At 33.8% G+C, this 72,089-nt stretch overlaps 3 protein-coding genes and 2 pseudogenes across 3 annotated transcripts; 2 read left to right on the top strand and 3 right to left on the bottom strand.

Annotated features, from left to right (window-relative positions):
* The first annotated feature begins 27,911 nt into the window (after positions 1–27,911).
* LOC120178906 (probable leucine-rich repeat receptor-like protein kinase At1g35710) lies at positions 27,912–30,707 on the top strand. Its single transcript, XM_039184674.1, has 12 exons — positions 27,912–28,017; positions 28,107–28,254; positions 28,352–28,423; positions 28,613–28,684; positions 28,768–28,839; positions 28,917–29,060; positions 29,165–29,245; positions 29,313–29,384; positions 29,521–29,592; positions 29,707–29,778; positions 29,864–30,307; positions 30,571–30,707. The coding sequence occupies exons 1-11, from the start codon at positions 27,939–27,941 to the stop codon at positions 29,952–29,954; spliced, it is 975 nt and encodes a 324-aa protein (XP_039040605.1). The 5' UTR covers positions 27,912–27,938; the 3' UTR covers positions 29,955–30,307; positions 30,571–30,707.
* On the bottom strand, positions 30,507–32,041 carry LOC120178957 (annotated as a pseudogene).
* A 2,012-nt stretch (positions 32,042–34,053) lies between these two features.
* On the top strand, positions 34,054–35,825 carry LOC120178881 (remorin 1.4-like). The gene is made up of 5 exons (XM_039184656.1): positions 34,054–34,140; positions 34,436–34,657; positions 34,754–35,156; positions 35,315–35,396; positions 35,466–35,825. Exons 2-5 carry the CDS (start codon positions 34,477–34,479, stop codon positions 35,658–35,660), a joined length of 861 nt encoding a protein of 286 aa, XP_039040587.1. The 5' UTR covers positions 34,054–34,140; positions 34,436–34,476; the 3' UTR covers positions 35,661–35,825.
* On the bottom strand, positions 34,946–39,465 carry LOC120178882 (annotated as a pseudogene).
* A 22,576-nt stretch (positions 39,466–62,041) lies between these two features.
* Positions 62,042–62,401, bottom strand: LOC120178956 (nodulin-related protein 1-like). Its single transcript, XM_039184707.1, has one exon. The coding sequence runs from the start codon at positions 62,399–62,401 to the stop codon at positions 62,042–62,044; it is 360 nt and encodes a 119-aa protein (XP_039040638.1).
* Between the last annotated feature and the right edge of the window lie 9,688 nt (positions 62,402–72,089).

The raw sequence follows: 72,089 nt of genomic DNA, 5'->3' as shown, positions 1-72,089 counted from the left end.
ATCTAGGTTCAAACTGCATTTGTTTGTCTTACCATAGTAGGTAACATCATTTTCGTATTGTCATATTCTTCCCAGAAGGATGTGCGAAACTTTCATTGGAATTACGTCACACCAAATTTCGTCACAATACTTGCCCATTTGTAGTTTGACTAGGCATTGTTTAGTGACTTTCATCTCAGAATCTTTATTAATCCATTGCGGGCAATATGGTTTTGGATGTTGTTAATACGGTAGGTTAAGTGCCTCTACCAAGTAGCTATTCACCATGTTTGAACAACTTCCGTTATCAATGATTAGGGAGTAAGGTTTACCTTGTATCAAACATCGAGAATGGAATAAGTTTGTTCTTTGAATATTAGCTTCTTCCTTATCTTCAGTGCTTAAAGACCTACGTATAACCATACAATTAGGTCTAAAAAATTGTCATGGTTCAAACATCCTTAAAATCACAACACTCAACGAAACATTTAAAGTAAAATAAAAATAAAAGAAAGAAAATTCAACAAAGCAAGAAACCTCACAAGTTATTACAAGAAAGTAACATAGCAAGAAGCAAATGAGCCGATCTTGTACTCTTTTAGACTCACTTTACCATGTAGTCTTCCACAGTTCGTATTGGAGTTTGATTACTAGCAAAGACGATAAAAAAACCTAAAAGCTCTAAGAGGCCAAACATGGGTTAGACTACAAGAGAACAAGAATGAAAAGAAGGAATAAGTATGTAAACTTTTTATTCCTACTAACACAAGGAAGTTAATGTGTTAGATAATGTAAAAGAACAATGAAAATGAAAAACAAAAGAACCTAAAGCACTAAGAGTCAAACAAAAAAAAAGAACCCAACCAGAAACCTATAAAACGCCGGGTAAACTTGAGCAACATTTTTTAGGGGGTTACCAATGTCCAAAAATTTTGAAACAATTATTGAATGTCGTTATATGTGTTTATAAACCACCTGTAAATTTTCAGAACCAAATACCTTTAGTAGTATCCAGTAGACTCTGATGAACGATCAGTCCTCAAACAGTCTATTTTTCGTGGTATTTACAAAATCTATTTTCATAACCAAATACCTTCAATCTATTTTCAGTAGTATCCAGTCGCAATGAAAATGAAAACTTGATAATATGGCTCTAACCAACCCTCTTAATTCTGATGAAAAGGAAAATTGGAGTGTGAAGATTAATCTCCCTCACAAAAACTTAAAAGAACTCCAGGAGAAGAAGCATCGAAGGCACAAGGCAATCAACACTTGCAAAATGAACTCTCGTTGTATTATTAATCAAAGAAATATGTTTTCCAAAGTTGAATGAAACCTCCTTTATATATGGGATGAGTTCTAAAGGTTCTAAATAACTAATGAATAAAATAATAACAAATTAAACATGTCTTAACTCCAATTTCTAATAAAATAATAATAAACTAAGAATAATATTTTAACCCAATCTTAATTCCTAATAAATAATAAATCTATTCCTAAAAGATAATGAATCATCCTATATAAAATTATATTACAAATAATCAATAAAAATATTGAAAATTTGTAATATTTACAAAATCTCGTATTAATCCCGTATAGGATTTTCTGCAAGTATTGTCTTCACTAAAATGGAAATATCATGAATTACATATATCAGATTAATACAATTAAAGAACCTTTGGAAAGATAAGAGACAACTAGTCATATATCCAGAAGACATGTTTACCAAATAAGATTAGGATCACATTCAAAAAGTCATCGCAATTATGTTGTTGTTCTGGTCTTCTTTTCTAAGGCTTGGACGAAAGGGTCATTTGGAAGAGTTATTACTTTTTCCATTGATGTGAGTCTTATGATGCATGTATCATATCATCCAAGCATTTCTAACACCAAATAAAACAGTTATGGAGTGGCTAATAATATCCCAAAATATATGCGTTAAGTACAAGCCCTTAAAAAAAGAAATAAGAAATAAAGAACAAGGGGAAGAAAAACTCCCAAAACAGAGTTATGCCATGATGTCAGACCACCACCAAGACTGCTCTAGCGTGCTAGCCTCTCTCAAGGTCCTATCCACTACTACGACGAAGCCTAGCTATGGAGGGCACCAAGGACGGACAAGAGAAGGGACGGTGGAAAAGTGGTGTTGCAGTTATCTTTCTTTAAGCTTTTCTTTTAGGGTATATGGTATAGAGTGTCTCAAATGGTGGGCATCATGTTATATTTATAGTAAGGAATTTTTAGGGTTTAATACCTTTAAAATTCCCAAATTTCCCTTGAATTCATGTTCGATTCGTGAAAATAAGACAGCTAGCAGTGGTCCCAAATTAGCAGCAGGGGGAGGGGTTCACGTGAGGTGTAATTGATAGCTGGCTACGCGATATTAGCAATTTTGTCTTGTACTGCGTCAGACTTGTAAGATAAAAATTTTCGTGGCACAAGTTATTCCTCAAGGTCATCATCTTCAGTTCCTTTGGACATGGTACAAAATTTGTCTCGGCAAATAAATTCTTCCTCGGTCATTTCCTATCACCTACATCATCATAGCCAACACACAACCCTTCTCATCAACAGCATCAATTTATTCAAATAAACTTTGCCGAAGCAAAACTTATCCACCACATGAAAAAATGTCCTAAATGCAGTTATATGCAACTAAAATGCTATGTCAATGGCTTTTAGACAATCAATAACTTGAGTAAAAAGACCTAAAATATAGACTTTTTACGGAGTTATCAAAGCCCCAAACTTAAATTATTTCTTGTCCTCAAACAATGGTTAATGAGAAATAGAAAAATGAAATGCTATGGTAAAGTCTAAATCAGGATAGTCAAGTGGTTTAAAATTTCAGGCCTCAGCAACAAGTTTGGGCTCAACATGATAGACAAACTGAGAAGTCAAGTACCTTTCCCTAGGCCAGGATCTTTTATTAGTGTACGTTTGTGATTGTATCTAGTATATGCTTAGGAATTTAAAAAGCTCTAAGTAAGTTCTTTTCTTTTGCTAAGGCCGAAAATTATTCATTAATCATAGTGTCACTCCTATTTATTCAACACTTACTTTCAGAGATTTTTTAACACTGCTACGAGGGGAGTCAGTCCATCATAGGGAGCATACCTTCCACTCCCGAGCTAGTCTGGTAGAGTTATCTCATGACTACTTTCATTCACTCATATGCTAAGGCTACCATTTATTCAAGGGGGTTTCCAGGTAATGCCGTCACATAGAGGAGTGTCCCTCTACATTTATGATGAGGCATTTATTCACAAGTCACCACAATTCAAAACATTAAGGAGTTTAACTTAGCCTTTCAAACATTGATATAACAATTTAGTTCATTACCAAAATTTTATGCCACGGCACACAAAAGTTCTTTGATAAAAATTTTCTAAGTTCCTTAAGCATAGAAAACATACAATCGTGTTCAAAGAGTCACAAAAAATCAAGTCCTAGGGTTGATTCTATCTTCCTCAACAGTCATGTACAATAATTTCTAGCCATAACAATTTTTTATTATCATCGGGCATCATCAACTTATTCCAAGTAACTAACCTGATCCTAACTAATGTCATAACAAAAAAATTATACTAAATATTATCAATACACATGACTAAGTATGAACAATACCTCTCCCAAACTTGAGGGATGCATTATCCTCAATGCATGAAAACTAAACTAAATATGAAATGCAATGCAAGGTACCTTGACTAACATCCATTTTGATGGTGGTGGGGTTGTTTTATTCAGATTACTTAGGTAGAGAAGTCCAAACGTGATTGGTTTTCCTTTTCAGGTGATGCTTAGCCAAAAGTATTGCAATTTACCGTGGCATTTTTGCAGATGAGTGGACATCATCAGAAATGTCATCATTTATCCCAACACCAATTGAGTATTCTTTCTAAGTGTGTACAGCTACCATAGGGGATTTACCATTGTCTATATGTTTGGGAGTCTGTTATTTCCAAAAACATCTTGAATTGTTATGGCAATTGTGTTCGATCGGAGCACCAATATAGACCAAAATGCCTCACACATATAACAGTTCCACCATCAAAATATTTTGCCTTGGTATTTTGTGTCTTGTACATCTGAATTGTAGGACCTTTACAGTAGTTATTTATCCTTTAAAGTGCTCTCCGCATTAAGTTGGATCGTAGTGCAATAGGATCTCTTCATTATGCTTCTTCAACCTTTGAGGGAAAGGTGGTGGGGGTCTGACTTCATTTGCTTCAGGTAGGGGTAAAACTTTTCTTGTGGCAAAAAAATTTCCTCCATCAGTAAAGAGACTAGTTAAACCCTCGTCCTTGTCCTTCTTCATAGGTAATTCTTCTTGTACAGCAAGTTTAGCTTGACCTACAAATTCTTCTAGTAGAGTGCCACGGCGAATAATTTCTTGCTTCTTCCCCCCAAACAATTTATGGTGTGGCTAACATCATATCATCCAAGCATTTCCAACACCAAATAAAATAATTTATGGTGTGGCTAACATCATCCCAAAAAATATTCGTTATGTACAAGCTCTTAAAAAAATAAATAAGAAATGAAGAACAAGGGGAAGAAAAACTCCCAGAACAGAGCTCTATCGTGACGTCAGACCATTACCAAGACTGCTCTAGCATGCTAGCCTCTCTCGAGGGCTTAGCCGTTGGTCCATAAAAGCCTAGCTATGGAGGGCACCAAGGACGGACGAGAGGGGGAACAATGGAAAAGAGGTGTTGTAGTTGCCTTTCTTTTAGGGTATATGGTATAGAGTATCTCAAATGATGGACATCATTTCCTATTTATAATGAGGAATTTTTAGGGTTTAGTACCTTTTAAATTCCCCAAAGTTCCCTTGAATTCATGCCCAATTCGTGAAAACAAGACAACTAACAGTGTTCCCAAATTAGCAGCAGGAACAGGGGTTCACGTGAGGTGCACTGGACAGTTGGCTACGCGACGTCAGCAATTTTGTCTCGTACTGTGTCAGGCTTGCAAGATAAAAATTGTCCCAGAAAAAGTTATTCCTCACGGTCATCGTCTTCAATTCCTTTGGCCCTAGCACAAAATTTGTCTCGGTAAATAAATTATTCCTCGATCTTTTACTGTCAGTTGCATTATCACAGTCAACACACAACCCTTCTCATCAGTAGTACCAGTTTAATCAAATAAACTTTGCTAGGAAAAAACTTGTCCACCATATGCAGAAATATCCTAAATGCAACTATATGCAACTAAAATGCTATGTTAATGGCTTTTAAACGACCAATAACCTGAGTAAAAACCTAAAATATAGTCTTTTTACGGAGTTATTAGTACTCAAGCTTACCTTATGGGTAAGATGCAATTGTCTGAGGGTGTGGAGCGTCTCTCTGAGTCACTGGTCTGCTGCTATGGGATTGTCATCCCCTAAACCATAGAAATCGGTGGTCTTATATTTGCGGAGCCTCTCTAATGGGGAGTCATGGGCTATTGACGCTGGCTGGGATAGGGGTACTGGTGGAGGAGGTGGTGCAGCTGAAGAACTAGGTAAGGACCTAGCGATCTGCCTAAGTATGAAGGTAAGGTCCGTAAATAAGGTCACATCCTCAACCCTCACATCTACTGGTACCTCCTGTTGATCTGTATCTGGGATGAACTCGTCACTGATATCTGCTGCTAGTGAGGCATGACTGTCGTCTCTCCATCTTGACTATATGTTGGGTCGTCTGCTATAAGTTTTTGTATGAAATTAGAAAGAAATTAGGCCATTATTGTCATTCCAGTCACTTTAGTACTCTTGACTCTCTAGAGCATGTACATGTATAGACGACGACTGACACTAACCCGTGGGTCCTAGGAATGACTAACTTGGACGCTCTAATACAACTAGATGTAACACCCTAATCCAATCCGACCCAAAGATCCATGGATTACAATGTCAAACGGGACCACTGAAATGGCTAACCCAAAAATTTCTTAAAAATTGATTTAAAGAAATTTTTTGGTTAGTCATTTCGATGGCCCCGTGTGACTTCGTAATCCATGGATCTTCAGGTCGGACTGTATTAGGGTGTTACATTTAGAATGTCAAACATTCAAATTACTATTTGTTCAGTCCTTAAACATGTAAATTAATTCAGATTGTATCCTTATATTGATTGGAGATATTATAACTCAATATAATATGTTTAATATTATTGTATTTTAGATGAATACGATCTTTGAAAGGTTTATCTAATAATTTATTAAATAATATTATATTGACCTAAATTTATTCCTTAAAGGATTTTTTAACTAAAATTAAGCATAATTTTTGTGTAGTAACTAATAATTTAGTTTAATATTTTGATATTATGATAATTTAATATATCCTTCTAAATCAAAATTAATCCATATATTTGTTTAGTATACGATGATTTAGTATAATATTATTAATACTTAAATTATAATAATAACTAATATTTTGTGTAATAACTAATTACATTTATCTATGTAATATTTAAGTTACATGAAAAAAAATAAAAACAAATTCAACCATCATTATTCAGTAAGAATAATATTCTCACGTTACATTAAAAGGGTTATTTATCTACATAAAAAGAGATAAAACAACATACATTCCACGTAATCATAAACATTCCGCATTACGTTAATGAGTTCTTTATCTGCAAACCTAATGATATGAAAATAAAAAATATTTCACGTAATTATAAGCTTTTCACACTACATTAAAAGAATTATCCATCTACATTTCTAAAGAGATAAAAAAAATAGTTCATACAGTCATAAACTTCCTATATTATATTAAAAGACTTTCTCATCTACGTACCTAAGGAGATTAAAACAACAAATATTCTATATAATCATAAACACAACAACTCTTACTGAAAAGCTTAAGTCATCATAATTTGTGAACTTGTCATAAGTAATATCGAGTTCTTCAATCCTACATAATTTTTCTTTTTATCTCTTATAGATCTCATGAAACAATGATTCCAGGTGTTCATCATTTATCTTTGATGGTTTAGTATTTGAACTTGTACAATCAACGTCAATCTCAATAAACTCTACATACGACTACACATTAAATATAAAATGTGAACCGTATATGTCAATAATCCCAACAATGTTAACAACATTGAGAGAAAAATTTATGCATTATATAGGAAATTTAAATTGCAATGAAGATAATCTTTTATTTCTTTCCGATTGAATTTCTTTTAAAATCTTGGTGATCAACTTGTCTAATAAATATTTTTTAAAATAAAATGCTAAAATATTTATCAACATAAAACAATTGCAAATAAAGTAGTTATATATAAAATAAAAATTGAAGGAATATAAATGAAAAAAAAAGCGTATTTTAAAAGAGATTTCTTATGCAATTGAGAGTAAAGATATATAGAGCCCTAGACGTGAGATGTAAAAGCTTTATATTTAATAATTGAAATTAGTTGCTAACATTGTTCATATATTTAGATAAGAAACTACAAAAAATTAAACATTATATAAATTGAATAATTTTTTAAAATGAATAAATTGAAAATTTTTAATAATAGATTTAGTGTAACATCCCAAATTTTGGATTAGTAGATTTGGATTGATCGAAGATATTTAGAAGAGCTTATTCACCATGTAGGGGAATTTAACCCATTTAGGTTTATAGTTGGGCCTATTCTTTGAGCCCAATTCAAGATGAGAAATGATAGTTTTATTATTGAGATAAAAAGAAGAGGATTAAAAGAGCAATTATACCCTTGTTTGAATTTAGGGTTGAAAACGATCAAGTGGGATGGGTTTTCACTCTTAACTCACCAAACATTCTTCCTCTTCTCTTCTCTTCATCTTTCCTCTCTTCTTTTTCTTCTTCAAGTTTTGTGCAAAGACCAAAGCTTTAAGAATTTCAAGCCAAATTGAGTTTAGTAAAGGTAAGAATATTAATCTCCATTCCAAGAGCTTCAATTCAAGCCCCTAACCAAGTTTTGGTTATAGTTTCAAAAATGGGTTTTAGGGATGTTTAAGAGAATCAAGTGGTTCTAACTCGTTTTTGGTTGATTTAAGTTATAGGAAGTGTAAATTATCAATAAATATAATTTAATAATTAATATTTTTACTAAGATGATACTAAAATAGTAAATCAATATTAGATATATAAAATAATAATAATTTGAGTGTTTACGCTTTGAAGTGAAAAGTTCGTAAAATGACTTAAGAAAAATCAGAATGTAAGTCATTTTTCAAAAAATGGAAACAAAATTCAGTTGACCATAAAAATAAATTACATTGACCATTTGTTTTCTGCCAATCAAACAATGGAATTGAGGAAAACATTTTCCAAAAAAGCAATTGCAAGGAAACAAACAGACCCCAAATTGTAAAATCCAATTCCACAGGTCCAATAAATTTGAGTTGGATAAATCTTTAACTAATGAGAAAGAAGAAAACAACTCGAATTCATTTGATATATTATATAATTTTAGATGATATTTAATATATTAAATAATATTATAAATCTCAATAAAAAAAATATATGTATATTGGATATAGTTAGAAAGAATAATTTAAATAAAAATCAATCAATATCATAATATTATAAATAATTATAAATTAAAATTATATAGAATTTCAAATAAATATTTTTTAATATTAAAATATCATAAATTCAACTTAAATTTTTTTAAATAATGTCTCACTGTTGAAATATGGCTCATCAGCTTGATTAGCTTAATTTTTTTAAACTCAACTTGATGGAATACTTAAAAAAAAGAATCTCGCTGATGGTGAGGGAAGGTGCCAGGGACCAATTGAGTAATTAAGCCTTTATTTATATAGATGTTTGTTTAGCAAGAAATCCAATTGGCAACTTTCTATTCATCGTAATGTTATAAACCAACAGTGTTTTAACGAGAGACTAAATTATAGGATAGAATATAAATTTAAGAATTACTGTAATTTAAAAAATAATATGAGAACAAAATTAAAATTCAAAGATTAAATAAATACTTTATTGTTATATAAATATTTATATTCGATAATTAGAAGATAATGATACACATAACGAGTACATCTTAAAATTGAAATTTTAAATAAAAATTTATTCTAAAAAAATCATAAACAAAAGAATTTTCATTGATATAAAAATAAATAAATAAATATATATATATATATAAATTATCGTAAACAATTTCATATCTAACTTCAATTCTTAATATTTAATTATAAGAATAGATATTTGATTATAAATAAAACTTGTGAGTGAGAAATTTACAAAAATTATATTTCATACTCTCAATTAATATAAAATAATATATATTTTTTTATTTTTAATTAATTTAAACCAAATAGAATTTGAGTTATATTGTAACATTGGATGTGTTTGAATATGAGTGTCGCCCTACACCTACAACATTACGTGACAAATTTGATGAAAATTGGTTCCCCGTTTTCATGTGGGACTTGTCTAGCATTTAAACCCTCCCTCCCATCACCTTCTTCCCTTCTGTCCTTACATCATTTAATCTCTCTCGCCAAAAACTGGATCAGATACCATGTCTTGTTCCCGCCTCTTCTTCTACTTTATACTACTCTTCCTCCTCATGCTCCCGCCGGCGGCCTCAACTCCGCCACCACCAAGAAGCCGCCATTCTTGTGATTCTTTCTCTCGATCAGACCAGCGCTCTTTGTGTTTTCAGCTTCAAAGATTCCACAATTTCCAGCCTTTCTTGCCGCCGCCGCCCTCCGAAGGCGTTGAAATATATCCAAGATACGGTGTGGAGAAGAGACTCGTTCCCTCGGGGCCCAACCGACTTCACAACTGAATATATCGATCCAAGCTTCAGCAGCAGGAGTTCATAGAACGATAGTAGTAATTAAATCACTAGTTAATTTCATTGTTTCGATTTCTTGATATTTTTTTCCACTTGTACTGTTTGCGTTTCTTTAGATGAACGACGATTGCTATTTCCATACTTGTTTTCGGAAGTAGTTTGCAGGCAGCGAAAACAAGCAAGGAAATGGCGTACCGTCGATGTTAGTTTAATGAATAGGGTATATATATGGTTGGGAAGATGATCAAGAGAAACCCATGAGTTTCATTAATGGAGGTTTGGATCGGATGGCATGCAGGTTTTGCATTAAATACGTTGATGGACTCGTGTGTTTGAATCTATGACTATTTCTATATATATTTGTTTCAGCTTTGCCTTCTCCTAATTCTATTTCTCATATTCAATTTATAATTACTGAAATAATATCTTCATGAGGTATATATAATTAGTTAAATTTTATTAATTTAAATATTAACATAATATTATTTATTAAATATAATAATAAATGTCGAATGCAATAACAATTTTTTGACAATTTAATGCATCACATTATTTAAGCATCGTAAAAAAAAAGTCGAGAATAATTGAATTTTGAGTGAACGAATCAAACAGAAAAGGTGCCACGTGGAATCCTCACAAGCTGCCGATGTTGTAAAGCATGTAAAAAGACAGGTCTTCATCTGAACCGATCAGTAAATTACAATAAATAAAAAATAGGGTAAACTGTGTTTGGCAACCAAACTTCCACATCAGTTGGTTTTGGTCTCTTAACTATTTCTTCTTTCAAAATTATACTTAGCGATAACACCCAAAAATCACCCTGACGCACTTTAATTACATGTCAAACACCCTTTCATCTTTATTTACCGATCTAATACCATTTGCAGAAAGGCGTGCCTTACGCTGATCTGGCGCTACGTGGGGTAAGACGCGACTCACCTTATGCTGACATGGCGACATGATGGGTAAGGAGCGGTGCATGGGCCGCGCCTTTTGCCATGTAGGGGTATAGCACGGTGTATGGGTCGCGCCTTTACTTTAATTCTGACATGCGTCAGAAAGGCGCGATGCATGGGCCGCGCCTTTGCTTTAATTTTGCAACCACCCGCCCGTTCACACCCCCATTCCCTCCATATAAATACCTCCATTCTCAATCATTTTCATCACACCAAATCCTCTAAACTTCTCTCAAATACTCTTATATTCTCTCATAGCTCTTTAAGATATATTTTATTATATTTAATATTTTGTTAGTATTTTATTTAACTATTTAAAATTTTTAATATTTTATTTAATTAATTTTTTTGCAGTTATAAAATGGAAGGAGGTCTGCTTCGTTTGGATGGAAATCATATATCTCGACATTTTGCTGATATGGTAACATTTTTATATTTTAATTTAATTTAAATTATTAGTAATAATTTATTTATTTAATGCATGATTATTAATTTATAAATTAATTTTTATAATTATTAATATTTTAGGAGAGCGACCGTATATTAGATCTTTTTATTATGAACCTTAAGTTAGCGATACCTACCTGTGTCTAGCCGTATTTAGTCGCGGCTGGATTCGGTCATATAGCTAGATATGAAGGCCATTGTAAGATAGAACCAAACCTGATTTCTGCATTAGTGGAGCGGTGGAGGCCAGAGACCCACACATTCCATCTTCCGTGCGGAAAGTGCACGATTACGCTTGAGGATGTTTTTATCCACTTGGGGTTTCTAGTGGATGGAGATGTGATTTTAGGGATGGCGCACGATAACTGGACTAATTTGTGCCATGATTATTTAGGAGGTGTCCCGCAAAATTTTAACGGTGGTCGGATATCGTTAAATTAGTTAGATGCAAATTTTCTGAATTTGAGTGAGGACGCCTCAGATGATAAAGTTAAAATGTATGCACATGCATGCATATTGCAGCTGATAGAAGGGTTGCTAATGCCGGACAAATTGCGCAACCAAGTTCACTGTATGTGGTTGCGACATCTTGGCGACTTTCATCTGGCTGAATCACTGAGTTGGGGCTCGACAGTTTCGGAATTCATGTATAGGGAGATGTGTCGAGCGACTGACTACAGGAAAAATGCTATCGGTGGATGTCTCCTTTTGCTGCAGTCTTGGGCATGGTATCGCTTGCCCTTTTTATGTCTTGTTGTGAAGAACCCGTTCGTATTTCCGCTACTATTGAGGTAATTACAAAATTGATTTCGTATATTAATCATTTTATCCAGTGTATAAAAAAAATCCTTGAATAGGTGGTCTATTGACAGGAAAAATCATCGGGATCTACCTGATGAATTATAAATAATCAGGCTGCTAATCAATCAGAAGGCTGACACAGAGGTGTGCATTTTAATGTTTGAAAATCAATTTTGTATTATAGTTATATAATTAGATTATTATTTTGATAAGAATTATATGTATTTGTTTTAGTTTAAATGGGCTCCATATTCTAATGATGATATGAGGATGTGTATCCCACATGAGTTGAGAGCCCATCTGATGTTTGGATGGCGGTAGTCCCTCTGATATGTTATGTGATTGTCGAGTGGCACCCCACTGATCACGTGCTCTGGCAATTTGGTTTTGTACATCCAATTCCGAAAGAACCTTGAAATATGGATCAGTTGCATAACACAGATTGACGCGGCAAGACGAATACAGATTGGCTGGTGAAGCATTATGAGTGGGTAATGGGAGGATCGACATTGGCTCCTTCTGTTGAGTTAATCGATTGACGGAATCGGCCAAGAGGGGGGTGAATTGGCAATTAAAAATTTGGTGGAAGCTTTTACAGAAAATTGAAAGTAATTGCACATCGATTTAGAGTGGTTCGACTTTCTCAACCAAAGTCTACGTCCACTACCTTAGCTATCCACACTAAGGATTTTTCATAAATTCACTAATTTGTCTTTCTTTTGAGGACAAAGAGTAACCTTACTAACCCTCAAGAATTATACCCCAAATTCTTGAGAACACTCTCTCCCAAAGAGAACAATACAAATTTGCAAACTTACAAGGAAATCCTCACAAGGTAGATTGTTTGCACAATTCTAGAACAAAGAAAAGAACACTCAAGAATGAATACAATTGAGTACAAGTAGTGTTCTTGAAAGAAAAATGAATATTGAATGAAAAATAGGCTTGAAATGCTCAAACTTGAGGTTTGATGCTTTCTCTTTGATTCTCTCTTGATTCTAGTTGCTTGATGTTTCTTGTTATTGATCAATGGCTTCTAAGCTTGTTTAAATACACCTTCAAATGATTCTGAATGTTGGGGATGATTAGTGGAGTCAATAGAGCCGTTTAAGTGTGAAAACAATTAATTAAAGTAGTTGGGAGCGTCAGTGCATCGATGCATACCCTAGGTGCATCGGTACATCAGTGTAAAATTCAAATATTTTGACCGTTGGACTCTCAGTGCATCGGTGCACTAAGAGTGCATCGATACATGAAATGCATTCGATGTTTTGAAATAGCCTGAGTGCATCGATGCATGGTCTTGTGCATCGATGCATCAAATGCACTAAGTGCATCGATGCATAGTATGTGCATCGATGCATAAAATGCATTCGATGTTCAATTAATTCCATGGTGCATCGATGCATGGATTGGTGCATCGGTGCATCACTTTGAAAATTTGATTTTAGGCTTGATTTTGGTTCAAAATACTTTGTGAAAATTGTTTAAAAAATAGTTTAAGTATAAAACACAATTTTACACATTTAGTAAGGTTTGTAATGATCTTGAAAGACTTGGAGTAATAATTTGATATTCGATTAATTGAATCAAATATACTTTAGAAAATCATTTGTAAAATCTTAAAATTCATTTAAACTTAGTTTGTTATATCGAAATATCAAAATGTTTTCAACAATCTCCCCTTTTTGATATAACAAAACTCTTGAGTAATTTTAAGATTTTCTTTGAAAATAAGTTTTGAAATCAATTTTGAAATTACTCCCCCTTACTATAACACTTCTCCCCTTTAAAACTTTTAACACTTAACACTTCTCCCCCTTTTTGTTAAATCAAAAAGACTCAAAAACTGAGTGAAAGAAGGCTTTGAAAAACATAGCCAATTGATTAAACATTTTAATTGAATATAGCTTAAGCTGCTAAGATCAAAGATCAAAAGAGAGGTTAGCCATTAGTGTTCATAATCAATATTCAAATCAAATGTAACAATCCAAGTTTTAAGTTTTAATCCCAAATACAATCAAAATAAAAATAAGTCTAGTCATCCATAGAATGATCGAGAGGCGGAGGAGGAAATCGGGCTTGCATCTCAAGAGAGAGAGTATCCATGCGTGAAAGCATCTCCCTTTGAAACTCCATCTGACGAGCTTCCAAAGTGTCTAAGCGTTGATTTAGTGCTTCGTGAGTAGCAGTCAAGTGGGATTCGATGGAAGCATACCATAGATTAAATGTCTCCAAAAATGAACGAAAATATGGAGGCATTTGATCATATTGTAGAGCTGGTTCCGGTGCAAGCTCGTCATTGGGTACGTGATCATCGATGTCTTGCATAAGCTGTTGAAATTCAGGATCATCGTCAGTAGCCGAAGCCGGAGGAGGAGGAGGAGGAGGAGGAGCACGAGAGGAGCTTGGAGCAGCTCGTGAGGAACTAGCTCCCAGAGTTTGCTTATCGGGTCTAAAAACCCATTGACCGGTTACCTCGTCTTGTTTCCAATCTGCTTTCTTCAAGGAAGTAAGATTGATTTGGTTTTGGAGTGGGATAGGATTGTCGAGAGAGACGTCTAGACCAAGTTTGATAAAGAGGTTACTAAGAAGACATCCATAAACTAATGTTTCGACATGTTTTGAAGGAACAATGTTTATGACATCAACTAGTTAACTGAAGATAATTTGGGGTAGATTGATTTTGATTTTATTCTTGAGACAGTGCATCCACCACAAATCCCTAATACGAAGAGTGGAGTACCTACCTCCGGATGGTCTAAACCACCAAGAGATCATCAGATGAAGAAAACGATCGTGATGAGATCGTAGAGTACTAACACTAGCGTTTGGAACATAGGGATAATCTACAGTTTCATTCTCATTATATATCCCATCATCATCTAACCCAAAAATAGAAAGCTATAGTCTCGGGGTCAATATTAATATATATTGGCCTAAAAGATAAGATCTAATGGCTATAGTTCCACATTGAGTTTCGTTTTGAATACATACCGCATTGGAATAGAAAATGCGGACTAATTGTTGATAGAAGATAGGTTTGAGCTGAAACAATTTATCAAACTTCCAAGCTTTAAGAATTGGAAGGTATTCAAAGTTAATATCTATCATAGCTTGAAGAGAAGGAATACGCTCTTCCCGGATTCTATAAGTTTGAAAAGAATTTCTGTACCTAGAGTACAATTCATCTCTACGACGCTCAGGCATGTTAAAACAAGATCCTAATAGAGATGTAGGTGGAGGAGGAATGGGATTAGGAGGTTGGTTTGAACGAGAACGACTCGATGAAGTCCTAGGGCGTTTGGGATTAGACATGGTTTAGAGATCAGAAAAAGAAAATAAATAGATAACCTGCAATTTGAAAAACATGTATGCACAATAATCAATCCGAAAACTCAATTGAGTCCGCAATAATCAAGGTTCTCTAAAACAATCCTAATGGGCAAAGTTTTGAAAAACTATTTGAAAATATCATTGGAAATATTGTAATTCATATAGTTTTCATAAAAACAATGAAGTCAAAAACATCAATGATTTTCGAAAACAATTTTTTTAATTTCGAATTTCAAATTTTTTTTTTGAAAAATTGTTTGTTTTTTATGAAATTTGTTGTAAATTATAGTTTAGAATCATCATATAACCAATGCCCAATATAATGTTCATCCTAGAACTAATCAAGACTAGCCCTAAGATCAAAAATTGATAAAATGAGTTTTTAGAAAAGTTTACCTTGAAATTTCGGATTGAGAGGGATGTATTGATGTTTTGCACGAATTAATGATTGAAGCATGATTAGGAGTTGAAAAACTCGAAGATTCCGATCAAAAACCAAGGATTTGGAGCAATTTTGAGAGTAGGAAAGAGAGAGGAGGCGAACGGCTAAGAGAGTTTAGTTTTAGGTTTTGAAACAAATGAGAAAATAAGCCTTTTTAACCTAAAACCCGACAGATGCATCGATGCATGACCCTGTGCATTGATGCACATTCAAGGCGTACATCGGTGCATCAGCAAGATGAATCGATGCACATTCAAAGGGATGCATCGATGCACTGTTAAGTGAATCGATGCATTAAGCACAAAAATGTCAAAAATCTATTTTAAACACTCAAAATGCTAAATTAATTAGCTCTAGTGGTTTTGGTAACTCATATATTGAAAAATAATCATGTTCAATCAATCAAATTATTCTTTAAACTACATTTGAACATAAAATTAACTTTCACCAAATAACATAAACTCCCCCTAACTAATAGCATAGAATGCAATCAAAAATTATTATTATAAACATTTTTCATTTATTCTTAAAAGTGCTAAAATTATTTAAACACTAAGTGAAGATAGGTTGGTTAAACCTAATTCTCTCATAAGTGTCCAAAATCTTTCCTTTTCTAAAGGCTTTGTAAAAATATCCGCTAATTGGTGCAAAGTATCAACAAATTCTAGAACTATATCTTCCTTAGCGACATGGTCTCTAATGAAGTGATGTCTTATTTCAATATGCTTAGTTCTAGAGTGTTGGATGGGATTTTTAGTGAGACAAATAGCACTAGTATTGTCACACTTGATAGGAATAGTACCTACTTCAATTCCATAATCAAAAAGTTGTTGTTTCATCCATAAAACTTGTGCACAACAACTACCGGCTGAAATGTATTACGCTTTAGTGGTAGATAATGCAACACAATTTTGTTTCTTTGAAAACCAAGAAATCAGCATATTTCCAAGGAATTGGCAAGTATCGGAGATGCTTTTCCTATCTAATTTGCATCATCCATAATCCACATCAGAAAATGCATGCAAGCTAAAGCTAGAGTCTCTAGGATACCAAAGTCCTAAACTAGGAGTGTCCTTAAGGTATCTAAAGATCCTCTTAACAGCTAGTAAATGTGATTCCTTAGGGCATTATTGAAATCTAGCACATAAGCAAACACTAAACATAATGTACGGTCTACTTGTAGTTAGATAAAGCAAAGATCCAATCATTGACCTATATAATTTAACATCTACACATTTACCTCCTTCATCTATGTTAAACTTTGTCGATGAGCTCATTGGAGTGTTATGTGCTTCCCATTTTCCAGTCCAAACTTCTTGAGCATATCTTTAATGTACTTAGCTTGATTGATGAAGATGCCATCTTTTCTTTGCTTGATTTGGAGTCCCAAGAAAAATGAGAGCTCCCCCATCATGCTCATCTCGAATTCACTTTGCATTAGCTTAGAAAATTCTTGGCAAAGAACATCATTAGTAGAACCAAATATTATATCATCAACATAAATTTGAACTACTAATAAATCTTTACCTTTATGCTTTAAAAACAATGTAGTGTCAACCTTCCCTTTTGAAAAACCTTTTTCAATTAAAAAATTTGACAATCTTTCATACCAAGCTCTAGGAGCTTGTTTTAAACCATAAAGTGCTTTTGTCAATTTAAGAACATGATTAGGAAATTTTAAATCTTCAAAACCTGGAGGTTGTTCCACATACACTTCTTCCTTTATAAAACCATTCAAAAATGCACTTTTAACATCCATTTGATATAATTTAAATTCATGAAAACATACAAATGCTAATAACATTCTAATTGCTTCCATCCTAGCTACGGGAGCATATGTTTCATCATAGTCTATGCCCTCTTCTTGAGTATAGCCTTGAGCAACAAGTCTAGCCTTGTTTCTCACTATATTACCACTTTCATCAAGCTTATTCCTAAACACCCATCTAGTACCTACAGTAGATTTATTACTAGGCCTTTCAACTAATGTCCATACTTTACTTCTCTCAAATTGATTTAACTCTTCTTGCATAGCCATAATCCAATGTTCATCATTTAATGCTTCTTTAATATTCTTAGGCTCAATGCATGAGATAAATGCAACATAATTACATATATTTCTAAGAGAAGATCGAGTTGTTACCCCTTTGGATGGATCACCTATAATCTCACCATCCTTGACATAGTTGTACTCTCTTGGATAAGATACTTCCCTTTCTTCAATGGTTGGATTCTCGAGAGGATCATGAGTTTCATCATCTTTCGTTTCTTCCTTTGATGATGGTTCTCCAATGTCATGTCTAATGTCATTTGTATTTATAATACCTACATCATCATTCAAACAAGAATCCTTCCTCGGAAGGAGATTATCATCGAAAACAACATGTATAGACTCTTCTACAACCAAAGTTCTTTTATTAAATACTCGATAAGCTTTAGAATTTAAGGAATAACCCAGAAAGATTCCTTCATCACTTTTAGCATCAAATTTGCCAAGATTGTCTTTACCGTTGTTTAAAACAAAACACTTACATCCAAAAGGATGAAAATAACTACTGTTAGGCTTTTTTATTTTTGAAAAGTTCATATGAAGTTTTCTTTAAAATAGGCCTAATCATTACTCGATTAATAACATAACAAGCGGTATTTGTGGCTTCCGCCCAAAAATACTTTGGCAAATTGTTTTCACAAAGCATGATTCTAGCCATTTCTTCTAAAGTTCGATTTTTCCTCTCAACAACTCCATTTTGTTGAGGGGTTCTAGGTGCTGAAAAATTATGGCTAATACCATTAGAATTACAAAACTTAGTAAATCCAAGATTTTCAAACTCAGTTCCATGATCACTCCTAACACTAGTTATAGAGTAACCTTTTTCGTTTTGGATTACTTTTGAAAACGTGATGAATTTTTCTAATGCTTCATCTTTAGTACTTAAGAATAGAACCCAAGTATATCTAGAATAGTCATCTACCAAGACAAATGCATATTATTTTCCACCCAAGCTAGTAGTTCTAGATGGCCCAAAAAGATCTAAGTGGATCAATTGTAATACTCTACTAGTTGACACATCATTAATGGATTTAAAAGAATCTCGCTTTTGTTTTCCTTTAGCACAAGCATCACAGATTTTATCATTATCAAATTTTAGTTTAGGCAGCCCTCGAACGAATTCTCCTTGAACTAACCGTTGTAAAACACTCATGCTAGCATGTCCTAGTCTCCTATGCCATAACCAACTATCATGCTCATCTTTTGCAACTAGGCATAAATTAGTCACATTAATAGAATCTAAATGCACTATGTAAATGTTTCCTATTCTATGACCAACAAGCATAATCCGATTAGATGCAATGTCAATAACTTTACAACCATTAGTTTCAAACATGAAATTGAATCCTTTATCACAAAATTGACTAATACTCAAAAGATTATGCTTTAATCCATTCACATATAAAACATTTTTAATTTGTATAGAAGAGGTATTACCTATTGTACCTATATCTTCAATGTGACCTTTTGAATTATCACCAAAAGTCACTTCTCCTCCATTTTTGGCGTTAAGCTCTATGAACCGGTTTTTGTCCCCGGTCATGTGTCTCGAGCATCCACTATCAAGGTACCATGAATTTGAATTTGTTTCTTGTGCCTTGTAGCACTGCTCCTTTCCCTACAAACATAGATTAATTTTTTATTTTTGGTACCCAAATTCTTTTGGGTCCATATTCATTAGTTTCCAAAATCCTAGTCCCCTTAGGTATCCATTTGTGTAGGATATCTTTATCTTTAGTAGTAATGAGTTCTTTAGGAACCCACATACTTCTAACGATTTTTCCATTAGATGTTCTTTGGGACCTCTATGATTGTAGTTTTTAAAATTTTTTCTAACAAAGTTGGATTTTGAATTTTCTCCTTTTTCAAAACGTTTTGTTCCAACTTTATCAAAAGAAGTTTTAAGATCATCAATTTTCTTTTGATGATCATCATTGACCTTTGAAAGTAAATTTTGCAAATCCAAAATTTTCTTTTCAAACTCTTCTAGTTTGATTTGCAAATCTTTGATTTTACTTTCAAGATCGTTGTTGGTTTTGGATATGAGTTTGTTTTCATTTTTCAATTTTGAAACATCATTTTTATATTTTAAAAACAATTTCTCATAATCCGAAGCCAACTCATTATATTCCTCTAATAGCTCATAATAGGATAAATCATCAAAATCAGATGAGTTAGAGGTTACCTTAGAATCTTCCCCGAATGCCATCAAGCACAAGTTTGCTACTTCTTGTTCCTCTTTATCGGAACCTTCTTCATCGCTCCATGTAGCCACATGAGCCTTGTGCTTATTCTTTGATTGACCATTTCTCTTCAATTGTGGGCAATCATATTTGACATGTCCCGACTTTTTGCATTCATAGCAAATGATCGGGTCCTTCTCTTTTGGTTCATTTTTTAGGCCTTCATTTCGTTTGAATTTTCTTCCTCGGTAAGGTCTCATCATTTTTTTGAACCGTTTGGAAAATAATGTCATTTCCTCGTCATCATCATCTTCAGTCGAATCACTCTCATCTTTTGTGGATTTGAGAGCAACTCCAATGTTTTTCTTCTTTTCCTTATCCTTTGGTGTCTCGTCAATCTTATCGAGGTCCACCTCATCTTCAAGCATCATTTCATGAGTGAGGAGGGAACCGATTAGTTCTTCAAGAGTTAAGGATGTTAGGTCCTTAGACTTGATGATTGCCATGATTTGGAAGGGAGTAGACTAACTTCCTCACAAGCTTTTCATTTGAAATGATCTCTCCATATGATTTGAGACCATTGACAATCGTTAAGAATCTATCCATCGTAGCTTTGATATCTTCATTTGGTTTCATCCTGAAATTTTCATAGCTATGCGTTAGAATACTAATTTTAGATTTTTTTACCTCATTGATACCTTCATGAGTGACTTGAAGCTTGTCCCATATTTCTTTGGCGGTTGTACAAGATGAAACTCTTCCGTATTCATCTGGTCCAAGAGCACAAAATATGATATGAATGGCTTTAGAGTTGAGCTGGAACAATCTTGTCTCTCATTTACTCCATATTCTTGGATGAGTAAGAGGCTTGATATATCTGTCTTCTACAACATTCCATGCTCCCATGTCACTTGCTTGAATGAAGTACATCATCCTATTTTTCCAATAGGCATAGTTAGCCCCATTGAAGAAATGAGGCTTGTTGACGGGCATCGAATCGAGACCGGAGTCAAAGTTTAAAGTGGAGGCCATTGATGACTTTGATTATCAATGTAACTCTTCCCGAATCGACTCAAGAAGAGATTAAACCTTCAAATGAGTTAGGCTCTGATACCAATTATTAAGTTAATCGATTGACGAAATCTGCCAAGAAGGGGTGAATTGGTAATTAAAACTTTGGTGGAAGCTTTTACAGAAAATTGAAAGTAATTGCATAGCGATTTAGAGTGTTTCGACTTTCTCAACCAAAGTCTACGTCCACTACCTTAGCTATTCGCACTAAGGATTTTCCACAAATTCACTAATTTGTCTTTCTTTTGAGGACAAAGAGTAACCTTACAAACCCTCAAAAATTATACCTCAAATTCTTGAGAATACTCTCTCCCAAAGAGAACAATACAAATTTGCAAACTTACAAGGAAATTCTCACAAGGTAAATTGTTTGCACAATTCTATAACAAAGAAAAGAACACTCAAGAATGAATACAATTGAGTACAAGTAGTGTTCTTGAAAGCAAAATGAATATTGAATGAAAAATAGGCTTGAAATGCTCAAACTTGAGGTTTGATGATTTCTCTTTGATTCTCTCTTGATTCTAGTTGCTTGATGTTTCTTGTTATTGATCAATGGCTTCTAAGCTTGTTTAAATACACCTTTAAATGATTATGAACGTTAGGGATGATTAGTGAAGTCAATAGAGTCGTTTAAGTGTGAAAACAATTAATTAAAGTAGTTGGGAGCGTGAGTGCATCGATGCACACCCTAGGTGCATTGGTACATCAATGTAAAATTCAAATATTTTGACCGTTAGACTCTCAGTGCATCGATACATGGTCCTCTGCATCGATACATGGTCTTGTGCATCAATTCATCAAATGTACTAAGTGCATCGATGCATAGTATGTGCATCGATGCATAGTATGTGCATCGATGCATAAAATGCATTCAATGTTCAATTAATTCCATGGTGCATCGATGCATGGATTGGTACATCGGTGCATCACTTTGAAAATTTTATTTTAGGCTTGATTTTGGTTCAAAATACTTTGTGAAAATTGTTTCAAAAATAGTTTAAGTATAAAACACAATTTTATACATCTAGTCAGGTTTGAAATGATCTTGAAAGACTTGGAGTAATAATTTGATATTTGATTAATTGAATCGAATATACTTTAGAAAATCATTTGTAAAATCTTAAAATTCATTTAAACTTAGTTTGTTATATCGAAATATCAAAATGTTTTCAATATCTTCCCCATAGAGAGCCCATTTATGTTGACCACTTGACGGTTGCATATGATTATTATGAGTGGTTCAACAGTAACATGAAACTATTTCTGCTTTCCGAGGATGCTCGAGGATGGAACATTCATCGACGTCAAAAAATACGTGCACCATCACAACCCTATCGTCCCCCGACTTGTGGACGGAGAGCATGTGCTTCTGGGTCGTCGTCAGCTGTACTACCAGAACCGTCACATCAACAACTGTCTGCTGCGACGTACACCCTGCAACCATATCTGATGCTGCCACCGCCTTTCTCTTACCAGATGTCACCGCTGCCACTATCACAGAGTTATATGACCCCTCCTAGAGGATATTATGGGTCTATGTTTGCAGATCCAACTTGGGGTTCATATGCTGGTTATTTAGCGGGTGCAGCCTCATCACCGATGGCCGCCGCACAGACACCTTCTGTACAGTTTTCACACTCATCGATGTCTGTGTTTTCTGAGTTTTTCCAGTTTTCTATGAGCGGTAGGATAGTTAGTCATACACGTCCAGGGTCCTTATTCTATGGAGGTGCTACATCGTCATCAGTTCCTCAGCAACAAAATGTATCTACTTCTGACGACGACGATGACGATGAAGATGATGATGGTGATGATAGTGAGGAGTCATAACCAGTTATACGAAGAAATTCTCCTCGAGACAGACAACCACCGCCCTGCGAAACACATTCGCACCACAGACATCGATAGATTTTGTTATTTTATTATATTTGTATTTAGTTGCTTATTGGACTTTTTTATTGTAATTTTTTTATTATTTATCATTTAATACTTAATTTATTTTGTTAATTTTGTTGGGCTTTTTGTTAATTTATTTTGATAATTATTTTACCATTTAATACTTATTGTAAGTTTGTTGTATTTAAAATTATATTCAAATACCAAATTGTTATTAGTTTGATAAAATTTAATAATTGTGTTCGATAATTTTTTTAAGTTTGTCACTTATTATCTCTTTTATTATAATCACATATAACGCTAACGTCGAATCTCGTTTTTTTGTATCATTTTTTAATCTTCATTAGCGGTTATCAAATGACATTAACTTTAAGTAAATGTAAATTAAACTACAAGAATTATTATTTGATAAACAACAACTACATCAATTCCTCGTCAATTGTTACTTGATGACAACAGAAGTGGACATGTTCTTCTAGTGTATCATGAGATTCTACAATGCACACATTTTTTGTCGTGTCTAGATTTTTCTCGAATATCCATATCACAATGAATTCGAGTGGGTTTTGGACAACCACGGTCCCTCAATAAAGTTAGATCTAGTACAATCGGAACCCAATTCTAAACCTTATTAGGGTCTTTGTCATTATCTATGGGGGGAACTCAAATTCATATACCTTAAACACTTCTGATAGTAGGTATACGGGATCCACAAAATGGTTATAGTCTTGACGGGTATGCGAGCAAGTTGCTATCACATGAGAGCATGGATACTTCAGAGCTTGAAAAAACCCACAATCGCACCATCTGTCCCATAGATTTACTCTTAACGACACAGTTTCAATCCCTTGAAGAGGTCGCGACAAATCTGTGACACGAAACAATTCATACATTCTAGAAAAGCTTGTTACAGACATTCCATTTGATGCAGGAATTTTTTTTATAGATCTGTAACTAATCTAGGGTGATAGACATAACCGCCTTGCATTCAGGTTTGAGCTTATCCCCCGAGCTTTGTAAAAAGCACCCCAAACAAAAATATGTAGTTTTTACCAAAACCACTACAGGTAAGTGACGTGCACCCTTTAAGGTCAAATTGATTGCCTCAGCCAAGTTGGTCGTCCTGTGTCCATATTGATATCCACCATCATATGTGTTTGTCCATATTTCTTTATTGATGAGGCTGATGTAATAGTATCCTTCCTCATTCTTCGCCCACAAATCTTGAAGCATGGATTCAAATGCTTGAGGTAGTAGTTCATAACCTGATCATAAAATGTAGAACTTATTAACTTTGTTTCTTTAAAAAAATGAAAATGATCAAAAGAAAAAGGGTGGTTTCACTTACCCATGCACACAAGTAATTGGCGCTTATCATTCTTCTTGAACCTTCCATGGTAGTTCGCAGTAATGTGTCAGATACAATACCTATGTTGGACAAAGGGTGGTTTCCACAATAAACCCAAAGAATCCATTAATGCTTTGATCTCAGCTCTGCAATCTTAAAGGACATAATTTTTTTCCTTCGTGATAACATGTGAACGTAAGTTTCAGAGGAAAAAAGCCCAATAATCTGTATCTTCTCCTTCAACACGAGCAAAAACAACTGGAAGAATGTTGCGATTACTATCTTGGACAACTGCCAATAGTAAAACTTACTTGTATTTTCCATACAAGAAAATCCTGTCGATCTAGACCACAAGCTTGCATTATTTGACAAAATTAATGCACTGTGGGTAAGTCTACAAAACCCAGTAGAATTGGCATCGATCGTGAAGAATTCGATCATTATGGTACGTAAGGGAGGTTTCGAAGTCCACAATTGTCCCAGGATTCAACCTCCGCACCAGCCTAAACCAACTTGGAAGTTCATTGTAAGATGCATCTCATTCGCCGTGAAGTTTGTTAATGGCATTCTGCTTTGCCTTCCATGCTTTTCTGTATGAGACGGAATACCTATAATGCGATTTTATAGCTGAAATCAACACAGCAATAGCTATATGTAAACTTGCTTTTACCATGGGCATGATGACTTGGCAGATCACTTCAGAGTCCAAGTTGGGATGATCTTGGTTAATCCCTCCAACACAACATGTGTGAGGACCGTTCTATACCGTTAGTTCCCATATATTTTTTTCCTCTTCCTCTTCGATATGTGAATCATCCAATTGCATTCGTTTTCACGTCGGGCACAGTGGCATACATATTTTTCTATCGTAGAGCGGGAGACTCTGGATTGAACATAATTACGTATATTGTAATTTTTTATAGCCATTATCGCTTCTTCTTTGCTTGAAAACTCCATGCCTAAAGATAACTCACCACTATTTATTGATGAGTAAAATCCATAGTCACCGAGATTAGGCATATCCGCAAATTCTAGCCCATACATTGCACCATAATCAGCTTCATACATATGTGTTGGAGGGTCAGTTTGTGCTATATATGAGGGAACTTCATCTACATCATCATCGGAGTTGAATTGCGGTGATTCATGGTAAATGAATAGTCCAGTCTCAGCACCATCTGCACCCAACTCACGAAGCGGTTCTTCTGGTGGAGATGATGGTTCCTCCATGCTTTCTACATTTAGGTTGAAGAATCTACTACTTGCATGCCTTCCCTTTGATCTAGAAGTCATATCGACATTGAGATCGAAAAATATCGAAGTCGAATGCCTCCTCCTTGAGCTTGAATCCATCGTGTCAAATGGAAACTGCACAGATTGTTGCGTCGAGGGCATCTCCATATTAAGATCAAAGGAAATTGCAAATGAATGCCTTCCCCTTGAACTGGACGCGATGTTGCCATACAGATTGTTCGTGGACATACCTCGGTACAGATCGTAAGGAGTTGCTGATGAATGTCTCCCCATTGAAGTTGATGGGACGGCAGCATGATGCGGATTTCCCATTATAGCATTAAAATCATTACACATTACTATAGTCGGGCTGTCAACTTGATCAACTTGTTCAGTCACCCATAGTGGGAGCTTAATGACAGACCCTGAATAACACGCACTCAACAAACTTTGCATACATCTCCGTATCGGCGTCTGAATAATTACTTTCAAAATCAACCATCATTTCAACATCATCATTGTTCGATAGTTCGAACGTTGTATAAGTTAATGGAAACAATGATGTCGGAAATCTATACTGAAGTGACGACATTCTTATAGTACTTCTAACATGAACCTTCCTTGAAATCTTCGTTATCAGCTCCTCAAGAGTTATGTTTCTCTTGAATTATATTTTAACATAATGATTTGATACGAAAACAACGCCGGTTTCATCTTCCCAAATTTCTCCATCATAATAAACAATAGCTGAAATTCGCGCCATTCTTAAAGTTTGAAAGTAAGAAAATATTAAATTTGCAAAAAAAACCTAAAACAAACCTAATTAAATAAATAATATATGAATTAAAATATAACAAAATAAAAATTTTACACATAAACGTAAATAATTTTACACATAATTTTTTACACATAAACGTAAATAATTCAAATAATATAATTTTATATTATTACCGTATCTGCAAAAATATTTCGACGTATGCTCCCGCTTTCCAATTTTACAACCATAAAAATTAATTGAAAACAGTTAATACAATATTTTTTTTCAAATAATCATATATAATTATAAAAAATATTATAAAAAAATTACCTTATAACGAAAGATCAAACGAACTTCTGAATCAAATATAAGAGGATTGTCGGGTGTTTTTTTATTGGTTGAGAGGATTATTGTATTAGTTTCTCAGTTGAGAGGGAGTTGTGAGAGAGTTTACGGGGGAGAGGGGTATTTATAGCCAAGAGGAGATGCTTTAAACCCGAGAAGTACGGATGCAATTATGCAAGGCGCGACCCATGCATCGCGCCATTCTGGGGCATGTCGTAATTGCAGGAAGACGCACCCCATGCACCGTGCTATACCCCTACATGGCAGAAGGCGTGGCCCATGCACTGCGCCTTACCCAGCGTGTCGTCATGTCCGCATAAGATGCGGTGCATGGGCCGCGTCTTATCCCACGTGGCGCCAGATCAGCGTAAGGCACGGTGTATGGGGAGCGCCTTCCTACAAAGGGTGTTAGATCGGTAAATAAAGATGAAAGGGTGTCTAAAAGGTAAATAAAGTTCGTCTAACAGGTAAATAAAGTGTGTCAGGGTGATTTTTCAGTCTTACCGCCTTATACTTAACGTTATATTTTAATTTTATTTTGGTCACAAGCCGTCAAAAAATAAACAGAACTGCTAAAGTTGCAATTCTTTGCTTTTCAATGATGCGACACTATCTTGTGATGACACGTCAACAAATTGTTATTTTTTAACGATAGGTGATCAAAATAGAATCAGAATATAACTTTAGGTATGGTTTTGAGAAAAATAATAGTTGAGTGACAAAAAGAAATCGAAACTATAATTGGATGACTAAATACATAGTTTACCCGAAAAAGTAAAAGGGTAAACTACATGTTAGTATCCCAACTATTACTTTTGTTTCGTTTTGGTCACCCAACTATTTTTTAATTCAAAATCATACCTAATGCTACATTTTGGTTTCATTTTGGTCATTCACATTACAAAATTAACAAAAATACTGATGTGACATTTTTTTAAATATTCAATGATGATGTGGTGTTACCTTATGGTGATACTTTAGTATCATTGTTAACTTTTCAACAGCAGGTGACGAAAATGAAACCAAAACTTAACGTGTGGTATGATTTTGAAACCAAAAACAGTTGGGTGACCAAAACGGAACAAAATGATAGTTGGGATACTAAACGTGTAGTTTAAACAAAAATAAAATAACAAACGGTTTACCAAATCCGAGCGCGACCAAACTTAACCGAATCCTACACACTTTCAGCAAAAGATCTGTGAACTAATTTTTCCAAAATTTCCTTATTTCTTTTTAGTTTTGGCGATCTCCTTCTTCACTATCCATTTCTCATTTTACTTTAAAGACAGAATACGGAGAAATGGCGCGTTTATTCACTCTGCTCTTCGTTCTCTTTCCGTTTCTCAACCCTTCCTCCTGCAAAACTCTCAAACGCGACGGTAATTTTCCTCGTTTCTTAATTTAAACTGTTTTTTTTTTTTGTATAATTTGATGGCTTTTTCTTTGGGATATGGTTTCGTTATTGCAGTTAAAGCACTGAACGAAATAAAGGCGTCGTTAGGGTGGAGAGTGGTTTACGCTTGGGTAGGTGACGATCCTTGCGGCGACGGAAATCTGCCGCCCTGGTCTGGTATCACCTGCACTCTCATGGGTGACTATAGAGTTGTCACCGAATTGTAATTCTCATTTTTCGTCTACATTTTTCAATTTCTAATTAATTTCATTTCTCCTCTGTTTTAAAATTAAAATAATTTGTTTCGTTTTAATTTGCAGGGAAGTTTATGCAGTGTCGATCGTGGGGCCGTTTCCCGTTCCGGTCACAAATTTGTTCGATCTTACAAGACTGTACGAATATAATTAATCTTTTCCTTATTAGTTAGCCATTTCCATTTTTCAATTTCTAATTAATTTCATTTCCTCCTCCTCCTCCTCCTCCTCCTCCTCCTCCTCCTCCTCCTCCTCCTCCTCCTCCTCCTCCTCCTCCTCCTCCTCCTCCAAGTGAATTTAAAGCTATTAAATTGTTGCTCATTACAGTGATATGCATAATAACAAGCTGACCGGACCGATTCCACCTCAAATCGGACGGCTCAAACACCTTAAAATACTGTATGTTCATTTGTTTTAAATCTAGGTTATGAAATTATGGTTAATTTTCATGTAATTTATTTAATTATATATTTTTATTGTAGTAATTTGAGATGTAATAAGCTACAAGATATTCTTCCATCTGAAATTGGCGAGCTTAAGAGTCTAACACATCTGTAAGCACTGGAAGTATTTTTTTTTCACGTTATGATAATCAAGATTGTTGCTTCATACTGATCGAAAAATTGTGTAGGTATCTGAGCTTCAACAATTTTAAAGGGGAGATCCCGAAGGAGCTTGCGAATCTATCGGAGCTTCGGTACATACATCTGCATCAAAACCGGTTTTCAGGCCGGATTCCGGCAGAGTTAGGCACTTTGGAGAAACTTCAGCACTTGTAAGAGAACTGATTTCCTTAAATATGTTACGTTCCTCAGTAAACTTGGAATTAAAGTTATCTGTTCCGCTGGTACCTCAGATCTTAACACCGCATGTTTGTAGGGATGTCGGGAACAATCATTTGGTGGGTACTATAAAACAACTCATAAGCCTGTATGGTTGTTTCCCGTCGCTTCGAAACCTGTAAGTTCATCGTGTATTACAACTTTTTATCATATTTAATGAATAATTGCAGAAAATTTGCCTGTAGTTACTTAAACAATAACTACTTAACGGGAGGAATTCCGGCGAAGCTAGCAAGTTTGACCAATTTGGAAATCTTGTAAGTAAAGTGCTCTAACCAGCTTTAACCTTTGGGGATATCAGAATGGAGTTCGCCAGGTTTTTGGATGCCCTTTTAACCAGATAGAATATTCTGGTCTAACTCGAATCTCCGTTATTCGATATTCTGGTTGCAGGTACCTATCCTACAACAAACTTTCAGGAGAAATACCATCTAGCATTGTTCATCTCCCACAGTTGACATCTTTGTAAGTTTGTTCGAAATTGCTGATTCATTTGCAATGCATTTGTGCTTTATTCCAGCTTTCTGAGTTATGCATTGATGCATTCATATGCTACATTCGATCTAATTGGACCTGCAGGCATTTAGATCACAATCAATTTGTAGGAAGAATTCCTGAAAAACTCTATAAGCATCCCTTCCTGAAAGAAATGCAAGTTTTCTTCTACTCACCCTTCCTAGTAACTTACGATTCTTTTAATGTCTATTAATTGAAAATTTATCAAACTTGTTTACAGGTACATTGCGGGAAATTCGTTCCAGAAAGGAGCAAAATCCATCGGTGTCCCGAAAGTCCTGGAACTTGCTGACTCAGAATTCCTAGTTTAGAGCCTAACGAGCTATATAAAATTCTTTATTCTTTATATCAGCTATGGAAATTTTGATTATATATTTGTCAAGACACTGATTTATCTAGTACTCTAGCAATGGAAATAAACAGACACTGATTTATCTAGTACTCTAGCAATGGAAATAAACAGGTTTACTTCGAGTCATATTTAAAAAGAAATAGGAGATTATTAGTTTCTTCCATAATAGACAGAAGCAACAGACAATTTACCATTGGCCAGAATAAGGAATAGCAAAATGCAGGCTTAAATGGCCAACATTGAACCGAGAAGAGGAGATCAGGCAACAAGCTATTAGCATGTTTATGCTATTACATGGATTTAGAGCTAAAGGTGCTTGACTCTTACCCCACTATGGATCTATAAAAATCTGGGGACATTCCTGTATTCATTCTTTAACAGATGCCTGATCGCAAGACTCCTCATTTGCACTGCCCTTCGGCTGTAAGTATACCTCTTCTCCTCAAAAAAGAAGAAGAATAAGAATAAGCTGTTTGCTAGTTATATTGGCTATGCTCAACGGTATCTGCTGCTATGAATAAGGGCTCAGACCTGTATAATGTAATTGCTTGTCCAGCTTCTCCAAAATTTTGTAGGTGGCTGTTTTCCCCAGCAATGAACTCATGAACTTCCCCATTGATCTTGATAGAGCTGCAACCTGGTGCCTTATTCACACCCCGGCTTTTCATCATCTGTTTTATTCTTTTGGCATCATAATGTTTCCCGGAGGATGCATATATATTCGAGAGCAAAACGTATACGCTGCTATGATCTTCTAGTCGCATGAGCTTCTCAGTGGCAACCTCAGCCAGTTTGGTTAGTTTGCTACTACAGTACGAATTCAACAAAGCTCTCCAGGCAATAGCTTCATCAGAGGGATTGCTTGAATCCGGCATACTTTGTATTACTTGATTAGCTTCTTGAAGGATCCCACCCCGGACAAGTAGGTCAATTATGCACCCAAAATGTTCACTTTTAGGCTCGATGTTATACACGTTACGCATTCTATCGAGTATCCTCAGACCTTCAAATGCATTACCAGAATAACTACAAGCACTACAAAGAGCTATAAAAGTAATGTAATCAGGTCTGACTCGGTCTTTCTCTATTTGCCTAAACAGTTGAATGGCACTTTCTCCGTTTCCATGCATCGCCATCCCAGAAATCATAACGTTCCAGCTAACATCTCTTTGGAGCATTTCATCAAACAGTTTTTTAGCAATATCCAAATTACCACATTTTGCATACACATCCACAAGACGGGCACTCAAACGAAGACTCGGTGGAAACTTTTGTTGATCCATATATTTATGAATCCAAATCCCAGTATCTAAAGCACCCATATTAGCACAGGCACTAATAACACTTACAAACATAGCCTCATCAGGCTCTACATTACTCATTTGAATTAGCCTGAACATATAAAGACCCTCTTTAAAGCAATTGTTTTTGACATATCCAGAAATCATGGCCCCCCAAATTCCTCTATCCTTCACTGGGGCCTCATTAAAAAGCAATCTTGCAGTGTCAATATCACCCATTTGCACATACCCAGAAATCACAACTGTCCATGAAACAACATCTAGCCTGGGAATCTCGTCAAAGATGCACCTAGCTACTTTGACATTATTAAACCCACCGTACTTAGAAATCAAAGCATTACCCACAAAAGTATCGAACACAAAACCCAATTTCAAGCAATGATCATAAATCAATTCCCCAGAGTAAAAAGATTGTAACTTAGCACAAGCTTTCAACACAAAGGGAAGAGTATAATTATCAGGGTACATGCCTTTACTCAACATGGTGCTGTATAATTGGAGGTTTCAGAGGTTTGATCATGGTGTTGCAGATGCAAATTGTGGGTTCATGAATGTGTTTGAAGAGGTTGCAGGCATAGGTAAGGCTTCCATGTTCTGGGTTTGAACAAAATGCTAAGAGCCTGCTTAAAGCAAAGGTATTGGTGCCGATACCACACGTGATTGCTAGGGCATGAGATTGACTTAGTTGCTTCATGTTCTTGCATTTCTCCAAAAATTTTAGGTATCTTTTGCTACTGCTTGACATGAGTACGTCGAGCAACTCAGTTTTACAACAGCAAAGAAGGTATTTCTGAAACTGTTTCTGGATTTCGCTTTGGGCTTTTCCAATTTACAATATTCAATAAATTTTTTAATTAATCGGAAAAATAGTTAAGGGGGAAAAAAAAGTTAGGGTGACGTGGATTCTAACAAATTATTTAAAAATTTACATAAGATCTAAGGAAAACTACATAATTTATTACTTTCTTTTAAGTTTTTACATATTTTATCATTGAATTAAAAACTATAACATTTGATATTTTGTTTTTATTTCATTAAGATGTTAGTTGATTTGTACAACATTTAGATGATTTTAAAGTTGAAAGAGTGCCTAAATCAATTTTCACCAAGTTCTTGTTAGTATTTTGGCTCTCCAAGCAACGAACTAACCGCTAGGGTTAGACCGATGATGCGAAAGCTCAACATCAACGGGACTAATTCAAATCATAAAAATTGAACAACTCTGTCGAAACGGAATACTATTGGGACTAAAAGTTCATGATTTTAACAGTGTTATGAGAAAGTAGATATTCTCGAGGTTACTTTGCCCTCACGATGGGCAACACAAACCACAAAGGCTTAAGCACAAAGAGAAATAAGCTAAGAAGCTTAAGCAACATACTAGAAAACTAGAAACAGGCAACAAGAGAGAATTCAAAAATAAATGCCTGAGTTTATTACTTTGAATGTATCTTATTAATTTTTAAATATTTGATCACTGAAATTTTGATTATTATTAGTAATAAAATTAAATAAAAATGACATCTTAATTAAATAAAAAATATTTTTTTTAATATAATAAGAAAAACATATAAAACTAAAATCCAAGTGATCATAAAATCTATTGAGGAAATCTGCTACTTTGTGAAATCATATTTTGAGTCGTTATATTATATAGATTAAAATAAAGAAAATTAAGATCATAAGAATTAAAATAATTTTCCAAATCCTCAAAAAAAAAAAAATTTGATTACATGAAATAGGATCTCAACTTACATGGAAAAGCAGAAGAAAAATAAACACAAGGCATTACTCATGTATTTTCTATAACACTCGGCGGCAATTATCCTTAAAACCAATTCAACTCTTGGGATTAAAAAAGTATTAATCAAATTAAGATTGAATTGATGGGATTTAATTTTCTTTTTTACAAACTTTAAATATTACTTAGAGAGAGAGGGTAAAAAAGAATTTAAAAAGAAAAAAAACGAAGGGAGTATTTCTAATAGGATTAGAAAGCATGACTCAAAGGGATATAAGAGAACAAAGATAAACAACTTAATCGATCGACCAACTATATTGGCTCAATTGGTGAAATTTAATTATGAATATTTTTAGTTAATTAAAATTATTAAAAAGTTATAATATGATATAAAAACAGTTACTGTTACACACATTGAAAATTAGACTCTGAAACGAACCCATCAAATAATCTCAATAGTTAAAAAGAATGTTATTCTCTCTAGAAGTTTTGAATTCAAGCATTTACATCTACAAGCGTATGTGTGAATCCTCAATAACTAAGAAAGATTTTGAACAAATATTACCTTATAGTCACTATATTATAAAAAAAACTCTAAACCCTAATTTTTCTTATCCTAAAATATAATCGGCAACTGAAAAACTCAACCCTAAAGTGACCGAATGGAACCCTTTTTTGGGGGTGAACAACATTGGGTTGTGAATCAATGACTTAATTCGCCTCTGGTAAAATTAAATGAATAAAAAAAAGGGGGAAAGCTACCCGAAGGTGCAAAAACAAGATTCTTCTCCAACTTTTGGGAAATGAAATAAATAAGTTTTAAATCCAAAAGCCTGAAGAGAAAGAATACGTATCATGTTGCAGACTGAAGATTGGTTTAGTTTAAGAATATCCAAGCCCCCACTTTTGCATGCAAATTAAGCAATGCTTGCTTGCATTGCATTACATGGTGAATTCTTCCTTTGCCCTACCATATTTACAAAGCAGCTCATTGCTTAAACACCTTCACATTTCTGTATTTATTTCAAAGGAATCATCTGAAACAATTAATGAAATTTGCCAGCAATCTGCAATTTCAGTAGCCACCAAGCACATTACCTGCACATACAGGTAAATATCTCACCCGACATAACATATATAAAAAATTACATGCATCTGCGCTTTTCTGAATTCTGACCCTTCCTTTTGATTTTTTTGTTCTTTTTAATTCAAATTAAGATGAAATTTTGTGTTCAATCCCAACTAATGAAATAAAGCAGAATATATGAAACATGAACTTCAAAATTACATTCCTCCTACATCACCATTTCGGGGAGAAAGGCAGTTTTATTTCTCTAGTTTTTTGTTTTTAACGTAGGAAGAAGACACAAGGTTGAAGCTGTGATAACATACCTTAATTTCGGATTTTGCAGAGAAGAGAACGCAGAACAGGTTTCAATATGACGAGTTGGATTCATGATTCTAACTATAGACCAGAGCGAGTAGTTGGAGTTGCAGCTGCTGCATATGTTGTTAACTCTATTGAAGAACAGAGCATTCGTGTCCAGAAAAAGACCTCTTTGATCAAGGACAAGAGCAGAAAGGAAGATGCAACGTCTTCAACTTCAAAACAGTCTTTAGGTAAAGGTTCAAGACGTAAGACAGAATTCAGATATTCAGGTAATTAATTAATAAGAAATCTGGTTGACGCTGCTTAACCAAAAGAAAAATTAACAGGTCAAGGTTCAAAGAAAGTTTCAGAAAGAGCAGACAGCAAAGTGCCAGAAATCAATGCTGCATATGAAAAGGAACGTAGACGTGTGCCATCATTCAAAAGACCTCTTAGTTTTTCCGATCAAATGGGCAGCTCTAGCCGCACAGAACCCAGAACTTCCTCGAAACCTGATACACTTTACAGTCAACCAGAAAGTGCAGCACCGAAACCTGAAAGGGCAGCGCCAAAACCAGACCATCATGTCATGAAACCAGGAACTCCGGCAACAAGACCAGAACTGCCTCCTACTATTAAGCCTGTGGTTCCAGTGACAGAAGCTGAAAGACAAAGTGCAGCATATACAGGGTCAGATCAGGCAAAAGCAGATGCTTGGGAGAAGGCTGAGATGGCTAAGATCAACGAACGGTAAAAATACATTGAGGCCAATATATTTAAGCCAGAAAGAAACTTAACTACATTGAAATAACAAATGAAAAGCCAACAGAAAAAAGTTAATCTTTCAATTTATCAAGCAAATTGAAATATTAGTATATACCATCTTCTTTACTTACAGTAAGTTACAGGTATTCGAAGTTAGAAGAAACTATAGTGGCCTGGGAGGAAAAGAAAAAGAAGAAGGCCAGAAGCAAGTTGGAAAAAGCAGAGGTTAGACTTGTTTTCCTTCTCTAAATTCAAACTAATTCTTAGAAACTAACAGCTTATTTCTTCGAGCAGAAGAGTGGGTCGGAGAAAAAGAGAGCAAAAACCTTAACAAAATTTAGGAATGAAACGGACTACATCAAACAAGTTGCAGATGGAGCAAGAGCAGAGGCAAAGGCAAGGCAAAGAAATGATGAGCTTAAAGCAAAGGAAAAAGCGAATATAATTAGAACAACAGGAGAACTTCCAGTGACATGCTTCTGCTGTTGAATTTAACTAATAATGTAGTGTCATGAGTTTGAAATTACATATGTGAATATCATTTACACAATGCTGTGACTAGCTAGAGGATGCCAATCACAAGTAGAGACACCATAATTTGAATCATTTAGCACTTGTTTCGATCAAGAAGATTCTTCAAGAACCTTTTGTAGGGTTTAGGGTCTAGGGTTTGATTATATATGAAAATCCTAGCCCATGTCTTGGACAATCCTCTGTTTAAACAAAATAAAATTTTAAAATGCTAATGATATGTTATGATGATAAATTGCAGAAATTGTTTTATATTAATTTTATCTTGAAGGAATTTGAATACTCCTAAAGATTGCTAATAAAGTAGTACTTTGAACGGCAAAATATTTAGGGACAACAAGAACATGCTGAGAGTTTGAAACCTTAGTTAACTACATCATACCAAGGCTTTAGTTTGTGCATATTATAACATTAAACTGTCACCACAAGATAAGCAATATTGCAAGCTTCCATACTGCATTAGAACCACAACGTTCCAATGTTGAACTTTTCTTTTTGGTAGATGAAAAATATCTCCTATATGATGAACAAGAATAAAATGATGACTAGTGTAACATTTAAGGTTTGTACAGCAAGCATTATTCAATAATGCATCAGATTCAAGTAGTAGAGATGAGACCAAGTTAAGCAAAAACAAGGCCATTTGTGCATTCTGATATAGTTAAAAAAGGGTAAAGTATAGTAATAGTCATTGAACATTTCCGAAACTTGCATTTAGGTCCCTCAACTTTTAAAACTTGCAATACAGTCCCCAAACATTTAATCCATTTGCAATATGGTCCCCGCACCTATGAATATTAGAGTAAATTATATAAATGGTCACTAAACTTTTCAGGCACTTAAATTTAGGTCCCCCAACTTTTAAAAATTACAAAACAATTCTCAATTTCATTCTAAACCACAAATTCCAAAGTAATTCAATTTCATTCTAAACCCTAAATTCCAAAATAATTCAATTACATTCTAAAACCCAAATTCTAAAATACTTCAATTTCTGTCTTTTTATAAACGACGCCAATGTCACTAAATTATTAATTAATTTACTTTTTATATTTAAAAACATATGATAATTTTTTATTATTAATTTAAAGACATGAAAATTTTTTCAATAGTAAGAATATATGATAATAATTCATTTATTTAAAAATAATATATTTCTGATTATTTGTGTATGTTTTTATATATAATCATACGTGTTAATATATTTTATATCTTTCACATAAATATTAAGACTACATAAATAACAGAGTCAAAATTTTATATACGAGTTATGTTAATTATAGTAATGATGTATAAATATTTTTTATTTTTATACTATTTCTATTATAATTAAAATATAAATATTACCATGATAATTAAATATTTATTTACTTATTACATCGAATATTTTTTGTAGAAAAATTATTTAATAAAATCATAAAAAAACACAATAAAAAATAAACAATGAAGTTGACTACTTCAAAAATAAAATAAAAAAATCAATAATTTAATATAATATACCCTAAGTTGATGATAACAATCAACTCAAAAGAGATGGGGTTTGTGCCATGTTTTCGTAACATACGTAAACTTTCTATTTCATGGTCACGTATTCTTTTAGTTCTAGCATGATCTATTTTTTAATTTTCTAATATAGGTAAAAAAAAGTTATTTTCTTTAAAAGTTTTAAATTCAAACAATTGTGTTTGTAGGGTATATCTATATTGTTAATAAATTAATTTTTTTGAATAAATACTATCTTATAATCACATCAAACTATTAAAAAAATTAAATTATAATTGAAATAAATAAAAAATATAAGGATGTCAATTGGGGATTTTGATTCTTAATTTTTTTCATTGAGAGATTGTATTTTTTTATTCAATTTCTTCCATAATCATTTTTTATATTTAAATTATTGAAGATCACTAAATTTACATTTACGAGGAGGGAGTGTATTTTTTTCTTCACAAAAGTAAAAAAATAAAAACGCTATCACGTTCTTAAAGATAATCTATTATATTTCTCCTTAAATTGAAGTATTTTAGAATTTAGGGTTTAGAATGTAATTGAATTATTTTGGAATTTAGGGTTTAGAATGAAATTGAATTACTTTGAAATTTGGGATTTATAATGAAATTGAGGAATGTTTTGTAAGTTTTAAAAGTTGGGGGACCTAAATTCAAGTGCCTAAAAAGTTCAATGACCATTTATATGATTTACCCTAATTTTCATAGGTGCGGGGACCATATTGCAAACGGATTAAATGTTTGGGGACTGTATTGCAAGTTTTAAAAGTTGGGGGACCTAAATGCAAGCTTCAGAAATGTTCAGTGACCATTACTATACTTTACCCTTAAAAAACAATTAAAATATAGGCAGTAAAGCCATAGTCGCATTGACAAAAGGTGCAATTAGTAATAGTAATTTTCAAGGGTTAAAAGATTAAGCAACAAATAAAACCATTTATCTGACCTTTGAATCGTCTGCAACAATATAAAGTAGAAAATTTTATATCAAAACGCAGAAAAAATTATGATCATAACCAATAAAGAGACCGAAGTAACTACCACAATTAATTGCAAATTATATTCTTTGAAGAACTAAAGCTTGTACAACAGGTAGGTGCCATTTCGATGACATCTAATTAAGGGCATAACCACAATTGCTAAAACAAGCTTTTGAGGTCACAGTCCATAACGAAAACAATACATTAATCTCAAAGCTTCAGCATACTAAAGAGCCACATTACGAGCAATGGTGCTACTAAATTTCAAGTAAAACCTGTGGAGTGAACATTGAAAGAAGGATGATGCCAGAGTACACCAATAGATGTGTTCACTTGGAACCATATATCTCATAGACCCTGAAGTGAGAAAGCAACATGTCCACATCTCATGAGGTGATTTCTCTTACCAGCCTTTCCAACATAGGGAATGCAAAGTACATTACCAAGAAAGACGGGATGGCAAAGAAAACCGTCACCAGCAAATAGAGCAATAGGATAACAGCACTCGCAGGTATTGCAATGAAGACGACCAGAAGGAGAACGATGACCAAAGGGAACTTGGATGTAAAGTGAAAGAAGAAATCCAATGATTTATGAAGTGAGAAATGATGCCTCTCCGCAATGTTTCTGCCGCCATTATCTTGAGACCTAATTTGTTCAGAACGATTCGCAGATGACCCTGTCCTAACAACACCATGATTAGCTTGATTCCCCAGCATTAAATTACATCTTGGAAAGCCAAGAGGTTGATTGTCCCCAGACAGATTTCTCCTGGCATTGCCATACCTATCCCCATTTAAGCTCTCGATCATCCACAAAATGAAGAAATTCTTGCGAGGGAGCTTGAGGTTCCCCTTATAAACCAGTCGCAGCGATAGCAATTGGCACCATGGACAAGAAATGAACACGGGGATCTTGATTTGCTGAGTGTCGAATTTCAAAAGAATAGGTTGGAGACCCATCACATAATTTTGACAGAGTGTGACCACACCATAAGACGTAAGGCACATTCTCATCAATGTTGAAAGATTCCCAGCAAATGGGACACTCTAATCCTTCATCACCACTAACATTTGAACACACCTCATCGTCTGAACAGTCGGAACAAGCTTGACTGGCCTCTTTCGAACTCTTAAACCAAATGCTTCCAATGGTATTACAAGCAAAATTCCACATCTTGAAAGAACAATAAAAAAATAATAACAACAACAGTAATTACAACTGCAATTAACTCTTGAGTCTTAACTACTTAGACCAGAAATCTAACAAACCTGAAAATCAATATAAAAAAAAAAGAAAACGATTTTAGAATACTGAAGACAATTGTTCAAAATTCAAATATATTTGAATCCCTTATTCTTTTACTTTCAGAATCGGCATAATCATGCAATAATTATACCCATAAAATACGAACTAAATCTCAGTGAATGTGAAAAGAGAGAAAGAGATTGGAGTCTGAAAACAAAAGTTAAAATTGGAATCATAAATTTTAGAACGAGAAAAATTACCATAAAAGCTGGATGAACTTGAAGAGATCCAACGATTTGTTTGCTTCCGCCCTTTCCTAGAAATGTACTCCCCTTCGGAGATTTTACCAAAATATCACCTTGATATGAAATAATTACCTTTCAGACATACTTTCGTCTAATTTTACGGACCTTTTCTGATAAAACGCGGATGACGGTTTCGTCCGAACTGGCGTCACATAATGAAAGGCGCGTATGGTCATTCGCGTCTTATCCGAGCTGACGTCACATAATGACAGGTGCGGATCGTCATTCGCACCTTTCTAAGACATATAACACGCATACATAAGGCGCGGATCACCATCGGCGCTTTTCATGACGTGGAGCCAATTTAAACGAAACTCTAAAAAGGCGAAAGGGTGTCTGACATGTAATATTTCGATAAAAAAACCATTATTTTTAAGTGTGGACGTGGACGGAATTGATGATTTTTGGTTTGGGATTTTAGGGTAATTTTTAATATTTTAGTAGAATTAAGATTTTTTAAAAAAAATATATTTAATTTTTTTAAAATTAAAAATTTTAAAAATATAAATACAACACATATCACTTCATAATTTTTTTAACAATCATTATGACATAAATACATAAAAATATAATTTATTTTTATATTAGGTCTACATTATATTATAATTTATTGAATTACATTTACTTAAAATAATCATTAAATTTATTAATTGTTATATTTATTATAAAATAATTATTAATTTATAAAATTTTATATATTTATAATAATATTATAATGGTTATTTATAATAATTTTATGAATATTGTTTTAAAATTTTTAAAATTTTAATAATTAAAATAATTTTTTAAATAGAATTCAACAATTTATGACATATTTAATGTATTTTATATTTTTGTCTTTTTCCTCATGCTATACTTGCAAATACTTAAACACATGGCAATTTGACATAACTGACACCTTTTTCCCGTAATATTCTCTTTCTAATACCGTTTGACCAATATTTTTCGAAGTAGCACCCTTTCGGCTGAGGTGGCACAAAGACGCATCCTCGGGGACGCGCTTTACCTGAGTTTATGCTGAGTCGGATGCAACACGGGTAAGGCGCATCCCTGGGGACGCGTTTTCACGGGATTTTGATGAGTCGGATGCCACGGGGGTAAGGCGCATCCCCGGGGACGCGCCTTTCATTAAATGTCATAAATACCCATCCTTTTTTCCCCCAACTACCCCCTCCTCTTCCCCTATATAAACCCCTTCAATCACCTCTCATTCTTCACACCAAAATCATCTTCTCCTCTCTTATATAACTCAAATTCTCCATCTATTTGAGTTTTAAATTTCTTATTAGTGGTAAGAAATTTATTTTTAAGTTAGTATTTTTTAAATAGTTGTTATATTTTATAGGGTAAAGTATAGTAATGGTCACTGAACATTTCTGAAGCTTGCATTTAGGTCCCCCAACTTTTAAAACTTGCAATATAGTCCCCAAATATTTAATCCGTTTGCAATATGGTCCCCGCACCTATGAAAATTAGGGTAAATCATATAAATGGTCATTGAACTTTTTAGGCACTTGAATTTAGGTCCCCCAACTTTTAAAACTTACAAAACATTCCTCAATTTCATTATAAATCCCAAATTTCAAAGTAATTCAATTTCATTCTAAACCCTAAATTCCAAAATAATTCAATTACATTCTAAACCCTAAATTCTAAAATACTTCAATTTAAGGAGAAATATAATAGATTATCTTTAAGAACGTGATAGCGTTTTTATTTTTTTACTTTTGTGAAGAAAAAAATACACTCCCTCCTCGTAAATGTAAATTTAGTGATCTTCAATAATTTAAATATAAAAAATGATTATGGAAGAAATTGAATAAAAAAAATACAATCTCTCAATGAAAAAAATTAAGAATCAAAATCCCCAATTGACATCCTTATATTTTTTATTTATTTCAATTATAATTTAATTTTTTTTAATAGTTTGATGTGATTATAAGATAGTATTTATTCAAAAAAATTAATTTATTAACAATATAGATATACCCTACAAACACAATTGTTTGAATTTAAAACTTTTAAAGAAAATAACATTTTTTTACCTATATTAGAAAATTAAAAAATAGATCATGCTAGAACTAAAAGAATATGTGACCATGAAATAGAAAGTTTACGTATGTTACGAAAACATGGCACAAACCCCATCTCTTTTGAGTTGATTGTTATCATCAACTTAGGGTATATTATATTAAATTATTGATTTTTTTATTTTATTTTTGAAGTAGTCAACTTCAGTGTTTATTTTTTTATTGTGTTTTTTTATGATTTTATTAAATAATTTTTCTACAAAAAATATTCGATGTAATAAGTAAATAAATATTTAATTATCATGGTAATATTTATATTTTAATTATAATAGAAATAGTATAAAAATAAAAAATATTTATACATCATTACTATAATTAACATAACTCGTATATAAAATTTTGACTCTGTTATTTATGTAGTCTTAATATTTATGTGAAAGATATAAAATATATTAACACGTATGATTAGATATAAAAACATACAAAAATAATCAGAAATATATTATTTTTAAATAAATGAATTATTATCATATATTCTTACTATTGAAAAAATTTTCATGTCTTTAAATTAATAATAAAAAATTATCATATGTTTTTAAATATAAAAAGTAAATTAATTAATAATTTAGTGACATTGGAGTCGTTTATAAAAAGACAGAAATTGAAGTATTTTAGAATTTGGGTTTTAGAATGTAATTGAATTATTTTGGAATTTAGGGTTTAGAATGAAATTGAATTACTTTGGAATTTGTGGTTTAGAATGAAATTGAGAATTGTTTTGTAATTTTTAAAAGTTGGGGGACCTAAATTTAAGTGCCTGAAAAGTTTAGTGACCATTTATATAATTTACCCTAATATTCATAGGTGCGGGGACCATATTGCAAACGGATTAAATTTTTGGGGACTGTATTGCAAGTTTTAAAAGTTGAGGGACCTAAATGCAAGTTTCAGAAATGTTCAGTGACTATTACTATACTTTACCCTTAATATAATTATATAAATATTATTTTTTATTAAAATAATATTAAAATAATTATTATTTATTTAAATTTATTAATTAATTATTTTTGTGCTAATTATATTTTTTTGTCTACAGTTATAATGGAAACTGAAATGCTGCTGTGATTGGATGCAAACCATATCTCCAGACATTTTAGTGATATGGTAATATTTTTTTATAATTAATGTTAATATTTATTATTATTTTTAATTTAAATTTATCATGAATTTATATTAATTATAAATTTTTATAATGCATATTATTTAGGAAACTGATATTATTTTAGAGACATTTATTAAAAACCCACGTATACCGACACTGCAACGTATTTTGTCATATTTGTCTTCTGCCGGGTTCGGGTATATTGCAACAATTATTGGTGGTTGCCAACTCGAACCTGTCATAATTTTTGCATTGATTAAGAGGTGGAGGCTCGAGACACACACATTTTATCTTCCATGTGGAGAGGCTATAATTACATTGGAGGATGTCTCTATGCATCTGGGGCTTCCCGTCGATGGGAATATTATGTGTGGTATGGCGGATGGTGATTGACAGTCAATGTGCATGGAGTATCTTGAAGCTGCTCCGCTAGAGTTTAATGGAGGTAGAATAGTTTTATCATGGTTGAAAGCTAATTTTGAAGTTATGAATGAAAATGCTTCAGATGATGAAGTAAAGGCATGTGCTCGAGCTTATATTCTATGAATCATTGGAGGAATATTGATGCCCGACAAATCTCGCAACCAGGTGCATTGTATGTGGTTGCGATATCTGATTGATTTTGATAAAGTTGAAAGATATAGTTGGGGCGCTGCAGTTTTGACATTTCTCTTTAGAAAAATGTGTCGTGCGACGAATTATAAGAAAACTGCTATCAGTGGATGTCTCATGCTTATGCAATCATGGGCGTGGTTCCGCATACCTTTCTTATGCCCGATCATCAATGAACCATACGTATTCACCTTATTATTGAGGTAATTTTCGAACTAAATTTTAATTTAAATATTTTTAATTAAATAGGGTGATATTTAGTTTATATTATATTTCATAGGTGGTCGATGAAAAGAAAGAACCATAGAGATATACCTACTGGACTAGAAGAAATTCGTTTACTTATTGATACAAAAGTTGAGTATGAGGTATGTTTTGAAATATGTTTAAATATGAATATTTTAATTTAAAATGCTAGATATAATTAGAATATTATATTTATTTGAATTGTATATTTATATTTCAGTTTCAATGGATACCTTATGCGAGCGATGAAGTAAAGGCTTGCATCCCACCCCACCTGAGTGGGTCATTAGAGGTTTGGATGTCAATTGTACCTCTTATATGTTATGCTATTATTAAGTGGCATCCAGTTGATCGTGTGCTCCGTCAGTTTGGTTGCACGCAATATATTCCTGGAGCACCTAGGAATTTAGACGATATGCATAACATAGATAGACGGGGAAAGAAAGAGGTTAATTGGGTAGTGAGACACAGAGATTGGATTACGCTTTGGGAGAACTGGTATGCACAGTTGGCCCCTCGACAATTTTACGCTGAAACTGGTCATATGGTTACGGATAACTATATGGACTGGTTTAATAAAAATGGAAATCCGTTTCTACTTTTGGCGGAAGCACGAGGGGTTAACATTCCTAGGCGCCGAGAGAGACGTCCACCGTCTCAATATCATCATCCCCCAACTCATGGATGGAGAGAAGGCGCTACCTGTTCTGCATTAGTCCTACCACAACATCCCTATCCACCGATGATGATGCCACAGGGGTACATGCCTAACCCTCTAGTTCAGATGCCATCTCCTCAGGGGTATATGCCAAGCCCACCAGTTCATATGCCATCTCTGCAGGGTTATATTCCTAGCCCTCAAGGTTACATTCCTAGCCCGCCAGGTTACATGCCTAGCCCTCAGGGTTTTATGACATCATATGGAGGTGCATATATGACTATGTTTAATGATCTAGCATATGGTTCATATACATCTTATTTGGTTGGTGGTCATTCTCCATAGACACCTCAATCTCCATCTAGATCACAGACATCGATGCCAATGTTTTCACAGTTTTCTCAATTTTCTATGAGCGGTGGGATTGTTAGTAGACTCCTCCAGGGTCGTTATTTTATACAGGCCCTTCAGCGTCATTTACGCCAAATAAAGAAAATGTTGATGATGATGATGATAGTGAAGATGAGGAGACTAAAGAACAAGTTCCACGAAGAAATCCTCAGCGAAATAGACAACCACCGTCATGTGGAACTCATTCGAGAAGACGACATCAGTGATCCAATTGTATTTTAATGTTATTTAAAGAGTTATATTTCATAAATTTATGTAATTTTGTTATGTTATTTAAATGTTTCATGGTTGTTACAACAATATTTTTAATGTTATTTTTTATTCAAATTTAACATTAAATGTTTGTTAAATGTTTTTAAAATACAAATTATAGTATTCGAAATTTAAAATTAAAATATAAATTATAGTATTCGAAATTTAACATTAAATTCAACTTTATATTCCAATTGAAATTTAAAATTGTATTCGAAATTAAAAGTTATATTCCAATTATAGTTCACAGTACTTAAATTGAAATTAAATTTATCCATACATATGATTTTATCCTTAACATATATATTAAAACATATACATTAAAACCAACTTATCACTTCACATTTATTCGTAAAACATGTCGATGCTCATTCCATACAATTTCAATGTCACAACCAACTTATCACTTCTCATTTATTCAATTTATCCAATTTATTCAAACTTCACATAACGTTTTAATTTAAGTTATGAACTTAAATTTATCCATATGTATGATTTTATCCTTAACTTGTTGAACTTCCAAAAAGAACTTAAATTTTGGTTATAATTTACTTGATTTCACAATCTAACTCTGTGTCTCTTGGGGACATGAGTGACATAATAGGGCAATGAAAACATATTCTTTGACAAAATAATGGAAGGCGCGCCCCTGGGAACACGCTTTCACCACTTTGCCAAGTCCCCTCAGAAATAATAGGTACTGATATGAATAGTTCCCCGGGGGACATGAGTGACATAATAGGACAATGATAACATATTCTCTGACAAAATAATGAAAGGCGCGCCCCCGAGAACACGCTTTCACCACTTTGCCAAGTCCCCTAAAAAATAATAGGTACTGACATGAATAGTTCTCCAGGGGACATAAGTGACATAATAGTGCAATGATAACATATTCTCTGACAAAATAATGGAAGGCGCGCCTCCGGAAACACGCTTTCACCACTTTGCCAAGTCCCCTCAGAAATAATAGGTACTGACATGAATAGTTTCCCGGGAGACATAAGTGACATAATAGAGCAATGATAACATATTCTCTAACAAAATAATGGAAGGCGCACCCTCGGAAACGTGCTTTCACCACTTTGCCAAGTCCCCTAAGAAATAATAGGTACTTACATTAATAGTTCCCCGAGGGACATGAGTGACATAATAGGGCAATGATAACATATTCTTTTACAAAATAATGGAAGGCGTGCCCCCGGAAACAAGCTTTCACCACTTTGCCAAGTCCCCTCAGAAATAATAGGTACTGACATGAATAGTTCCCTGGGGGACATATGTGACATAATAGGGCAATGATAACATATTCTCTGATAAAATAATGGAAGGCACGCCCCCGGAAATATGCTTTCACCACTTTGCCAAGTCCCCTCATAAATAATAGGTACTGACATGAATAGTTCTCCGGGGGACATAAGTGACATAATAGAGCAATGATAACATATTCTTTAACAAAATAATGGAAGGCGTGCCCCCGGAAACACGTTTTCACCACTTTGCCAAGTCTCCTCATAAATAATAGGTACTGATATGAATAGTTCCCCGGGGGACATGAGTGACATAATAGGCCAATGATAACATATTCTCTGATAAAATAATGAAAAGCGCACCCCCGAGAACTCGCCTTCATGTAAATAGTACCCCGATTATAGAACTATTATATGTAACGTATTATAAACTTTCAAAACAAACTTCATTTCACAAGCTTTCAAATTCTAAAACTCTAAATTTCTCAAAAATCTCAATCCTCTATTCTCTGAAAATGAGTCGTCTTTCTGCTGTTGTTTTATATGATAAAAAAATTAAGGAAGCTGAAGAGGGGGTTGTTTTTGAATCAGATCATTATATCCCCTTAACCTTGAAGAGAAACATCACTCTTGAGGAGTTAATCACAATAATTTCGTTAAAGATTCGTGTAGTAGGCCGGAGAAGACTATCTTCACTTCAATATAGATTTCATACTGGACCTTTTCCACTCACATATACATCATTTCAGCTTTCCAACAATGATGATGTTTCTATGATGGTTGATGCTCATATGGGAAGTTCACAATCTCTTATTGAAATGTATGCCACTTTTATTGAGGTTTATGCTTCTCGTGATCTCTCATATTCCTCTCACTTTGGCATTGCATATCAAGATGATCGAGTTGATAGCCCAACGCAACTGATCTGTAATGATTTCACATCATTAATGGCAAATCCAACGCCATATATCATGCCATCAAGTTCAATAGAAAGGCATTCATTAGCAACTGCTTATGATCTCAACCCACTTGAATTCACCAATAATCCATATGGCAACATATCTTCTATTTCAAGGGGCAGACATTCATCTGCCACTATTTTCGACTTACACATGGAAATGCCATCGAGACGGCAGTCTGTTCACATCCCACATGTTACAATAACCTCAAGTTTAAGGGGATGACACACAAGCGGTAACGTTTTTGACCTCAACATTGGATTATCTGAGGAACCCTCATCTCCACCAGAAGAACCTCTTCGGGAGCCAGGTGCAGATGGTGTTGAAACAGGATTATTCGTTGAACCTGACTCACCACAGTTTAACGTATATTCTGATGATGAGGATGATGACATTTCAAGCCATACAACACCAGCCGAACTTCCTGCACATATGTATGGGGTTGATTATGATGCAATGTGCGAGCCTGAATTTCCAGATCTTCTTGATGTTGGCAACTATGGACTTCAATCATTAGTTAATGACGGTGATTTACATATCGGAATGGAGTTCGCATCGAAAGAGGAAGCAATGATGATAATAAAGAGTTACAATATTCGTAACGCAGTTCAGTCCCGAGTTGATCGATCTACCACGGAGAAATATGTCTGTTACTACGTCCAACGTGACAACGGATGTCAATGGATGGTTCGTGTATCAAAGAGGAAGAGGAATAACAACTTATGGGAACTAACCAGATACAACGATCCTCATACGTGCTGTGCAAGAGGTATAAAACAGGATCATCCCAACTTGGACTCCAACATTATCTGCCAAGCAATCATGCCCATTGTGAAGCAAAGCTCTCATATAGCTGTTGCAGTGTTGATTTCTGCTATACAATCACAATATGGGTATACCGTCTCCTATAAAAAAGCTTGGTTGGCAAAACATAATGCCATTTTCAAACTTCATGGCGAATGGGATTTCTCTTACAACGAGCTTCCCAGTTGGTTTCATGTTGTGCAAAGACTTAATCCCGAGACAATTGTTGAGTTCAAAACTCAACATCATTATGTGAATGATCGAGAGGTTCGCAATCGCTGCCAATTCTATTGTGTCTTTTGGACTTACCCTCAGTGTATTAATGCAGTGAAGTACTGTAAACCAGTTGTCCAAATTGATGGTACTTTCTTGTATGGGAAATACAAGCAAGTTTTATTATTGGATGTGGTCTTGGATGGTAACCGCAATATTCTTCCTGTTGCGTTTTCCCTCGTTCAAGGAGAAGACACTGAGTCTTGCAATTTTTTCCTTAAAAATTTACGTTTACATATTTTTACGAGGGAACAAGTATGCATTATTTTAGACCGAGGAGTCAGGATAAAAGCATCAATGGACTCTTTGGGTCCAATGTGGAGACCTCCACATGTTCAACATCGTTATTATGTACGTCATATTGCTGCAAACTATTACGGAAAATACAAGAAGAACGATGAACGTCAGTTAGTCGTGCGCATGAGTATGTTACTTTTTTTCCAATTTTTCAATCATTTTCGTATTAATTATTTATACTTCATATTAACTATTACATATTTCTAATGGCTTAGGTTACGAACTCTTACCTCAAAGGTTTGAGTCTATGCTACAAGAGTTGTTTGCCAAATATAAGAAGGGGTGCGAGTACATTATGGACATCAAAAAAATATGGAAAAATACGTATGACGGGGGTATCGCTATGTTCATATGACAACCAACTTGGCTGAAGCAATAAATTCAACCTTAAAGGGGCGCGTTATTTACCAGTCACGACGTTGGTCAAAACGACTTATTTTCGTTTGGGTCAACTCTTTGCAAAGCTCGGTGGACAAGCTCTTACTTGGATGCAAAACGACCATATTTACCACCCAAGACTAGTAGCTGATTTACAGAAAAAAAGTGGTTGCATCAAATGGTATTTTTGTTACAAATTTTTCTCGCACCCGTGAATTATTTCGCGTAACCGAAATGCCACGTCCGCTGCAAGGGATCGAAGCTAACTCTTTCATAGTAAATCTGCAAGAAAGGTTGTGTGATTGTGGTTTCTTTCAAGCACTCAAATATCCATGCTCTCATGTCATTGCTGCTTGCTCACATTCGCATTTGGACTACAAAAATTATGTTGATCCCGTATACCAACTTTCACAAGTATTCAATGTATATGAATTTGAGTTTCCGCCCATAGGTAACGAAAGAGACGCAGATGAGATTCAAACTTGGCTTACAATTGTACCAGATCCATTGCTATTAAAGGACACAGGTCGTCCAAAATCTACTAGAATACATTGTGATATGGATATTCGAAAGAAGTCAACAGAACAAAAGATGTGGACATTGCAAAAACATCGGTCACAATAGAAAAAAAATGTTCAGCTCTGTTATCATCACATAACCGTTAACCCTTATGTAATTAATATTCTATTTAAATGAATGTTTTTGTTTATAATATTTAAATGTAATTGCATTTTCTATAATTTCCCAATGTATGTATACCTAAATAAATTTTATATTTTTAAAATTTAATCCTTTAAAAATTATTTTATGATATTTGATTAATATTATATAAATTAATTTTTATTGGTAATTTTATAAAATGATTAATTATATTTATTTAATATAATAATTAATATTATTTATTATAAAAAATTATTATTAATTTTAAAATAATAAAAAATTTCAACCTTCTAATTAGAGAAAAATATTAAATTAAACAAATTAAAAGTTATAAAAAACTATGTATACGATGACACATTTCATGTTTTGATTGGAGGATTAAATTTATTAAATTAAATTTAAAATTAAGACTAAATTGATAAAATATGTAAGTATTGAAGATTAAATGTGTAATTATACTAATTTTATTAACTTATACATCAATATTTTCGTTAAACATTGACAACAGATGACTAGATTGATAAAATTTAAATAATTAAGTGATAAAATTAATAGATCGATAATCAAATTAAAAAAAATAATAGATATATAACCATACATGTAATATTATAATTTCATACATTTTTCCTATAACTACAATAAGATCAAAGCTGGTTTTCAACTATTGTTCCATCTAATTATTGTCGTGTTGAAGGGGTGAATTCCAAAGTCCCTTAAACATATAACACTTTAACCTAAATTAACTCCACCTTTAACACACATTTAAAAAATACATTCGATAATTCTTAAATTATAACCGAAACACTTTACATAATATATTACTAATTTATAATAACAATAAAAATTAAATCTTTATTAAAAAAAATATCAACGTGGCATCCGACTCAGTAAAATCTAGGTAAAATACGTCTCTGAAAATACGCCTTACAAGCGTGGCATCCCACCTTTGTGCCACCTAATCAAAAAAGTATTACTTCGAAACCGTTTTAGAAAAAAAATATTACAGGAAAAAGATGTAAGTTATGTCAAATCGCTTAAGCACACGCGATCATTCCTTATTAGTTTTGAATATTGGAGGGTGTCTTATACTCGACGTGGCACTGAAAGCTACACAATTTTTTCAAGAAATTGAAATCGGATCTAAGAGTAAAATTAAATTTCATTAATTGTATAGGAGCTGAGGAGTTGTGTATTATGAGAAAAATATAAAGGTTCCATTCACAATGAAGGTCGATATGATTTTATGCAAAAGAAGTTGAGAGAAGGGGAAAGCAGCTGGTTGAGATCCAGCGGAGCTCGTTGGATGTCACCCATTTATCGGAAAGGAATCACTCTCAATCTGAGTTTCGATCGTTGAAATAGAAAAGAACTGGGAAAAATGAAAGGGATCTAGACCCATTTGTTAAAAACCCCAGAGCCATCCACGCATGTCCTTACGTTGTGGTGCCAGCTCAGGTAAAACCCCGCAATGACGTAGATGATGATCAACGCCTTATCAAAAAGGGTAAACTACAAATTTTAGCATGCAACTTTTACCTTATTTTTGTTTCGATCACTAAATTTTATTTATTTTTAATTTGATTATTTAACTGGAGATTCAATTTTTTATCATCCCATTGCTATCCCTCTAATTTTGTTATGTTTTCAATAATTTTTCAGGAAATACAATTCTATTACCATACCTTCCAAAGCTATTAGCATCTCTTTCTTCTTCTTAGGGATGCAAATCAGACCACTATTGATGTTAGAAGTAATTGATGATAGATACAAACTGTATCACTTTTTAGCACCATGAGAATTAATGATAAATGAAGTTTCGGAGCCTCACGTGTTAGTTCAATAAGAGGATATATGTAATGATACAACTACTTAGATGACTATGGAGAAGTTTTGGAAAACAATTTCTACTTAGGACCTTGTGAACAAGGTCTTATTTGGCAATAAGAGTGATTTTATGCATCAGAAAATTGATTTTAATAGACGAAATCATGAGATATGGGACAAGGACCGTAAGTGTTGACATGATACATTGGACGTTGGTAGTTGGATGCCTTTATGCTTACAACTTTATTGTCAGAGGTCTTTGGTTCACAAACAGCAAGATATGGGACTCATGTATTTCAGAACCCACATGATTTTCCAAAGGGTGAGTATTGGGGAATATAAGCTGGAGCTCCAAGCTTTTCCTTGACTACATCTAGTTGATTATATATCCATGCGTAAGTCCTGTCAAAACATTTCTCAACAACTGATCACTCCAATGCCTTGGTTGGGAAATTTATGTTCAACATTTTCTTCGAACCTTGAGGACAAAGTTCTTCTCTGAGAGGAGGGTATTGTTATGACCCAAGAGCACTCTACGCCAATTCAGTACACACATCGATCATTGTCAAGTCAGTAAATGGTGAGGACGAATACACTTGAGAAGGGCATCCCAAAAATGATTATGAATAGCAAATGCGAAAGAATCAAATTTTAAGGAAATGATTAATGAAATGCTAGAAAGTTTTGGGTTGCCATAGAACATGCAGAGAAGTTGTTTTATCAGCAAATTATCTTTTATGTAACACCCATTTCCCATATACGTTTCAGTACACGATCATAGATGTCACATGACTTTTGAAACATTCTCGATACTTGAAAATCAGTAAAATTTTCGTTTTCTTTAAATAAAACCAATTAATAATATAGATTATAAGCATTCTTCAATTATATATATATATTAAACACGTCTACTCTAATTAGCAATACTAGTTCATGTTATCCATATTTAAAATCAATATAAGACGATTAAGTTAATCTATTACAAACCAATTTCTAAAATATTGAAATAGAGCTTATAGGATATTCATAGTACATGCCACTAAACTAAGTCAAAAATTACATTATATGATGTCTTATTGATATTGCAGTATATTCTTTGATGCTTGGAGTTGCTCAGTACTCTTTACTTCTAATCTCGGCTTTTACCTACACGTGAAACCAACACACGCTAAGTAATTAATTAGTGAGACATAGTAATACAAAATGAATTATACTTAAATATAAGCATATCCCAAATTATCAAAATACAAATGAAAATCGTATAATTCATATCAATACTTCAAATAAGTTTGGCGAGCCAATATTCAATCAAATAACATGATAATTATCTTTAGTATGCCCAACATACATATCAATCAGTATTTTCTAATTTATCCTTTGTTTGCCCAATATATGTTGAATGAAAATGCATGGTTCGTGTGTTGCACCTAAATGTCGTAGTTAAAATATAAGTATATCATAACTATCAAAATATGAATTTATTGTTTTCATAACATTATAAGTTCTTTGGGTTGCACACGTAGTGCCGATACAGTCATTCATAAGCTCATAATAAATTTCGTGGGTTGCACACTTAGTGTCGATACGATAATTCACAAACTCATTATGAATTACATGGGGTGCACACATAGTGCCACTACGGAAATTCATAAACTAATTATGAATTTCTTAGGTTTTACACACAGTGCCAATACATAAATTCATAAACTAATTATGAATTTCTTAGGTTGCACACATAGTGGCAATATGAAAATTCATAAACTAATTATGAATTTCTTAGGTTGCACACATAGTGCCAATATGGAAATTCATAAACTAATTATGAATTTCTTAGGTTGCACACATAATGTCAATACAAAAATTCATAAACTTATTATGAATTTCTTAAGTTGCACACACAGAGTCAATACGTAAATTCATAAACTTATTATGAATTTCTTAAGTTGCACACAGAGTGCCAATACGGAAATTCAAAAACTTATTATGAATTTCTTAAGTTGCACACACAATGACATTTGGTAAATACAATACATACATTAAGCAAAATGCATTTATGACTATCATAACATATAAGTACAAAATTAATGCACTCACATTGTATGCCTCAATAGGATGCCTTACTGATGTCCAACTAATCGACAACTTTATATTTGCCCTTTTTCTTGCTAGACTGAGAAACTTGATTTTTATCTATACAAGTATCCATAATTACACATACAATCGTAATTACATAGACAATACAAATGTTAGTATACTTTCTAACATTTATACTTCTAATAATACTCAAAAGTACTATTATTTCCAAATTCTATTAAATTTCATCTTATCTTAACATTTCAGGCTGATTGGTATCAGTACCCTTCCTATGGTATTGATACTTCTATACTATGGCATCGATACTCCCTTTTAGTATCAATACCATTTATGTATTCTGGAATCCATGGTATCGATACTTTTCTCTTAGTATCGATACCCACATCAGTATTGATACTCATTGCATCAGTATCAATATTGTTCATCATATTTCTTCAAATTTAAACTTAAAGTATCAGTACTGTTCTTCCAATACCGATATCCTTACCTAGATTTTCCATTAAACTCCAACAATACCATTAAACTCACCATTACTTATCCCAACTAACTTTCCTCCATTTAACTTCTTATAACACTCAAATTCTCTAAAGAACACTCCAAACCAAGAATCATACTACTTTTTCTAACTTGTTTTTAATCACATCCAAGGCTTCTAATCTCTTATTTACTTATTTGACAAGTCAAATATACTTGTAAACATTAATAAAAACTCATATTTCAACAAATCACTCAAAAACATATTTTCTTCAATCTCAAATAAAACATCCATTTCTTAGTTTTAATCTTCTTTAACCCTTCCTTAAGTCTCTATATTACTTAAGGTTTCACAACCAAACCATAAATGAAAGGAAAAATAACTTGATGAAACCTTACCTTTAATATGGGGAACACGGGGGAACGATGAGACGAAAAAGAGAACCCAATCTTTTTCAACTTTCCCCTTTTTCTCCTATTCACTCTTAATAAATATCTCAATTTAAATGAATATTAAATTCATTCTTTCAAAAAGACCAAATTATCCCTTTATTATTCCATTTTTAATAATTAGTCTTAAACACAATTTCCTAAATCATTCCTTACACTTTTCAATTTACTCAATTAAACCCACCAAATTTTAAATTCTTTCACTATGGTCACTGACCTCATGTTTGGGATATTACAATTCTTCCCCCTTAAGAAAATACATCCTCAAATTTAAAGACTTTATGCTTTTATCAAAGCACTTTAACTAGAGGAATCGTCTTGCTATGTTGTTTATCGATTTCTCGAGCCAAGATCCGTAATGGTTATTTTTCATAAGTTAAATCTGATCGAATATATTTTCTCTTTAGATCAGCATAAGACTTTTTCCGATCAGATGCCATCTTGAGATTGTCTTGAATTATCTTTCTTAAATTCTTCATCGTCGGGAATACAAAGTCTCCCATGATAATGCAAACATCCGTTGGACCTGACCTCAAAAGTCCTCAATCTCTTCATCTTCTACTTATACAATTCTTATCATGAAATTTTCATCTTTTCTGTCTCAGGTTCAACTCGTTTGGAGTCCACAAGTACTTTAGGTTTTTGTAATTAGCATAACTATAACACATATTACTATACAGATAATGGCGTTAAATCTTTAAAGCAAACTCAACTGCTGCTAACCTTAAATCATCCATAGGGTAATTCATCTTGCGAGTCTTTAACTTTATCAAGGCATATGCCACAACTTTATCTTTTTGCATAAGCACCATTCCTAAGCCGATAGGAGGTGCATCACTGAAAACCACATAATCTTTACCCAACTCAAGTTGTATAAACACTGGTTCCTCTATTAAAATCCTCTTTAGCATTTCAAAACTCTCTTCTGGCTTGGAATGCACCAAAATATCATCTATAAATACCTCCACAATTTGATTCAAGTAAGATTGAAATATTCGATTCATCAAGTCCATAAATGTTGCAGGAGCATTCGTCAATCTGAATCGCATCACCACAAATTCGTAATGTCCATACCAAGTCTGAAAAATTGTTTTTGATATATCCTCCTCTTTAATCTTTAATTGGTGGTACCCCAACCTCAGGTTTATCTTAAAGAACATTGTTGTGCCTTTCCATTGATCAAACATATCATCAATCCTTGGAAGATGATACTTATTCTTTATTGTTACCTTATTTAACTGTCAATAATCTATGAATAACCACATAAATTCATCTTTCTTTTTGTTAATAACACAAATACTCTCCAAGATGAAACACTCGTCTGATGAAACATTGATCAATCAACTCTTTTAATTGAGCATGTAATTCTCTTAACTTGCTTAAGTCATTCGATACGAAATCATAGAAACATGCTCGATACCTTGATAACCATCAACCATGAATTCCACCTCTCGATCTAGAGGTAACCCATGTAATTCATCTGAAAAGACATCTATAAATTCCCGAGTTATGAAAAGATCATACTATTCTACTTTAATTATTTTGAGTATCTATCACATTAGCCAGAAAAGTTATACATCTTTCTGACATCATTTTCTTCACAATCATTGTCGATATCACCTTAGGCGATGATTTTGCTTTCTCTCCAATAACTATATTTTCCATATCCTCTGCACCTTTTTGAAATAATTGTTTCTTGAGACAAACAACCTATACTCAATATGATCTTAACTCATCAAATGATAATTCCATCAAATTCATCGGGAACATAGCCCCTGGAATCTTTATCGAATATTTACTACATGTCCAACTCACACTTGCACCATGACCCATAGGGTTTACCGCTATCATTTCACTCGAGATTAAGTTGAATAGAATACTTTTATTTTAAAATTTCTTATTTCATTTTTGAGGTAATCCTTATAACTTTTCCGGATCTATTGAAAATATTCTCGAGCAGTTGAAACATTTCTATCTCAACTATGAAAGTCTAAATATCCACATCATTTAATAAGAAAAATTGACAACTTTGCAGCAATAACTTCATAACAGTTAATGATAAAAATTACACTAGTAAACAAATTTACTTTTTTTTCCTATCATTACGAACTTAACACTTTTCAAGTTCTCGAGAATTAATCTCAACTCTAAATAATAATTCATTGTATCATGTAATGGGTAGACAATCTATTTTCACAAATTACCTTCTAAAATTAACTCTATCAAGTCCATAAAACTTAACATTTATTCTCAAACAAACTCATAATAATTTGATTCACTAATAATTCAACTTTCTATAAACTTTTAGCGGATAACGTATTTACCGTTTACTCATTTCCTCTTACTCAAATTAACAAGGCTTTAAACAATTTAATACTTTACTTAAATATTTCTCAATTATTTAAGCTTACCTGAAGAAACCTCAGAATCATTACTAGGTTCAAAAATCTCCTTTGGATCCTCATCCCATTTAATTTCTCTTGTAAATCATTTAAACTTTTTAATGGATTCCTCAAATGCAGAAACGTCGCTAAACGCTTGGGCATTCATTCCACAAAATGGAGAAAATCCCTAATAGCTTATACCCTTCTAAGGCGTGATATTGAAGTCATGTCGGATTCTCTTGGGTCGATCTTGATCTCGACCTTCTTTTCAACATTATCAACTTTCTTACCTTAACCTTTATTTCCCGACATCTAAACACAATCAAAAATCATCTTACTTTAATAAAGTGTAATTTTACTCCCTTATAAGCATCATCACAGTATATATACAACCATCAATAAACTTTTGATATCATAGTGGCATGTATACATTCTTAACAAAATTAATACTCGTTTCATGTCCAAAAATGGTTAAACTTGTAGCTTTGATACCAATAAATGTAACACTCATTTCCCGTATACGTTTTCATACACGAGTTACAGATGTCACATGACTTTTGAAACATTCTCAATACTTGAAAATCATTAAATTTTTTGTTTTCTTTAAAATAAAACCATTTAATAATATAGATTATAAGACATTCTTTATATATATATATATATATATAAAACATGTATACTCCAATTAGCAATACTAGTTCAAGTTATCCATATTTAAAATCAATATAAGACGATCCAGTTAATCTATTACAAACCAATTTACAAAATATTTAAATAGAGCTAATAGGACATTCGTAAGTACATGCCACTAAACTAAGTCCAAAATTACATCATAGGATGCCTTACTGATATTACAGTATATTCCATGATGCTTGGAGTTGCTTGGTACTCTTTACTTCTAATCTCGGCTTTTACCTACATGTGAAACCAACACACTCTAAGTAATTACTTAGTGAGGCATAGTAATACAAAATGAATTATACTTAAATATAAGCATATCCCAAATTATCAAAATACAAATGAAAATCATATAATTCATAACAATACATCAAATAATTTTGGTGAACCAATCTTCAATCAAATATCATGATAACTATCTTTAGTATGCCCAACATACCTATCAATTAGTATTTTCTAATTTATCCTTTGTTTTCCCAATATATGTTTAATGAAAATGCATGGTTCATGTGTTGCACCTAAATGCCGTAATTAAAACATAAGTATATCATAACTATCAAAATATGAATTTATTGTTTTCATAACATTATAAGTTCTTTGGGTTGCACACGTAGTGTCGATACAGTCATTCATAAGCTCATAATAAATTCTGTGGGTTGCACACTTAGTGTCGATACGATAATTCACAAACTCATTATGAATTACATGGGTGCACACATAGTGCCACTACGGAAATTCATAAACTAATTATGAATTTCTTAGGTTTTACACACAGTGCCAATACATAAATTCATAAACTAATTATGAATTTCTTAGGTTGCACACATAGTGGCAATATGAAAATTCATAAACTAATTATGAATTTCTTAGGTTGTACACATAGTGCCAATACAGAAATTCATAAACTAATTATGAATTTTTTAGGTTGCACATATAGTGCCAATACAAAAATTCATAAACTTATTATGAATTTCTTAGGTTGTACATATAGTGCCAATACGGAAATTGATAAACTTATTATGAATTTCTTAAGCTGCACACACAGTGCTAATACGGAAATTCATAAACTTATTATGAATTTCTTAAGTTGCACACACAATGCCAATACATAAATTCATAAACTTATTATGAATTTCTTAAGTTGCACACACAGTGCCAATAAGGGAATTCATAAACTTATTATGAATTTCTTAAGTTGCACACACAATGATATTCGGTAAACGCAATACATACATTAAGCAAAATGCATCTATGACTATCATAACATATAAGTACAGAATTAATGCAGTCACCTTGTATGCCTCAATTGGATGCCTTACTAATGTCTGACTAATCAGTAACTTTATTTTTCCCTTGTTCTTGCTAGACTTAGGAGGTTGATTTTGATCTATACAAGTATCCATAATTATACATACAATACAAATGTTAGTATACTTTCTAACATTTATACTTCTAATAATACTCAAAAGTAATATTATTTCCAAATTCTATTAAATTTCATCCTATATTAACATTTTGGGCTGACTACTATCGATACCCCTCCTATGGTATCGATACTTCTATACTATGGTACAGATACTCCCTTTCAGTATCGATATCATTTATGTATTCTAGAATCCATGGTATCGATACCTTTCTCTTAGTATCGATACCTTTCTCTTAGTATCGATACCCACATCAGTATCAATACTAATTGCATCAGTATCGATATTGTTCATCATATTTCTTTAAATTTAAACCTAAAGTATCGGTATTGTTCTTCCAAAACCGATACCCTTACCCATATTTTCCATTTTTCAGCTCGATTTTTACCATATTTCATTTAAATCTCTTACTTTTAACTCCAACAATACCATTAAACTCCCCATTACTTAAACCAACTTTCCTCCATTTAGCTTCTTATAACACCCAAATTCTCTAAAGAACACTCCAAACCAAGAATTATACTATTTTTTCTAACATGTTTTTAATCACATCCAAGGCTTCTAATCTCTTATTTACTTATTTAACAAGTTAAATATACTTGTAAACATCAATAAAAACTCATATTTCAACAAATCATTCAAAAACCTATTTTCTTCAATCTCAAATAAAACATTCATTTCTTAGTTTTAATCCTCTTTAACCTTTCCTTAAGCTTCTATATTTCTTAAGGTTTCACAACCAAACCATAAACGAAAGGATAAACCAACTTGATGAAACCTTACCTTTGCTATGGGGAGCATGGGGGAACGACGAGAGGAAAAAGAGAACCCAATCTTTTTCAACTTCCCTCTTTTTCTCCTATTCACTCTTAATAAATATTCCAATTTAAATAAATATTAAATTCATTCCTTAAAAAAGACCAAATTGTCCCTCTATTATTTCATTCTTAATAATTAGTCTTACACACAGTTTCCTAAACCATTCCTTATACTTTTCAATTTACTCAATTAAACCAACCAAATTTTAAATTCTTTCACTATGCTCACTGACTCGATGTTTGGAATATTATGTTTTAAATAAGGTGACCCATAAGAAAATGGACAAGACACAATATGGATTATGGAAAGGTATAAAATCCTCCTACAACTACTTGAAAGTACAAGAGTGTCTTGCAGAGGTAATGACTACAAATAATTTTGAAAAGTATTCTTGAATGGCCAAAGTCTATGCCTAAATTATGCTTATATTGTGATAACCAATCAACAATTAGTAGAGCACAAAATATAATGTATAATGGTGATGCACCGTCGACACGATATCATTAGATAACTTATCTCAAATTAGAGTTATCTTGATTGATTTTGTAAGATCAAAGTATAACATTGTGGATCTGGTAATCAAATAATTGAATCAATATCAAGTTGATAAAAAATTGAAATGAATGAGACTAAAGCCCATGAATATTTAAGGCACTATGTGAAAGAAAATCCAACGTAGTAGACTCGAGGACAACCTACTTTCATAAACCTTGTGAAGTCACTGTGAGGGTTATATCCCAAGTCCATTCTATGATGAAAACAATGAATAAAATATGGAAAAGGTTAACCAATGATTTTATTGATCAATATGTGTTTCGGTGAGTCAAACAACATAAGTCACCCATGTGAAAGTTAGTGGAGTCGCTTCAAAGAGACTATTAGGGCATGGTTCTCTAAGCTCTTGCAGAACCAGGAGATGTCCATAGTTATATGAACATAACCATGAGAACCAAATTCTTGTGAGGGAGATATTTGTGTGAGGTATCTCATCGCTTATACAAACGACGGGACAATTCAAGGACATCACGTCTATTGGACTAGTAAGGTAAACATATTTTCACAAAGGAATGTTCAAAGAAGGGTGTCTACATATCCTATTCAAATATCTAACATAGAATTTATCACCATATCGTCAGTGGTTTGAAATAATCAATTTCATTTATGTGGGGGATTGTTAGAAAATAATAAATTCATTGAATAAAATTGATGTTCTTTATAATAAGTCATATCACTTGGTGAATAAATTTATTATAATAAGTCACGTCACTTGATGAAAGATTTATTTTTTTGTTTAAAGTTGCATTCATTCAATTACATCTATTAGCTTTTCAACTACTCTTTTCGTCAAAAGGTCTTAACCTTTCAATCATTTCCTCTCCTCTATATATAGACTAGCTAAGGAATAAATCTTAGTGACAATTCACAACATTAGATTAGGAAAACATTTAAAAAATTCCTTCTAAATTCGTTATCTCTGGTGATAGATAAATGTAAGATTGTGTTCGACTGATCACTACTGTTGTGATCGTTTGTTGTTGTGTTCTAGGAGACTGACGTTTAACATTACTCAAGCATAGAAGAGAGGACAAATTTATCTTAAGGAAATTATTCATACAAACCTCAACAATAATTTCTTTCTGTTTTTTGGCAAGTCTATGTACGAGTAACAATTTCATTTTTCTATTTTATTTCTTTATTCATTTTGCTTCATTCAATTTATATAATAACATTTGTTTATTATTGTTACTATGTATCAAATTAACATTTTGTCTAACAATAACAAATCTAAAAATTAAAAAATAGGATCCAAAAGTTTTACTTTTCTTTTTTTCTTCTTTCCTAATATGTTAAAAACAATCTTTTGTTTATTTATTATTAAAACAAACCAAAGCGATAAATCCTAAGATTTTTAAAAATATATATATAGAGTTTGATAAATACAATTCTGTAGCTAAATCAATACCTGTAAAATGGTTTTTGAGAAATCAGAAGTGTGCTGGGAACGGCGAAAAGGTGATGACGGTTGGTTTTGGTTCAATCCTACTCAATTGGTACATATCCTTAAATACAACTAATTAAACGATATAAGATGATCTTTAATATAACATAGACAATTTATTTATACTGCATATTACACAGATACATGCGTAAGACTCACCTCAGGGACATCCAACAGAAACCTTGAGCCAATCCACACCTCCAACATCACATGCAGCGCTTCCACCGGACTCTTTTCCCTTTTCGCTGTCATGCGACTCCGGCTTGGCGCCCGGAGCCGATTGATTGGAAGTCTGGTATTGGTGCTGGTAATTCTCTGCCTTGTCCACGTATTGGCCGACACCAGTGTTCTTATCCAGCTTACCGTAGTCTTGTGCTGCCAAGAGATCAGCAGCGGCACCGGAAACCTTGCCCTTGTCGAACTTGTCGGTTTCGTTGTTGAGCGTGGATTTCGCTGCGTCGGCCACCGTCTTAACCCTAGAGAAGAGGTCGGAGTTGCTTGGTTTGTGGTCTTTCTCCATTGTTACTCGGTGTGTGGGATGATATCTGCTAATTGATTTCTTGCCTGTGAGTTGATGAGGATAATATTAATATATAGATAGATTATATGATGTGGATATATTATGGAGTATGGACCTCCACCCTCTTAACTTCTTCATTGTGTCTGCAACAACTACTATTTCTTTGGGTAGTTGAGCACCTCAATTTGCCACACATTTGTTTATTTGTTTCGACTGGCATGGCTCTTGATATTTTCAGTGCACCAAGTTGACGTGTTCCCACCCCATAGGGAAATGTTTATAGCATTCAACTAAATTTTACTTAGATTTTATATTTTTACATTAAATTAATATTTGTTCAGTTATTTCTATATTTAAAAATATATGTAAAAAATAAAAATTATATTAAATCAAGTTAAGTTGGTTTTTAAATAAAATTTTAAATAAAAATCAACTAGATAAAATTATATTTAAGTTTAGGTCAAGATCATGTTGTAGATACCCATTTTTATCCGAATCAATTCGAGAATTTCTATGTATACCTGGTAATTTTATTATTTGGTACTAAATATAGTATAGTAATTATAGTATATTATAGTATTTATTATAGTAATTATATAGCGAAAGAGTGAGAGTGAAAAGACAGAAGTTTCGAAGATAACGAAGAACGGACCATTGTAAACACAGTAGAGGGAAATTGGGCCCTCTCAGGGTTTTTGGCCCATTAGGGCAACCCAGGAATTTTTTTGTAAAATGGGCCACAAACACATTTATTTTAGAATCTACAACATTTTCTACAAAAACTCGTCACTTTGAGATTATAAGTTCGAATAAAAAATATTTTTATTAAAATTTTTTACCTTGATTTAATAAAAATTTATGTTTTATTGAAACTCATCACCTCGAAAAAAACGAGTCTAAATAAAAAATTATATTTTATTAGAATTTATCACCTCAAAATACGAGTTTCATGAACACTATAGAAAATATAACAAATCCCAAAATAAAAATCCAAAACCCTAATGAGCTAAATAAAAAACCCGATTACCCTAATGAACAAAAAAAAACCGTTCTCAGAGCCTAGGAAGGGTATTGCAACCAAAGTCCAAAGGAGTCTCGTCATTAGGTAAGACACTTGTTAGATACGATTACATTTTTAATCAAAAGTTCGCTTTGATTCGGTTTAATTTTTTTCAAAAAAAAATTATTTTTCTTAATATTACAATACCATATTTCATATATGGAGGTCTCTCACGGAAGCTGCTCTCAACCTGGCGTTGGGGGCATCCTACTATCTTACCTCCCTCTTACCCCATTACATATGGGAATAAGAGTCAACTAATTTTTTTATTTTATATTTCATTGCTACTGTCATTTGAACCATTCTCACCCTAAACCCAATTTTCTGCACTAAAACCACAAAATTAGGCTTTGATAAATAAACTGAAGTAAGCTACTAGCCCCATCATGAAGATTGGTTAAGCAGACTAGCAGAGAGTTGCTATCTTCAGAAAGCAGAGTGGCGATTACATTCATGCACACAATCTTCCATACCTCAAATTTCGAAGGCTCGAAGCCCTCCCCGTTCACTCTGAATCTGCTAAATGTTTCAACTTCAAGATTTGAAGATAAATGATCAGGGCTGTAAAGTTGAAGGCTTATTAGAGTTGGAGCATTCTCAATCTTAGAAGCTTCAGTAGTGGATTGCTTCCTGTCGGAACCGTCTTTCGGTTGGGCCCGAAATTGGGTTTCGACTTGCATTGATTGGGTTGGAGTCACCACCGATCATTTATTTTTTTTAAAAATAGGTTGATCGGATACCTTATTTCTTACCTGATCTGCGTCTTACCAGAAATATGTCGGGTTCGGGAGTCGGTTACAGTTAAGGAAGGATTAGCACCCTTGAACCGCCCTTTCGGTACCAATTAATTTACTGGTTGTCTTGATTGCAAAAAAATTAAAATTAAAATTGAAATTTAAAAATTCAATTCGAACAATTACCTTTGATCAATTAAAATTACCTTTAAAAAGGGGTTAGATTGTAAAAATAAAAATAAATATAAAAAAATGAATAATAATAAAAAAAATCATTAATATAATAATAATAAAAATAAATAAATAAAAGTGAGTAAAATAATAAAAAGATAAAAATATAATAAAAACAAAACATAAATGCGGGTTAAATTCCTACTTGCCTTTAAATTTGAATTGAAAGAGCAGTAATGTGTCTTGATATAAACAAAATATATAGGTCACACACATTAGTGTATTGTCCCATACGTGAATAGTATCCAGACAAAGACCATAACTACACCTTCACCCCATCTCCCTTTCATTCGTTTTAACTCGTTTCATTTCGCACAGATAAAAAAAAAGCTCTATGGAGTTTCAACCGAAATGGTGCTCCACCGTATGTTGGAAACTGGTCACTTCCCTAGAAGTTAAAGCTCGGCATTTATGGAAGAAGCGAAGGTAGTTATTCACGTGGTGGAACTAGCGTTGGATCTTGGGTTCCAAAAGTATCATAGTGGAAGAGGACTCTTCAATTTCGTTCCATGATCGACGAACAGGGCGGCTCACATCTTGGCTATTGATGTAGAACTTGGGGACGAAGATCATTACTGGGTAGAGGAAGGACCTCATTTGTTTGCTGCCAACCCCATTTTTTCAGAATCAAAGGTGAGTTTCCTCCGATGGGTTCCCAAAAAAAATCCCCCCGAATACTCAGTATTTTCTCTCCTTTTTCGAATGAATTCTTGGTGTAATTTTCTCCCCTCTCTCCCCTTACAATACATGAATTTATAGGGTTTGAATGCCCCTATTTTTTGGTGTTTTAATCCTAGTAGAACTCTAACACTGCGTTTATTGGCCTTGTTGTTTCCACGAAATCCAAATGCCGATAAATCCGGCTGGTTAGCTACGTAGGAGGCGTGCTGCGCGGGGAAACTTTGGACGAGGGAGCTTGCGGCGCAGAAGAAAACCTGCTAGGGTTATGGAAACCCTAGCCCTGATTCAGGAGCGGGTTGCGTGCTTTGGGTTTAGCATAGGTAGCTGATTTTGGGTCCCATATGGGCCAGTAACTTTGTATTGGACCTGCAATATGTAACATAAAATAATATATGTTAATAAAAAAATAATAATATTATATATATATATATATATATATAATACATATATATATGTATGTTTTGGTCAAAAAAAGTGTGTCCACAGCTGCCCCTCTTTGCCCGTAGTCGTGTAACGGGGATAGGGCAAAGATTAAAAGACACACTTTTCGTTTAACATAAATGTTTCCAAATTTAACACCATCCACATAATGGTCAAATCCCATCGAATATCTTCTGTTGTAGAGTTGAAATCCGATATTTTATTGGTTTGTCAATTTGGATTAAATCAGGAAATGACTCCGTCGTAGCGAGGTCGAGTTGAACTGGAAACTTCTGAGCACGATGTCGTGAAGTTGAAATTGAACTCAAAAGCTCTTGGCAAGTAGCCTCTGAACCGTCTTCTGGCTCAAGATACTTCGTCGTGAAGGTGAAATTTAACCTGAAGACTTTAGTGTTGTTGTGTTACAGATGACTCATTCGTCATGAAGTTGGGTCAATCTATTTGTGAAGTTGGAATCGTATAGGGCCCCTTCGTCGTGAAGTTGAGCCTGAGTATTGGATATCCTTCGTTGTGAAGTTGAAATCCAATGTAAGTTGTGTTGTTTCGAGGCCAATATCATTCTTCGTGAAGTTGAAATTGACTCTGAAACTAGAAAGTTTATTTACATACACTCCTTCTTTGAGTTGAATATCCTTCGCTGTGAAGTTGAAATCCACTCTAAAGATAGGTGTTATTTGTATGCACGATTCCCTTCGTCGTGGAGTTGAAACCGCGGGTGACCCCTTCGTTGTGAAGTTGAAATCCAAGTAAGTTGTATTGTTCCGAGTCCAATATCATCCGCCGCGAAGTTGAAATTGGTTCTGGAACTGGGAAATTATTTGTTGACAACCAGTCGTCCCTTCGTTGTGAAGTTGAACTTGTGTTGTCTCGAGTCCAATATCCTTCACTGTGAAGTTAAAATTGGCTCTGAAATTGGGAAATTGTTTGTTAACAACCAGCCGTCCATTCGTTGTGAAGTTGAACTTGTGTTGTCTTGAGTGGCACGATATCCTCCGTCGTGGAGTTAAAATTGCAGATGGCCCCTTCCGAGTCCAATATCCTCCGCCGTGAAGTTGAAATTGACTCTGAAATTGGGAAATTGTTTATTGACAACCAGCGGTCCCTTCGTCGTGAAGTTGAACTTGCGTTGTCTGGAGTCCAATATCATTCGTTGTGAAGTTGAAATTGGCTCTGAAATTGAGAAGTTGTTTGTTGACAACCAGCGGTCCCTTCGTCGTGAAGTTGAACTTGCGTTGTCTGGAGTCCAATATCCTTCGTTGTGAAGTTGAAATTGGCTCTGAAATTGGGAATTTATTTATTGACAACCAGCGGTCCCTTCGTCGTGAAGTTGAACTTGCGTTGTCTGGAGTCCAATATCCTTCGTTGTGAAGTTGAAATTGACTCTGAAATTGAGAAGTTGTTTGTTGACAACCAGCGGTCCCTTCGTCGTAAAGTTGATCTTACGTTGTCTGGAGTCCAATATCCTTCGCTGTGAAGTTGAAATTGGCTCTGAAATTGGGAAGTTGTTTATTGACAACCAGCGGTCCCTTCGTCGTGAAGTTGAACTTGCGTTGTCTGGAGTCCAATATCCTTCGTTGTGAAGTTGAAATTGGCTCTGAAATTGAGAAGTTGTTTGTTGACAACCAGTGGTCCCTTCGTCGTAAAGTTGAACTTATGTTGTCTGGAGTCCAATATCCTTCGTTGTGAAGTTGAAATTGGCTCTGAAATTGGGAAGTTGTTTGTTGACAACCAGCGGTCCCTTCGTCGTGAAGTTGAACTTGTGTTGTCTGGAGTCCAATATCCTTCGCTGTGAAGTTGAAATTGGCTCTGAAATTGGGAAGTTGTTTATTGACAACCAGCGGTCCCTTCGTCGTGAAGTTGAACTTGCGTTGTCTGGAGTCCAATATCCTTCGTTGTGAAGTTGAAATTGGCTCTGAAATTGAGAAGTTGTTTGTTGACAACCAGCGGTCCCTTCGTCGTGAAGTTGAACATGCGTTGTCTGGAGTCCAATATCCTTTGTTGTGAAGTTGAAATTGACTCTGAAATTGGGAAGTCGTTTATTGACAACCAGCGGTCCCTTCATCGTGAAGTTGAACTTGTGTTGTATGGAGTCCACTATCCTTCGCTGTGAAGTTGAAATTGGCTCTAGTATTGGAAAATTGTTTATTAACAACTAGCGGTCCCTTCGTCGTGAAGTTGAACTTGCGTTGTCTGGAGTCCAATTTTCTTCGTGCTCATGGTTGAGTTTGTATCGAACTGGATTTGTTTTGAACTGGTTCTCTAACCTATCTGAAATTGGTTCTAAGATGTCAAGTCGGTTGAGGTGTAGCTTCTTACTACCGAGTTAATCAACCACCATCCTTCTTTGAAGGCACTTGAGAATCGAGAATCCTTCATCCTGAAGTCAAAACTTGACTCTAAAAGCTGCAAAAACGTGTATGCTAAAATGATGAATGTGATGCACCTAAGTATGTTTAAGATGCATGCAATATGATTGAATTATGTGTTATCTTCTGGATGGAGTCTCATGCTTTGTCTGTCAATCAGGTCCTTGAAATGGATCGTGCCCCACTTGCTTCCCGAGCTTTGGCTTTACAGACCTTTCATATCTGAGACTGTTCTGCTTGAAAATATTTTTCTCCTTTTTCTTGTTTTAGGAGAGAGACATGATAAAAATGTTGTAAAATATTGTTCGCAATTGAATCAAATTGTTAATGTGAGTTCAAAAAATATCAAAGGAATCAAGAGCTCTTTTAATGCTTTCAGAGTTACAAATCTTTGACAAATGTTCAAATGGATGAGTTGGCTTTAGGTTAGCCTCCTTTCTAAGGTTTTGGTAACCCAAAATGTCATTTTTTTTAAATATTGAAATATGCTTTGGCATTTCATTTGGGTACGGACATAATGACGCAACTAGAATGACCAATTACTAGATATTTTATTTCGGTCCTCTGAAATCTTCCATTTGTTCAAGCTTTGTAGGCTCCTCCAACAAAGGTAGTGCGAAAAATATCGGTCTAAAAATGAAATTCTTGAGTGCTCCTGTGTAGTCGACTATAACAGGTGTTCCTTAACTCCCTTAGTCCAACATTACCGAAAATTTCTTGCTCAGATAAATTTGATTTAATTTTCCATTGTCTGGCTAGCTGAATCCATAAAGTCGGGGCGTTTAACCAATTACTTTAGAGGGACAACTTAACATTATAATCACTTTTATCAGGTTTAACTGAAGGGTTCATCTCATCACAAAGTCTTCGGCCTGACAAAAGCAGTGGAGCAAACACCGAATTGCCAAGTGTCCGAGCAATGTTATGGTTTGAATACAATCTATTCATAAAGCCAGGGCTTTCGAGTTTCCTCTGTAACCAATTGCCTTAGTGGAATAGCTCAGTTTTACGGATTTAATTTCTTAAGATTGTCAAGAAGAACCTGTTATAGTCTAGGTGTTTGTTGAAAGTAAAAAATTTCATCTTTAGAGTTCAATTTTCAAGCAACTGACCTAAACTAGATTCACTTACTCGACTATTCCATATGTGAAGATCATTATCATCATTGAACGTCTTAAATAAAAAGTATAATAATGTCATATGCAAAAGAATGCCCCATATTGTCCGCACCTTATGAAAGGAAAATGTTATATTGGTTAATTACAAGAGCAGGGTACGGTGTTTGAGTGTATATTCTGGGTAAAGTCAAATTCCTTGTTTTAAATCATGTTATTTCATCAAAGATATGTAACTTTGAACCATTTCAGAGTTTCTTAATTCAGATGATATTCAAAGAATTGCAAGTTTGCAAATGTGATTCATTGTTTAACATCTTTAAAGCAACATAAATTTATTTAAAAGTCCTTACAAAAACTTGAAAAAAATGAAAAAACAAATTCAAACAAAATGTCTCAAATGATGAAATGGTCTTCCTCACTTGGATGCCCCCAAGTTGTTGAAGTCGATCCGATTCTTGTTACGTATTTTATGTATAATTCTCTTGATTGTGGCGTAATTCTCGATAGTGCGCCCTGGGACTCCGCTATGATTTTCACAATGAGCGTTCTCATCATACTACCTGGGGTACGGGGCTTCATGGATTTCTCTGGATATGGTGACACCACGTGTGCGTCAAACAACTGTTGGTAAAGCTCCTTATATGTCATAGGATCAAAATGTTCTCATTTTTGATGAGACATGTGAATGTAAAAAAAGGAAAAATAATGCGAATGTAAAAAAAAATAACAAAATGCACAATATGTCTGAATGCATGATGCATGAAATGTTCGAGGCATTGATCCAAAAAATGTACCTGTTATTATAAATAATCCTTATTGGGGCAAAAGTGTTACGTCTTAAGAGACAAAAATATTTTGAAGGCATAGACCCCGAACAGCTTTTGATAGGTTGACTAGTCTTCTGCCTTCGTCTGTCACCGGTTGAACACCCTGTCAAACCGTTCGGGCTCTTTTGGCTAAAATGTGCAGATAACGAGCTGCTTGCCCCCAAAAGATCTCGAAGGACTGCATCACCGGCTTTCACTCTATGTCGAGCTTGTTCCAAACGAAAGTGCCATCGGAGCCCTCCACCCAAAGTTTATCGACTTGTTTCTAGAATTTATCAATAATGATCTCCAGCTTAGCTAGGGTTTCGCCATCTTGATCTCATAGTTTTCGAAAGGACTCTCCGGGTCAGTAACATTTTCCTCGTCTTGCCCCTGCACCCTTTGCCTCCGAGTATTCTTTGACCACGGCTGGGCTTCTGAGCTTTTTATCTCTTTGTATTATAATCCCTTTGTCCATTAATGCAGATTATTCATGTTTAACAAACACATTTTTGGTGGATCAACACCTCGTTTTAAATGATGCGAATGATGAAAACAAAATGAAATAGAACAAAAAATAAAAGGGGTTAGTGAGGTAAATCAAAATATAAAAAAATAAAAAATCCTACCCCACATGATAATCTACCCGAACATGCTTAATATTCCTACACAGACATGATTTCTATCTCGCATGCTAATTTCAAACAAATCCTAGCCGCATATTTGTCTAGTTCGCATGCTTTGAACAGAAAATAAAGCAGGAAATAAAGCATCCTAGGGTTTGGAATGAGGTCTTGGGGTGAGCTCTAATTCCCTGCACTCTCCCGGTTTAGGTTCTAAAAAGGTACTCGAGTTCTCCTTGCCGGTGCCCCCTTGGGCTTGCCAGACCCTTAGTCCTAAGCCTATTACAAGCTTGTGTGGACTAAGTTAAACTCGAGATGACACATTCCCTTATGCCCGCACGGTGAATAAATTCACACGAAGACATAAGGTATATGAATCCCGAAGGCTACTTGCTAGGCATATGCGGTGAATAAATTCACACGAATGCGTCGCTTTCACCCCCACTTAAAACGGGTTCGAAGCTCGGGTTTAGAGCTTAGAGATGATAATTTTGAAAAAAAAATCTGAAATCATTAAAAAACATCAGTACACCTATTTATTTGAAACAAAATAATCAAAGATAAATAATTAGAATCGAATAAATAAATTAAAATTAAAATTTAACATTTTCGCATAAAAAGACAACCAAAAATTAATTTCGGTCTGACTCACTTACCTGTCCCCAGTGGAGTCGCCAAGCTGTCGGAACCGTCTTTCGGTTGGGCCCGGAATTGGGTTTCGACTTGGATTGATTGGGTTGGAGTCGCCACCGATCATTTATTTTTTTTAAAAATGGGTTGATCGGATACCTTATTTCTTACCTGATCTGCGTCTTACTAGAAATATGTCGGGTTCGGGAGTCGGTTACAGTTAAGGAAGGATTAGCACCCTTGAACCGCCCTTTCGGTACCAATTAATTTACTGGTTGTCTTGATTACAAAAAAATTAAAATTAAAATTGAAATTTAAAAATTCAATTCGAACAATTACCTTTGATCAATTAAAATTACCTTTAAAAAAGGGTTAGATTGTAAAAATAAAAATAAAAATAAAAAAAATGAATAATAATAAAAAAATCATTAATATAATAATAATAATAATAAATAAAAATAAATAAAAGTGATTAGAAATAATAAAAAGATAAAAATATAATAAAAACAAAACATAAATGCGGGTACTTACCTTTAAATTTGAATTGAAAGAGCAGTAATGTGTCTTGATATAAACAAAATATATGGGTCCCACATATTAGTGTATTGTCCCATACGTGAATAGTATCCAGACAAAGACCATAACTACACCTTCACCCCATCTCCCTTTTATTCGTTTTAACTCGTTTCATTTCGCACAGATAAAAAAAAAAGCTCTCTGGAGCTTCAACCGAAATGGTGCTCCACCGTATGTTGGAAACTGGTCACTTCCCTAGAAGTTAAAGCTCGGCATTTATGGAAGAAGCAAAGGTAGTTATTCACGTGGTGGAACTAGCGTTGGATCTTGGGTTCCAAAAGTATCATAGTGGAAGAGGACTCTTCAATTTAGTTCCATGATCGACGAACAGGGTGGCTCACATCTTGGCTATTGATGTAGAACTTGGGGACGAAGATCATTACTGGGTAGAGGAAGGACCTCATTTGTTTGCTGCCAACCCC

This window comes from Hibiscus syriacus, unplaced genomic scaffold (assembly GCF_006381635.1).
Source record: "Hibiscus syriacus cultivar Baekdansim isolate YM2019G1 unplaced genomic scaffold, ASM638163v2 tig00112383_pilon, whole genome shotgun sequence".
In the NCBI taxonomy this organism is placed as follows: Eukaryota; Viridiplantae; Streptophyta; class Magnoliopsida; order Malvales; family Malvaceae; genus Hibiscus; species Hibiscus syriacus.
Note: the sequence above shows the minus strand (reverse complement) of the source record. Positions and strands in the feature narration are given on the sequence as shown.

What these genes read in the sequence shown, in the direction of transcription:
- LOC120178906 (XM_039184674.1), top strand. Translation starts at nt 27,939, where the DNA reads ATGGCGCGTTTATTCACTCTGCTCTTCGTTCTCTTTCCGTTTCTCAAC. An exon ending in TTGTTCGATCTTACAAGACT is followed by an intron (nt 28,424 to 28,612) that starts GTACGAATATAA and finishes TGCTCATTACAG; the next exon opens with TGATATGCATAATAACAAGC. An exon ending in TTCCCGTCGCTTCGAAACCT is followed by an intron (nt 29,246 to 29,312) that starts GTAAGTTCATCG and finishes ATTTGCCTGTAG; the next exon opens with TTACTTAAACAATAACTACT.
- LOC120178881 (XM_039184656.1), top strand. Translation starts at nt 34,477, where the DNA reads ATGACGAGTTGGATTCATGATTCTAACTATAGACCAGAGCGAGTAGTT. An exon ending in AACTTCAAAACAGTCTTTAG is followed by an intron (nt 34,658 to 34,753) that starts GTAAAGGTTCAA and finishes AAAAATTAACAG; the next exon opens with GTCAAGGTTCAAAGAAAGTT. An exon ending in ATGGCTAAGATCAACGAACG is followed by an intron (nt 35,157 to 35,314) that starts GTAAAAATACAT and finishes AGTAAGTTACAG; the next exon opens with GTATTCGAAGTTAGAAGAAA.
- LOC120178956 (XM_039184707.1), bottom strand. Translation starts at nt 62,401, where the DNA reads ATGGAGAAAGACCACAAACCAAGCAACTCCGACCTCTTCTCTAGGGTT.